The sequence below is a fragment of the Ochotona curzoniae genome, unplaced genomic scaffold (assembly GCF_017591425.1).
Source record: "Ochotona curzoniae isolate NIBS_2020 unplaced genomic scaffold, NIBS_Ocur_1.0 contig_1014, whole genome shotgun sequence".
NCBI classification, from domain to species: Eukaryota; Metazoa; Chordata; class Mammalia; order Lagomorpha; family Ochotonidae; genus Ochotona; species Ochotona curzoniae.
The window spans coordinates 47366639-47435527 of NW_024464920.1; the positions used below are offsets into that span (position 1 = coordinate 47366639).

Here is a 68889-nt window from a genome sequence, read left to right on the forward strand (position 1 = left end):
GTTGCTTGAACATCTCTGGTTCCATCAGGACTCTGCGGACAACAGTGAGAGGCAGGCAAATATCGAAGCTCCCTGGAACTACTTCATCTCTCCCTGGAACTACTGTATCCCCGGGACCACCACATCCCTGGCCCCTGCACCCTTCGCCTCAGCTTCCAACTCCCTGAGCTTCCCTGGGTACAAGAATAGCAAGCCCTTGGTAGGAGAAGTGAATGGAGCCTGCCCAGCACTGGGGCCCAAGTAACTGAGCCCTGAATGCACAAACAGGTCAGAATGCTTCCTCCAAACTCAATGTCAGGTGCACTGGAGTGGCCAGCTTGGGGGCCACGTGAGGCCTGTGAAACCATCTGATCCTGCCCAGATGACTGCAGATGGAGCTCAACAACCAGGAAATCTGTAGCAGGCTCATTGATGCTACAGAGACTCATACAGCCCTCAGCAGAAAAAACAGAAACGGGAAGGACAAGTTATTGGTGAACCTGCAAGACTGACTGGAGAGGCGAAGGGGAGGCCAGCGTTTGTGCAGCAGAGGAGAGAGACACAGTGCCAAGGACAAACCAAGCTCAGGTGCCTCCTCCCCTTGCTGGGCACTGGGTCAGGTGCACAGGCGGTGGGGGTGGGAGGCAGAGAGGGAACCATGCGTCATTCTGATTGCGGTCCCTGATCAGTGCCGGTGGCCAACCAGGAGCAGAGCCACTGATCCTGGCTGCAGAGGTCAGAATTCCCAATGGTCCCTGGGGCCTAAGGAGCAGTCCCTACCTGGAGGGAGGTGGGCAAGTCCCAGGGGGAAGGCAGTGGGGCAGTGCGGCAGCGGTACCTGGGCCTTGGTGCTATGCTGTCATCCATGCTCCTTCCTGGCTCCTGGCTCTTGATGCTCCTGTTGCTGTTACAGCCTGAAGTGACACTGTCTCCAATAGACACTCTCTCTGGTTCCGGAGCCTTTATATAGCTCATCAGACAGGCCTGCCACCTGCCCCACCCCTTCCAGAGTCCAGATGACATACATCACCTCACATTAGTGCCACCTTACAAGAAGGAAGTCCTTAACTGTGTTCCAGGGGCTGATTTGACCCTGTTCTGGCAATGACCCCACCTGGATACCTGCCCCTACGGTCACCTTAGGCAGCAGGACCAGGAAAGAGTGAGGCACAGAGAAGAAGCTTTTACGCCCAGGAGAGGGGCCCCACCCAGGCCTGAAAGTCCCTTACAGGCTCAGCCACACCTGTAACTCCAACAGCAGATGGCATGGGTCATGGTGAGGTGACCTGTGGAGGGAGCCCACAGTGTCCTGAGCTCCGTATGTACTGGGCACACCATATGTGCTGGAGCCTGCCCGTGGTCACCCTCGAATGACCAAAACTGGTGAGGAGAGTTTGCTGCCATTACTCAGAAGAGCGAACGTGGCTGGGGACAGAGTTCACCTGCCTTCTGGAAAGTTCTACCACGTGGGTGGCCAGAGGCTGTATTTGGTCTTGATATTGCCTTTGTTCTGGCTCCTCTTAGACCACATCAGTTTGACTTAGGGGATGCCCTGGCCCTGGGGACAGTGCTGTTCTGGCTGTCTGAACTGGGCACCTTGCTCCACACCCTGCCCAGCCTGGCCAGTCCATTCTTTGAGTGGAAAAGCTCTCAACACAGCGTCCCCTGCTGCCAGGGCCCTCAGCCCCTCTGGTGCGTGTGTCCATGTATCTCTGGCCAGCATCTGCCGCCTCTGGTGATCTCCGGGGTGACGGTGCTCCGGATGCATGCATGTGTCTGAGTGGCCAGTCCTTGCCTATCCACACTTGCACGTGGCACTGCCTTTCCCCACACTTCCCACGGGCCTTCGCCTCCCTCTTCTCTAGGCACTTGGCTGTCTATGGGCACCTGAGCAGCAGGGCTCCAGTGCACAGAGCCTCCCCCTGGGGGTAGGAGGAGTCTGGGGTTTCTGCTGTGTAGGCCCTGTGCCTGTGGGACCCTCAGGGCTTCTGGTGGGTCCCCACTGGCGCTGATGGATTGTTTCTGAAATTAGTGATTCTTTATGGTGGACACACGTCCCGTCTGGAGTAACAGTCATTTGCTGTGGTTAATAACCATATCCTAGACACAGCCCTGAGCACTGGCTTGTTGCATCATCATTTAATGGCTACATCTGCCCCACAGCTGGTCACCATCACTGGTGACCTGTTACAGGGAGGGAGCCCCCAGTCCAGAGGAACCAGGAGGAGACCGAGCCCAAGTTCACGTTTTTCCCGCTCTGTGGTATCAACATGGAGGCTTCACAAGAAAACCAATGCAGCTGCTAAGACACTGGGGACATGGGTGGGGAAATGAGACAGCTCATGAGGCAACAGCAGAGGGTGGGCATGGGGCAGACCCCAGGAAGGGGGGGACACCCAGAAGAGGCGACAGTATGGGGTAGCACCTCAGAGAGAGAGAGGGACAAACAGGATGTTGACACCAAACCGCCAATGGAGACTGTATGTCAGGAGGTTTTTTCTGAGCTTCCCCGTCCTGGTCAGCACCCACTGTTGTCCCATTGGAAAGGCATGAAGCTCTGAGGCCTGGGGTCTGCCTGCCCACTGCCTGCTTTCTCCCTGGAATGAGCTGTGAAGTCTGGGGGAGGGCAGCCATGCAGGAGCCATGAACGGAAGTGGACCTGGGCCCTGACAGCTTTGTTGGGGGGTCAAAGATGTTTCTGGACACCCCCAACCCCCAAGAACAGAGCAAACCCCAAAAGCCCTGTGGCCAGCCAGCAAGAGCCAGCGGGCCTCCATTTGCCAGCATAGCTCAGAACACATACCCCAATCACCCAGTATTTGCACAGCATGGGACTTCGGAACTCAGAGATGCAAGGAGGAGGGGTATGCTAGAAGCAGAACTCCAGCCAGGGCTCCCGAAGGACAAGCCAGGACGTCCAAGGTGAGGAGCGGGAGCGGCCTCTGCTCTCTCCCCGAGGGCTCCTGGGCTCCTTGGTCCACAGCAGGTGCACAGGTCATCAGTGGTGAGGAGGGTCATCAGTGCTTGCTCTGAGGTTCCTTCTGAACTGAGGGCTGGGGGGTACCAACTGGCAGAGGAGAGACTGAGTGTAGCAGGCAGCAACAGGAACAGGGGATGCACAGTGGAACACCAGCACCACAGACACACATCTCCAATCCTGGGCTTCCAGCCTGGAAGGCTAGACGGCTGGCCCTCCTTTGGGCTCATTGTCTGCTCTGCTGGATGAAGAATGCCAGCAGGCGTCACCCCCTCCCGCGTCCCCAGGGATCTCAGAAGTCTGCAGTTGGATGGAGAATGGGTTGCATGTGCAAACGTGAAAGCAGGCCTAAGGCCTTCCCTGTGACACACGCACACACGCACAGTCACACACCCTCCGAGCCTTCCGTGAGAACACAGACACACCCCACGCCTGTCTCAGCCCAGCCAGGAACAGGGGACACCTCCTCAGGTGGGCGGTTTCTGGAGTTTCACAACAGCCCCTTCCTCCAACGCAAGAGCAAATGAGCAAAAATTAGGAAATACAGTCACTGTGGACAGAGGGTCGATACTCCCAGAAAAGATAAGGGCTGCATCCCATTCCCCAGAGCTCCCATCTTGTTAGGGGGCAGGGCCTTACGCAGTGGGCTGGGTGGCCAGGACTTTGGATACCTGTGCCACATTAAGGAGGCACTCACACACTTAGCTGAAGGATGACGTTGATGCAACAGGCACTCCGTGACTTCAGTTGTTAATTCTGAGCATGCTGTGTATGGCAGGGCGAGGGGGGAGGGCCAGTGGGGGCTGGGAGACAGGGAAGGGGGAGCAGCAACGAGGCCAGGAGGGGGAGCGGGAGCTGCTAGACCATCGGCCACATTGAAACACGCCTGTCCTCATGGTTGCCCAAAGACTGAGGGCTGAAGGAACACGGCCTGCAGGGAGCATAGGTTTGAGTCCCAGCTGCTCTACTTCTCATCCAGCTCTCTGGTAAGGCACCTGGGAAGGCTACCTCTAGTGCACTTGTACCAACCAGGTCTTTTCGTAGCTCAAGCTGCTGCGTGGGGAGGTTGGGTCACAGAGGGAGTGCTGGCTGTCATCTATTTCTGGAGATGGTTCCTCTCACAAGCAGGTGAGTAGGGGATGGCACTATGGCATAACAAATAAAACTGCTGCTTGCAGTGCTGGCATCCCATGTGTGCCAATTCGAGTCCTGGCAGCTCCACTTCCCTTTGAGCTTCCTGCTAACACACCTGGGAAAGCAGTGGAGGACGGCCCAAAGCCTTGGGACCCTGTACCCGTGTAAGAGACCTGGAAGAACTCCTGGCTCCTGGCTTCATATTGGCTCAGCTTCAGCTGTTGCGGCCGCTTGGGGAATGAACCATCATTCAGAAGATCTTCCTCTCTGGTTCTCCTCTCTGTATATCCACCTTTCCAATAAAAATAAATAAATAAATCTTTTTAAAAAAGATTATATTTCTCTCTGTTTCTCTCCCTCTGTCTTTGTCTCTTTGCTTCTCAGATAAAACGGGGACATTTGCAAGATGCATTCACTTGCAAACGGAGAGCTATACCAAGTTCATGGATCAGGCTGATTCTCCAGAGGTGATGCAATCCCAAATACTCCAGGTGTGCATCAACTCTTCTGCTTCAAGAAGTGTCCACCCACCTGCCCAGGCTGAACCATTTCCCAGCACTGCCTTCCCGTGATTTCAGGGTGGGCCTCAGGAAGAATATACTGGGGAGAGAAAGGAGGGTGCAGGTGGAGCAGCTGACTCATAACCCTGCAGCTAGCTGCTCAGCCTTCCCCCAAGTCAGCTGCTTGGGCCCTGGGCCAGGTGTCTGCCAAGAAGGACCCCGCAGGAGGTCACAGGCTGACAGCTCACGCCCTTACGGAGCTGGCTTAACCAGCCCAGCAATTGCAGCGTCAGGTTCAAGTAAGAGATCCTAGTAGGACACCTGGCTATCGCACGGGTTCTGCCTCTGGCCTGGACCCCTACAGTACTGGTCTCCAGGAACACTTGGCACAAGGCAAATGTGTGTGTGTGGTGCCTTGTCTCCTCCGTCACTCACCTGTCATTGATAACATCCTAGTTTATCAACACAGTGATTTTTGAGGAAAACATCAGACTTGTAGAATAGAGCTAAAAAGGCATGAGGTTGCTTTGAAAAGTTTGTGGGGCAGTAGGTGAAGCTGCTGCTTGGGATGCCTTCATCCCATACCAGAATGCTGGTTCAGGTCCCTGGTGTTCCATGTCAGCATCAGCTTCCTGCTCATGCACCTGGGAGGCAGCAGATGATGGCGCAAGTGCCCGACTTCCTGCTGTGCTTGAGAGGCCCAGCTGGAGTCTTGGCCTCAGCTGTCCTAGGTTGTCACAGCCACCCGGGCAGCGAACCAGCAGGTGGACAACAACAGTCTTCTGTCCACCTCGGTCTGCCTTTCTAACACAAATCTTTTTTTTTTTTTTTTTTAATATACAGAGAGGAGGAGAGACAGAGAAGAGGATTTTCTGTCCATTGATTTACTCCCCAAGTGGCTGTGATGGCTGGAGCTGAGCCAATCCAAAATCAGGAGCCCAGAGCCTCTTCTGGGTCTCCCACACAAGTGCAGGGTTCCAAGGCTTTGGGCCATCTTCTACTGCTTTCCCAGGCCACAAGCAGGGAGCTGGTTGGGAAGTGGAGCTGCTAGGATTAGAATCAGCATCCATATGGGATCCTGGCACTTGCAAGCCGAGGACTTTAGCCACTAAGCTACTGCACCGGGCCTATGAACACCATTTTTACAAGGCAGCTAGTGTAAGTATAAACAATCACATCATGCCAGCCCCTGGTGCTTTGTGGAGGGCTCCACCCACCCTGTAAGGATCAAAACCAAACTTTCACAAGACAAAAGAAAAATGGTGAATCTTTCCAAGATGTTTGTGGCAGCTAAGATGATCCTGCTTCGAAGTCAAATGCGGGCCAGTGCTGTGGCTTAACTCTACCTTTAGTGCTGGCATCCCATATGGGTGCCAGTTCAAGTCCTGGCTGCTCCACTTCCAGTCTACCCTCCTGCTTGTGGCCTGGAAAGGCAGCAGAGGTTGGTCTAAAACCTTAAACCCCTGTACCCACACAAGAGACCCAGAAGAGGCTTCTGGCTTCCTACCAGTCCATTTCTGATCTGTGCAGCCAGTTGGGGCATGAATCAGTAAATACAAGATTTTCTTTGTCTCTCCCTCTCTCTAAACTTTCAAATAAAATACTGGGATTCCCCAACCCCTCCCCAAGCCCTCCCTCCATGGTGGATTCCTCCACCTTGCTGTATTGCCACAGTTGAAGTTCAGTTGAGATTCTTTCATTGCATGCATATACCAAGTATAGAGTCCAGCACCTTATTGCCCAGATAAGTTCAACAGCTTCTTGGGGAGACCATCTCTGGTCTGAAGGTAGAGCTGACAGAGTATCATCCTGATCAACCAAAAGCCCTAGCATAACATCAGCAACAATTTATAACGTTATGGAATTAGTGGACATAGTATTGAGTAACCAATATGTTTAAAAAAAAAAATTTAAGTTCTTAACCACATCCTGTAACTTCTTCACTGACGTTTCGATTTTAGTTTATATACGACCGGATTCTATACACCTTAAAATGGCTGTAGGTTACCATTCAGTTGTCTTGTGTCTATATTCAGTGTAGTATTTGCCTTTTTATAGCGTCGAAGCGTAATTTTGGTGAACCTGGCTTTTTTTTTTTGGGGGGGGGAAGTTGTCTAGACTGGCTTATAATTCTAACAAGACATATATCAACAGTTTAGGTGCAAAAGAGTTTTGTGGAGGGTGTGCAGAGAAATCTTCAATGCCCCAGTGAGGAGTAACTAATCTTTGTTTTTCACCTAGTAAGATATAAGTGAGTCCACGCTGACCTCTTGCTGTCTGTTTCTAGGCTCTCCTTGTTCTCTATCTATTCTAGATTTTTGTTTGTTTTGTTTGTTTGGTTATTTGTTTGTTTTGAGGGGTTTCCGGAGCGATCATAATTTTTTTTAAGCAATAAGAACACGCAAAAGGACAATCATAGCCAAGCATACTTACACACGGAGGTGCAAACACTGCAGCCAAGGAAGAGCTCGGAGCCTTGGGCTTCGCACATTCTGCTTTCCTTCCTGTCCTGGAAGATTGTCCTTTAAATGGCAGGACAGGAGCAGGCGCCTTTGCAGGCTGCCCGTTCGAGACTCCCACGCTGCATCGGGGGTGAGGGCAGAAGCTCAGCTCTGCTCCATCATCTGCTTCCTGGCCATGCAGACCTTGGGACGCAGCACGGGAGGGGGCGCTGTCACCCAAGGCAACAGAGACAAGACTGCAACATGGCTCAGTGTTTCCCTTCCAGAGCCTTCCTTGGAGACAATGGCTCTTAAAGACCCAGCCACTGATTCTGACAGATCTGTTGGTATAGGGGTGGGGTGAAGCTGTGGCAACTGGATGGACTCCCCACCCCAGAAGAGGGGCAGAAAATGCTCTCTGAGGCTGTGCTGGAAGACTGGCAGCTGGGGTGGAAGCGAGGGACGCACGTTCAGATGAGCCTCAGCAACTGAAGGCCAGATGAAAAAGCAAGCAACCACGACAGTGACCAATGGCCGCAGTCACCTGCTGCCACATCCTGCATCCAGCTCCAAGCCCTGGTGGCAAAGCAGAAGAGCAGGGAGTGGGTTCATTCTAGAGCAGAGAGAAGGAGAAGTGGGGGGTGCAGCAGTGTCTGAAGACAGCTCCCGTGTGTCTTAGACAAGAAAGTTTCACACCAAACCAAGGGCAGCGTGATATCTACCAAATTGAGGGTAACATGACACCCACGTGCTCTGCTGCACTCAGCTGTCTCCCTTTTGCAATTATTCCTTAACAGAGGAAACTGTGATGCCCAAGTCATCGATTCCCCAGAGACCATGCTGAGGCCAGCGCGATGCAAAAGCAGGAAGGCTTTATCCAGGCTCCAGCCGGGTCTTACAAACTGCTACCGTCACATGCACAGAAAATGTGGAAGCCCAACCCTCATCTTCCATCAACTCTTGTAGCGCACCTCAGCTTGGTTAGGGCTTTTTTGTTTGTTTGTTTTTCACACAAGCCCTGGAATAGTTGGTGAACATGTTTTGTCATGTTCTCCTTGGCCATACTGCTTTGGTGGGAAATTACAAACTTGAGGCGGGAAACTACAAACTTATCTTTAGTATGCAGGACAATCGATGACACGGGAAGCCACACAAACATATCTTTGGGGTGCAGAGCAAAGGGGGCAGCAACATTCTCAACAAATTCAGAGGAGTTCATCACTGGACCAAAACTCTTTCAGCAAGATGGTTGTACTCACACCGATGGGACTCCACAAAAACAAGGTTGAGAAGGAAGAAAAGGGTCGTTCCAGACACAGGGCCTGGGAGAGGGCTTGCACAGGAGGGCACAGCGGCAGGCACCAGGTGCGCTGGGGTCCGCATCCCAGGCCCCCAGACCTGCCCCAGCTCAGAGCATAAACCACTGTGCACTGTATCTACCTGTTCATGTCTGGTCTGGATATAGATGCAGAATCCCTCAGCATGTATGTGTCTGGGTATGGGATGCGCCAGACTGGGTTAGAATCCAACACCCACTGGTGATCATGAGAACCACGGTAGGTGTAGGATGGGTTAGGCCAGGTCTCTGCCCCCATTGAGCCATGTATGAGCTGTGTCTGGGTAAGGACCAGGCTTGGCTGGGTTGTTGCACCCAACAACAAGAACTGGAATGGGTGAGGGCCAGTCAGAAAAGGCCACTGTTCCTGCTAGGACAGAGGTGGACTAAGTAGGACTGGCCCATGGACCCACTGGTGTGAGCGAGTTCTGGCATTGGGAGAGATCTTGATGGAGGAGCTTGGGGAACTCCTATGTCAGGATAGGTTCCCTGCAGGTGGGCGCAAGAACCAAGAAACGGAGCAGCCCAGACCAGGCCAAAATACGGTACCCCACCGGGACACATTTGGGGCAGGTCAGGGGCAGGCCAGGCTGGGTCAGTCCATATCACCAATTGGCGAATCTGAGTGTGCCAAAAAGGAATGTGGATCAGGCTGGGTCAGGGCGCAATACCAGCCAGTCCACATGAGGGCTGGGACTAGGGGCTGGCAGGGCTGGGCTAGGCTGTAGCCCCCACCAGCATGAGTTGGAATTGAAGGTGGGACTACAGCATCCACTGGCAAACGCCAAGGTGAGACGGGCTGTGCCAGACTGGGCTGCAGCACCCAACCAGCACATGTGAAACATGGGGGCTGGTGGGGATGGCCCAGTCAGGGGGCTGCGAGGGCCCCCTGCCGGGCCACCACTCCCATTGGTGAGTATGAGAGCTGGATGGGTGCAGACCAGGCCGGACAGGGCCACATCCGATGGCCTATACATGAGCTAGATTAGGAAAAAGCCAGGCTGGTCTGACTCTACCTTCTGGTACATGTATAAGCCAGTGTGGGTGTGGACTTATTGGGCTTTGCTGCAGCATCAGCTGGCAGGCAGATGCTGGCACAGGGGCCAAATTCTGTCTGGTGCAAGTATGGCTCAGACAGATGGTGGCACCTGCTGGCACCAGTGTGGACTGGATAGTGGGGCTGGTTGAGACGAACTAGGCTTCAATCTACATGCATGAGAGCTGAATGGGATGTGGGAAAGACGGGACCAGTCTGCTGTACATACTGGCAAGCATGGGAACCAGGGCAGGTGGCAGGCCTGGTGGGGGGTTTCATGGGTCATTCTGACTAGACTGCAGCTCCCACTGGTTTATGTCAGGGTTGAGTGTGTGGTGGGCAGGATCAGGCTGGGCTCCAACACCCATTAGTTTGAGTAGAAGACAGGCCTGGAGACAGAACTGACCCAGCAATTGCAACTAACAGGGTGTGCATAGGCCAATTTATGTCAGACCCTGTATTGGCAAACACACACAAGAATCAGGTCTGAGATGGCCTCAGATGAAGTTTCTTTGGCGATTCCTTACCAACGGAACCGCTGGACTCAGAACCCTAACCATGGAGAGAATTGCAGGTTCCATGGTCTGACCATGGACAGCATATGTCAGAGCTGGGCCTCCTCAGTTGCTCAGACAGAGCAGTGGACAGCATATCCAAATGCACATTGGAGCCTGCAGAGGACACCTGGTACATAACAGAGGATGGAAGACAGAACAAATTGATCAACTACCCCAGCCAGCCATTGGCAGTGAAGATCTGAGCAGACGGAGACACTAAGGTGGCCTATAGCAGCCAGTGGATTCGAGACAGATTTCATCATAATTGGAGTAGTGGGATTGCCAGGAATTCAGGACTGTTGAACTGTCAAAACCTCTTGAGAAATTCATGCCTCGTAATTTCTATTTTTCTTCCTGTTGTTGATTCTGCATTGTGGCTTTTCATTTAAGAGGGATGTGTGGTGAATGTGTAATGGAGACTGTCATGTCCAGATGTGAGGATGCAGTGCAGTGTGCATCTCTACTTCCAGAACAAGAATGGACTACTAATGAAACTATCAGCTGTATCTTAACAATAGGATGCTGGACTCTGCCATTGTCCATGCCCGCAATGATGAACATGTGACTATTTATGAAGAATTATGCTATAGTAATAATATAGGAGAATTTGGTGGGGTGGAGGGGTTTTGGGGAGGGGGCAGGGGAAATCCCAGGCCTAGGGAACTGTATCATAGAATGATAGTAATTTAAAAAGAAGTTAAAATATATATATATATATTTTTTTTAAAGGTAGGTGGATATTATACTTTCTTTCCACAATACTAAAAAAAGAACAGAAAAATAGGAGCAAACATTTTATTAGACACTTTCACCACCTCCTGCTGTTTCGGTAAGTGAAACCCCAGAGCACAACATCACCCAAGACGTTGTCGGCGACTAAGCTAGCGTAACCGCTGGGGAATCCACACGGGGCCGGGGGTCCTGCTCGTCCCTGAAGGGCTGGCAAGGCTACAGCCCAATAGTCTGCCCCGGCATGCAGAAGTTTCTTACAAAATGAAATATGCAGTTAGCACACCACCCAGAAGTCCCCTCTTGGGTCCTGCTGTCAGAAGAGAGAGCTGAAGGTTGGTGGGGTTCACAGCCGCTTGGCTCCCAGCTTTGCAAATGCTCCAGTGACCTCAGGAGCGAATGGTCGGGCAGCACGGGAGAGGCCTGCAAGCCGGGGCACTGCCCAGCAGGAGCAAGCAGCCAGCGTTTCAGACAGGACTCATTGGACTAGGTCTCCAGGGAGCAGCCTTGTGAAAACTGCAACCACAGGACCCAGAACTGCAGCATGGCACCTGGAGCCGCCGTCTGCCACACCAGCATTCCATGAGTCCTGGCTGCTCCACTTCCTGTCCACGTCCCTACTGGTACACTTGGAAAAGCAATGGAAGATGCCTCAAGTGCTTGGGCTCCTGTTCCCACGTGGGAGTTCCTAACTCCTGCCTTCAACTTGGCTCAGTCCTGGCTATTGCAGCCATTTGGGGAAAGACGGAATGCATAGAATCTCTCTCTGTCTCTCTCTGTCATTCTCTGTAACTCTAACTTTCAAACATTAAAAAAAAAAGTGTCTCCTAGTTTTAGCAATGGAAGTGCCTATTTTTAAGCAATAGTGTTGCCCCTTGTTTCTAGTCAAAAAACTTCACTGTTCAAAATTCCCCTCTGTGGGGCACCGGGCAGATCATCTTCCCTGGGGTAGGGATGTTGTCTCCCCCCCACCCCCACCCCCGGCGCCTTTCCCAGGCACTCTTCCTTCCAGCCTCCACAGAGCACACACCTGCCCACCAGGAACCATGCTAAGGATGCACTGCCCACCTGGTTCTCCAGACCAGCCCACAGTGGGGGCTCCCTGGTTCCCATCTCCGTCCTCCCTCTTCCACCTGCAGTCTCCAAACCTCTCTCTCCATCAGCGCCCTCCTCCCCCAGGGACCCACAGCCCTGTCCACCAGGCAGAGTCTGTGAGCTCCTCCGCCTCCCTCTGTCTTGGAAACCCCCGGTGGAAAATGGCCAGAAGTGCTTTGATTTGTAGGCAGTGAAATGCGCGTTCACATGGGATCTCAACAAGCCCACGGGCATGCACATTCAGAAACACACACACACACACACACACACACACACACACACACACACACGACTCCAAATGGCTTTGCGCTGCAATAAATGGTTCCTTCTTCGTCTGTTCCTCTCCACTTGCTTCAAAAACTCCCTTACTCCCTTTCACTTTCTATTTCCCTTTGCCAGCCAGCCAGCACGGAGGGGCGGTCTCAGGGCCGACTCTGGCTCTGCCCCTTAGAGGAGAGGAAAGACCTCCCATGACCCTCCCATTTCCTGTTGGAGCAGCAAGAAGGTGGAGCAGCACTGCGAGAGTGGAAGTCACTCAGAGAGAACAGCTTCCCCGGACAGAGCCCTGGCAACAAGAAATGCAGCCCTGGAGGTCCGGAGAAAGAACGGGGCCGGGAGCAGCCTCCCCACAACACAGGAGTCCCCAGTACAGGTAGCCTGGCCTGGGCATCAGGCCCAACCCCACCCCCGTACACACACCCCAACTCTGCAGCTCCAGCTTTGCCGTTAGCCCAGCTACGCCCCACCCTGGGCCTCCCCTTCCACCTCTCCCCTCTCCCACCAGTGGGCATCCGCAGCATCCAACATCCCTTGGCAGAGCAGCAAGGGTGCTCTCTCACCTGCTGGCACTTCTTACTGGCCACTCTGGCCCCACCTACCCCAGTGGCGGGTGGGAGCTGAACTGAGTCTCCCTTCTACGCCTTGCAGCTGTGATGCAGGTAGTTCTGTGTGTGCACTTTGATGGGGTAACTGCTTCATCAAAATCGAAGAAGAGGCCGGGGTGCGGCACCTGGGCAGAATGTCCCCAGTGAGGGCCCCAGCCTGAGCAGTTGGGTCCTGGTCACTCTCCACCTTCCAGACTTACCAGTATCATCACTGTGGAATGCAGGCGATTATGCCGGCTAACGCGCTCTTAGTACAATGAAACAGCACAGAAAAGTTGGATCCTAACCCCAGCCCCCATGCCACCCCCATACCCGGGCAAGGTGACAGGGCCTGGCTGGGCTGAGAGGGTCCCACAGTTCCGGGATGTGTGCAAGCCCACCCGTCCCCACTTTGGTTCTGAGCCTCTCTGCTCCTGGATCCACAGGTGGTGAGGTCCCCCTACGAATACTAGAGATTTAAAAAAAAAAAAAGTTTCCTGGAAGATACATAGTATGGAACAGCCACAGGTGGATTTCAAAACTGTTTCAAGGGAAACACCAACTTGTCTTAATTTCTTTTTTTCCATCGATGAGTGTGTGGGCTGCTGTGCCTGTGAATTTAGGGTCTGCCCTGATATCAGAAGCAAGAGGGCAGAGGTGAAAGGGCCTTTTTTGGGAGGGTTACATTTTGCTCATTTCTAAGGGACTAAGGAGTAATGCACAGGAAAAGCCTCAGGGTGGTATGCATTCGGGGACAGGCTGCCTCAATGCCCTGGGGGTCCCTGGAGAACCAGCGTCCCTATCTGCGTTTCCATTTTTCTCTCCAGCTACTTCCAAAACTGGACAACACATTTAGATGAAGAAAATTTTTACTTTAACTTCTGCAACTTGAAAAAGGCCAAGGATCGGAAAATCACCTTCCTGTGCTTCCAGGTGGAGGGAGCCAGCACCTTCTCAAAGGGGGTCTCCAGTAACCAGGTACAGGGGGGCTAGGGACGGGAGTGCCATGCTCACCTGCAGACAAGATATGCGGCATGGAGTGTGTTTCCTTTGTGTCAATAAGAATTTGTAGGAAAGAATGAGCTAGACTGCTCACATCCCACGTGTGAGCTCAGCCAGCTGAGGATGCAGACTGAGCAACGCAGGCGATGCCAGCTGCAGGAAAGAGCATTGGTAGAAAGCTACAACGCGTTGTGCACCTGGCCGTTAGCTGCAAGGCCGTTAGCCTGGCCTGCCCCAACTCAGTCCCGAGTCCCCCAAAGCAAGGGTGTGGTTACCTGCAGATGGGCACACCCCTGACCTCTGCACCCCCACCCCCCCCAGGATAAAATCCAACAACAGGTGCACCCAGCAGTTGCCAGAGCAGGTACCATCCCCAGCAGTGCCTGCCCTGACAAGCGGCCACACCTGGGAATGTCCACCTTGCTCCCCACCCGACCCGCTATCCCAGAACTTCAGGCTCGCTCCTCAGAATATTTTTGGGGGTGGGAGCAAGTCATGGGATGGGCAGGCCAGCCTCAGAGCAGGGTCCTAAGAGCCGAGAGTCTGCACAGGGACACTTGGCAGCGTTGGGGGTAGGACACAGGATGAAGAGAAGATTACTTTTAATTGGTATTTTTAAAAAAAAAGGCAGGGTTTTTTTTTTTGTTTTGGAATATACATTTTCACTGACTTTTTGAAGAGCCTGCCTGTGTACTCCGCACTTATCTAGTACCCACAGTTTTCTGAAGTCAGGAGGAATTGGGGGATCGGCTATGACACTTGCCATATGAATGTGACATGGTGTCCATTTAACAGCCTTCATGGGATCACTGTTTTTGTTTGTTTTTTTTTCTTTCCTTCCCATGCAAGTCTCTGACATGAGCCATACATTGCACACAATCTGCAGGTCTCAGATGAGAGGTCATCGGGGTCACAGCTCCCATCAGCGACCCATAGCAGACAGGTGGCCAGCTGGCCAGTGCACAGGCAGGGCGGGCAGGTTTCCTTGTTAAACAGATGTCTAGGAGAGTCGGCATTAGAACTGAAGGGTTAGGGATAACCGAGGGCAGAGTGGGAGATGCCTGGTGCTCCAACCCAGGGCCCCTCACTTTTCCCAGATTGGCGGGCTCCATGTGGAATTGTCCTTCCTCTCGTGGTTCGAGAACAACCTGCTCTCCCATGCCCAGGGGCAGTACCAGGTGACCTGGTACCTCTCCTGGAGCCCCTGCTGCAACTGTGCGCAGGAGGTGGCCAAGTTCCTGGCCACCAACAGGAACGTGAAGCTGACCATCTTCATTGCCCGCCTCTACTACCCCGAGAGGCGGCAGAATCAGGTGGGCCTTCGCCAGCTGGTCAGCCAGGGCGTCATGATGAAGGCCATGTCTCTCCAAGGTGAGCAGGGTGGAAAAGTCGAAGACCAGAAGGCAGGGGAGCCAGGAGCCGAGGCCTGGAGACGGGGCAGCCCTCACGGCTGGCTGCTCTCTCAGACTTTTCGCAGTGCTGGGAAGTGTTTGTGGACAACCACGGAAGCATGTTTAAGCCTTGGGAAAATCTGGATGAAAACTACAGCTGGCAGGCCGGCAACCTGGATCAGATCCTCAGGTGAGCAGCTCCCTGTGCAGCAAGCGTGTGTGAGGACACGGATTCTGTCCCCGGGTGTGGGTGCAGGGTGAATGTGAAAACCAAGAGGTTCCAGAAGTGTCCTCCAAGAGCGACTCGAATTTCCAGACATAGAAATGAGTCAGGGCGTCTAGGAGGGATTGCCAGGAACAAGTGCAGATTTCCCATAGTTCTGCTGGCAGATGTCTCCCCCACACACTCCTCCCAAGGGGTGGTCTCTTCCAGCATCTTTCTGGGATAGTGGTACTCCCAGGATGGATGCTGTGAGATTGGCCAGAGCCCAACCAAAGGGCCTGAATCACCCCTTTCAAGGGTCTATGTCCAGATGCATTCTCCTGGGGTGCCAGGGGTTAGATTGACCACACATGAGCTTACAGTGGCCAAGGGCTTGGGGCATGGAGGACTCCTTGCTAGACCTTCCCTTGTGCTCCCCGCCCCCCACCCTCCTACTTATCCCACTGGCGTCCCCAGAAGCCCAGCTCGGGCAGGAACACAGCCTGCAGACAGGGAGGAGACAGAAGCCACAAGGAACCAACAACACAGTCTGTCCTTCAGAAAGATTGTGGTGAGGAAGGGGAGCTGGGGAACTCGAAGGGTGAGACCCCCGGAAGCTTCTTCTGTCACATGGCCTACTTTTCAGATTTATGTATTCATTCAAGGGTAGGGATAGGGGAAAGACAGAGAGCTCTTCCATGCCCAAAGGCTTGCACCAGTTGAGTCTAAGCCAGGAACCTGAGGCAGGTTCTCCCACGTGGGTGTGGTAGGGAGCCAAGCACGTGGGTCGTCACTTACTTACGTCCAGGAAGCAGAGCATCCAGGAACCTGGCCACCCCAACACATGGTGCAGGTGGCGGCCACGGCAGCAGTTTCACCCAGGGCACCACGACGCCCTGTGTTCCGCTTCCTAGGACTCACTCACCACATTGAGGGGTCCTGAATGCCGAGCCCTCTGAGGTCACCTGATTCTGCCCACCCTACCCCGCCCCAGACAGCACCTCCACATCCCAATTTGAGGACTTTTTCAGGTCTAGCCCCCGACTAAGTCCACTCTGCCTACACTGCCACTCTCTGTCAAGCATGACCTGGCTGGGCGAGCAGAGGAGGGCCGTGAGCCGCAGTCACTCTGACCCCCAGGACGTGCCCGTTCCCCACCCCCACCCTTGGCTGCCCGGCTCCTGCTCTGGGCTTTCTTGAATCACCCCAGCGTCAGGGATTATTTGGTCACCTGAGGGGCAGGTGGACCTAAGTGGAGGAATGCTAGAGCAATGCCTCCAACCCATTGTGGGTGTGGGAAAGGACCTGGCTCATTCTGGAACCTTCCATGGGCTGTGGCCCCAGGACATTATCACAGAGGAGGCAGAGGGGAGCACATTCCTTCAGACCTTCTGCCCAAGTTCCCACCCTTTAGGGTCAACCCATTGCTACCGACGTTCGTGACCTTGACAAGTCACTCCAGGGGCCAACACCATGCTGCAGTAAAAGCACAATGCATGTGCGATATATACATTTCCTTGGCCCCAGCAGAGGCCCCATTACTGGAAATGAGCAGGAAGTAGTCCTGCAGGTGCTCGCATGCTGTTGAGAGACTGAATGCTGAAGAGGTCAAGTTGCTAGGCCCACACACCTTGCCCTACCCTGCCAGGGGCCTTTCCAGAACCGGACACCTGAAGGGGTGAAATAGGAGATCCAGGGCTGGTTATGCTGTGCATGTCCCTGATGGTGCCCTCAGCTTGAGTTCTTACCAGCCACCCTGTTGTGGGGGCTGCTGCCTGCTAAGGCAAGGCCACACTCCAGGAATGGTGTCCACCCTCTCCATCCCCATCAGAAGACTTGCCAGTTGGCATCAGAAATGTCCCTGGTTGAGCCCATGGTCTTCCTCTTTGGAATAACAGGTATCGGAAATGCCTTTCCATTGGCAGGAGTAGCAGTGGTGGCTGGAAATGTGGGGTCGTGGCGGTCAGTGGTACCCACTGTCTATGTGGTCAGGAATAGCACCCTCAGCTGGATTCTCCGGTCCCGACACAGGTTCCAAGGCCCTGTGATCACCTGGGTCCAGGCAGCCACGTCCCGTTTCCCTTCGTCTTGTGTTCTAGCGACTCAACTTCCAACCCGTTCCAGCTCCCTACTAATGACCTGGGAAAATCAATGGAAGATGGCCCAAGTGCTTAAGCCCTTGCCACTCATGTAGGAGACTCAGATGAAGCTTCTGGCTTCTTCTGGCTTCAGCCTGGCCCAGCCCTGGCTGTTGTGCCACTTGGGGAGTAAACTGGAGGATGGAAGACCTCTTTCTCTATATATAGCTCTGTAGTCTCTCCTTCTATAGCTCTGTCTTTCCAATTAATATATCATTATTGAGCCTGCCCCAGAAGCTTTGGAGCCCCAGCCTCTGTGTGCCCTCAGCAGGCTCTGTGGTGGCAGCCAAGGGGCCAGGCCTATTGTCCTGGCTTCTGGATGAGGTATGCTGGGGGGGTGGGTGGCACCGCACTGTGACAGCACTGGGGTCTGGATGAGGCATGCTGGAGGGTGGCACCACACTGTGACAGCACTGGGATGTTGTCATCCCCTCTCACAGTTCTTAGGTGAGAGCTCCAGCTGAGCACCCCATCAAGCTACCTGCTGCTGCACACCCCGGGAAGCAGCAGACGACAGCTCAAGTGCGTGTGTCCCTGCCACCCACGTGGCAGGTCTGGGCTCAATTCTTCTGAGCTCCTAGCTTTGGCCTGGTGGAATCCTGGCTATTGCAGGCAATTTGAGGAGTGAACCGGTAGATGGGAGATGGGAGATTATGTCTCTCATCAGTAAACTTTAACCAAAAAAAAAAAAAAAAACAAAACCAAAGATAAAAACTGAATTCTCTATGGGGTATAATGACAAGAGGAGAAAAAAATATGTGAGTCCTTCAGTCCAGAGTCCCGCTCACAGCGCCATCCTGCGGACAACAGCTTCTCTGGTCACTGCCTTGGGCAGTCACGATCACCAACCACATGCCTGAGTGGGGTAGGGCACAGAGTCTGAGCACCCCATCTCTGTGCCACTGCTTCCCAGAGAAGACGTGTTGGGACTTCCAGGAAGGGCTGAGCTGCCAGCCAGAGGGAGGGGATGAGTCCAGGAGGGGCAGGCAGCTGTGTATGCAAGGGGCACACCCACAGTTCTTGAGAGTCCCACCCCACTGGCGGGCATGACAGGTGCAGGGCATCCCCCATGCAAATGGCCTGGTAGGCAGCTGCTGTTGGAGATAATGTAATGTATGGGACCGAGGCCAAATCCCCTGCCTACTACTCTTGCAGTCCATCCCCCCACCACAACATTCTCTTGCCAGTAAGGAAGGGCCTCCTCACCTATGCTAGGAGCCACTTGAGCCACTTCAGGGAGGCTGAAGGGGATGGGTGACTGCCAGGTGTGTCCTGCGTCTTCCTGCCCCACAGAGGTTCCTGGAATCTGCTCAAAGAAGAGACCTTCTGTCTCCACTTCAACAACCAGCGCCGGCTGCCCAAGCCCCATCCCCGCAGGAGGTGGTACCTGTGCTACCAGCTGATGTCGCCCAGAGGGGACCTGCTTGACAAAGGCTGCTTACAAAGCAAGGTGTCTTGGGCGGTCGGGGGAGGTGCATGATGGCATCCCAACCCCTGGGGGGCTTGGGATCCTTGTCCAGTTCAGACCAAGCTGTGAGCACGTTGGGCAAACTGAATGAAGAGAAGGTAGGAAGCTGGCCGGGGTGGGAGCTTTTTAAGCACGTAGCCAACAACAGCCCTCGTTTCCAGCCCTGCCTTCAGTCACGTGGCCTCTGGCCTCAACCATCCACGCCCTTCCTCCATCCTTTCTAGAAAAAACGCCATCCAGAAATTCGCCTTATTTGCCGGATCCTGTCCATGAGGCTGGACCAGGCACAGAGATACCAACTCTGCTGTTACCTCTCGTGGAGCCCCTGCCTGCAGTGCGCTCAGGAGCTGGAGAAGTTCGCCAGCAAGCACAAAAACCTGGGCGTGCACATCTACACTGCCCGCCTGTACTGCCATTGGCTCAGATACTTCCAGAAGGGGCTGTACCTGCTGTGGAAGTACCAGGTCCTGGTGACTGTCATGGGTCTCCAAGGTAGGAAGTCGGGGGCAGGAGGGAGAACTCCAAGGAGCAAGGGTGGAGGGGCAGGGAAGACCCTACCTCCATGGTGGCTGGTGGCTGTGAGTCCTCTCCTCACCCACGCCCCGCCCCCACTCTCACTTGCTTCTCTGATCCCATCTCAGAGTTTGATGACTGCTGGAAAATCTTCGTGGACCAGGAAAAGCCTTTCCCGGCCTGGCCGAAGCTGCAGCAATGCAGTGACAAGATCCAGAACCGGCTCGATAGGATCCTAAAGGGGAGCTGCGTGCCCGGGCATACGCCCACCCGCCCCTAACTGCCTTGCCTCACTCTCCCTGCCCTGCCCCGCTCCCCACGTCTTCCCAGGAGACCCCCTGCTCTGCCGATCTCTGCCCCAGGGCCTCTGCCTCCTCCATCCCTCCCACACTTGTCATCTCTCTTTCTGGCCCTGTCTTTTCATCCCTTGCTGCCTACTCACCCCTCTCTCGGCTTGTGCAGGTTCACATTAATTAGTGCTGCCTAATTTCTCTCTCTCTCTCTCTTTAGATTTATTTTTCTGGGAGGCAGAGTTAAAGAAAGAGAGGCAGAGATATCTTTCATCAGTTGGTTCACTCTCCAAATGGCCACAAGCCAGGGAGGGTCAGGCCAAAGGCAGGAGCCCGGAGCCTCTTCCGGGTCTCCCACATGGGTGCAGGGTCACCAGGCTTTGGGCTGTCCTCGACTGCTTTCCCAGGCCCCAAGCAGAGAGCTGGATGGGAAGTGGGGCTGCCGGGATTAGAACCAGCGTCCCTGTGAGATGCTGCTGTTGCAGACCATGGCTTTACATGCTACATTATTGTGCCAGTCCCAGAGAAAGAGGGAGAGACAGAGATTTTCCAACTGCTGGTTCACTCTCCCAGCTGTCTGCAATGGCCAAGGGCGGGGCGGGCTGAACCCAGGGCCCCGGAACTCCATCCAGGTCTCCCATGTAGGTGCAGACCAAGCACTTGGGCTGTCCTCCTCTGCTTTCCCAGGTGCACTAGCAAGGAGCTGGGTGGGAAGTAGGGCAGCCGGGACTGGAACTGGTGCTCATGTAGGATGCCAGCGTCCTAGGCAGAGGCTTTACCTGTCATACCACAACTCTGGCCCCCTAATTTCTCTTCCTTGCTCCACAGGTCTGGAGTCTGAATGACTTGAATGATGCCCTCAGTGACCTCAGCCTCAGGCAGTGACTGCACCTGGCCCTGCGGCACCCACGAACTCCCAGACAGCTGCCCCTTCCCTGCCAACTCTACAGGCACCCAGTCCCCGAAGACCTGCTGTCCTCCCTGCCTTCCCGTGACTGTTCTCTTTTGTTTAATAATTCTTTCTTTTGTTCGGGGGCCCAGCGCGGTAGCCTGTGGCTAAAGTCCTCACCTTGCATGCTCCGTGATCCCATATGGGCATCGGTTCAGGTTCTGGTGGCCCCACTTCCCATCCAGCTCCCTGCTTGTGGCCTGGGAAAGCCATCAAGGACGGCCCAAAGCCTTGGGACCCTGCACCGGCGTAGGAGACCCCGAGGAGGCTCCTGGCTTCGGATGGGCTCAGTTCTGGCTGTTGCAGTCACTTGGGGAGTGAATCAGTGGATGGAAGGTCTTCCTCTCTGACTCTCCTCCTTTGGTATATCTGCCTTTACAATAAAAATAAATAAATCTTTTTTAAAAAGTTTTCTAAGTGGCTTCAGAACTTTATCATTGAGAAACATAGAGATGATTTCAAACTCTGAAAAACCTATGCTATTTTCTAATAATCATGTATTTACCTCATCTATCTACATATCTTTATGTACCTATCTAGATAGATAGATAGATAGTAATAACATAGTAATAATAATAAATAAGAAAACAATGGACAAGAAAATCCCCTGTTGAGCCTGGGACCTATTTTGTGACTTGTGTGTCCCTTGGTCCCGTCTTGCTGTCTAAAATTGATATGAAGACATAGAGTGGAACTTCACTGAGCAGAGGTGCTCTGCAAGAACAAACGCCAGGCTAAGCTCCCACGTGGGTGCATTTGCAGTCCTGGTTGCTGCTCTGCTTCCCATGCAGCTGCCTGCTGATGTGCATGGAAAAGCAGCAATGGTCCAGGTGCTAGGCTTCTGCACTCATATGGGAGACCCACATGGAGTCCCTAGCTCCTGCTTTTGTCTGGTCCAGCCTTGGCTATTCTGGGAGCAAACCACTGGATAGAAATCTCTCTCTGTTCGTCTGTCTTTCTTTCTTTTTTTTTTTTTTAAGATTTATTTTTATTATGTTTTTATTGGAAAGGCGGATATACAGAGAGGAGAGACAGAGAGGAAGAGCCAGGCTCTTTACACTTGAAGCTTTTGCCACGAGGTAACATCAGCTTCATGTCCAGAAAGTGCTGATGGAAGGCCAGTTCTTCATTAAATGTACAGGGTTCTAGGTACGACTTCAAGCTGTGGTGTCAGGGGCCAGCTGGACGCGCGAGACTGCCAGGTGGAACAAGGCAGAAAGTCAAGTCAAGGGATTCCACTTAGAAATGTTTTCTGTGTCACCATGAAAATAACTCGCACAGCAGCAACAGTTTTAACAATGAAGCCAACCACAGTGACAGAGACAACCAAAATGTTCAAGGGTTTGTTCGAACTACTTTTAGTATTTAGGCCTTTTAACCAAAATGTTGGAAGGCCTGAATGCTGGAGGTGGTTTGAATAAGTCAGAAGCAGCTTGAATTTAAAGTAAAAAGGAGAAGTTTTACAAATAACTTGGGCCCCACCCCCAGACTCAGGCTGTAAGGGTCAGTGGCCCTGATAAGAGTGAACAGCCACATGTCCTGTGTTTCACAGATAGTCACCTATTGCTTTGCACCTGTAACCCCTTAACTTAGAGTGTTTTCGGTCTTGTCATGATGAATAAGGGCTTGAGGCATTTCGCAGGCCTTTAGTCTTGCCTGTATTTGATTGGAGTATTTTGTATTTTCTTTAAAATAATTGGAGTGTTTTTCGCGGGCGCAGGCTTTGCTGTAACGGCCATACTGGCCTATAAGAATCTGGCTTGTCCCTGGCTCGGGGTCTTGCTTCATCCACCAGTCCGGTCCTGCGTGTCCCTGTGAGGAGCTTGACCCTGGCTAGCCAGCTCAATAAACTCTGCTTGCTGATTGCATCCACGTCTGGTTCTTTGCTATCCAACGCTGGGACCTGGGACCGTGGGACGATTTTGGACCTAACAACAGTAACAATGAATTGAGCCACAATAATATTAACAGTAACACTAAACGTGACCAATAGTAGCAACAATAGCAGCAATGGCTTTCAAATAAACAAAATCAATCTTTAAAAGGAAAAAAGGAATGGAAGTTTGGGTTTCCTGATTGTAGGGAAGCCAGATGGAGGCACCCCCGCACTGCCCAGGCAAGCTCTGAAGAGGCTCGGTCAAGGTTGGTGCTGCGGCAGAAAGGAGGTCCAGAACATCAACAACAGATCAAAGTGAAACTGCCCTGAGCTAACCTCAGCGGATCACGCGCACTGATGCACGGACGTGGGCTTGAGCGACTGGGCGGTCCCACACACCCCAATGCAGCGGTCCCTTCACCTCCATCTTTCCTCGCAGCAGCCGTCGGTGGACCGCTCTGCACTGAGCACCATGCCTCCTTCAGTGTGCTGTTTCCCAATTCATGGTGTACCTCAAGCGGACTCTTTAAAGCATTTCATTGTGCCTCAATTTACTCTTAAAAAAAAATACATGGGGCCAGCTAGATCTCTGCCTGTGGCGCCAGTATCCCCATACGGGCACCAGTTTGTGTCCTGGCTGCTCCACTTCCCATCCTGCTCCCTGCTTGTGGCCTGGGAAAGCAGTAGAGGGTGCCTCAAGTCCTTAGGCCCCTGTATCTAGGTGGGAGACCAGAGGAAGCTCTTGGCTCCCGGCTTCAGATCACATCTTTCAGCTGATGCGGCCTTTTGGGGAGGGAAAGAACTGGTTGAAAATCTCTCTTTCCTCTGTAAATTTGTTTTTTAAATAAAAAAAAATCTTTTAAAAGATGCACAAAACCTGAGAATGATATTGAGGTTTCAAAAAATTAAAATCTCTGTGGCAAAGAGACACGAAGCAGTTCCTGATCCCAGAAATACATGTGATATGTTAACACTATTCTACTTATTTGAAAAGCAGAGCTACAGAGAGAGAGCGAGACAAACCTCCCAACCACTCACTGCCCCAATGGCAACAGCCAGGGCTAGACCAAGCAGAAGCAACCTTGATCTGGGTCTCCCAGTGGGTGGCAGGAGACACCAGCTGCTCTCCCAGGCACATTAGCAGGGAGCTGGATAGGAAGTGGAACAGCAGGGACTCAAACTGGCTCACCTACAGGAGGACAGCATCTCAAACTGCAGCTTGACTCACTGCTGCCAGCCCCCATTAATTATGATTTTGGGGTACATGTGCCTGGATCCCATATGGGCACTGGTTCTAGTACCAGCAGCTCTACTTCCCATCCACCTCCCTGCTTGTGGCCTGGGAAAGCAGTCAAAGACAGCCCAAAGTCTTGGAACCCTGCACCCACAAGGGAGACCCGGATGGAGCTCCTGGCTCCTGGCTTTGGATTGGCACAGCACCAACCGTTGCATCCACTTGGGGAGTGAATCATCAGACGGAAGATCTTCCTCTCTGTCTCTCCTCCTATCTATATGTCTGCCTTTCCAATAAAATAATAAATAAATCTTTTAAAAAATAAATATGATTTCAGGAGCAGCTCCTCTTCATGGTGAAAGCCTTCTGTTTAAATCCCCTCAAAGTGCACCTGCCCATGACGACTCAAGCCGTGCTTGCCCTGGCTGCTGCCGTCTCTGAAGTATTTCATTTCTGTTCATGCTAAGACCCAGGGATGGTTCAGAAGTGTGGCTCACTCTAGACGCCTGAGAAACCAAAGCAAGAGGGTGTAAATGCTGAGAGAGAATCTAGCCTGAGGGTCCCAGGATCCTGGGACGTGAGATGCAAGGTGCAAAGACCCTACACACTCTATCTTAGGGAGGCGGGACAGACGCTGCCGGAGCTTTCCTTTTGCACGTGACCACCAGCAAAGGAGTCTGGGAAAGCAGTCTGGATGTGGGATGGACCATGTCCACCTGGCTGAGAGGCAGCAGTTGGGCCCCGTGTTGTGACACACACAATTTAGCCACCACCTACAGTACCTGGATCCCTGGATACAGGATGCCAATACCGTGGGCTGGAGCCCAGCCCTCCTGCACCACAAGGCCAGCTCCATCAGGGATGTTTAATACCCCCTGCTACATTTGTTGCCTTTAGCCTGCTCAGTGTGTGACCCTTCATTGAGGTGTCCTGTGACACACAGCTATTCGGGGTGCGACCTTGCACCCGGACACGACGCACCTACGCTTTGTAGTGAACCTCCCAGAATTCTCAGAAACTGCTCGGTGGGAGGGAGCCTTGTGCCAGGGCTCCGGGGGACCCAGGGGACCCAGGGGACCCAGGGGGCTTGTGTCAGGTCTCCTCACGGTAGCCTACAGGTCACTCACCTGAGCAGGCAGGTCAGTGACGGCATTGTGGGCGGCTCCTGTCCTCATGGCCGCAGTCGAGTGGGGTCTACCACCTTCTCCACCTGCTGTCGTGGGTCATTGCTTCCTAGCAGAGTTCATCCGCAAGTCTGTAAGCAGCTCGCGGCCTCCAGCCTGCCTCTGCTGCCCAGTCAGCTCTGATGCACCCCTGTGCCTCTCTGGCTTCAGCCACTGTTGTGCCTTCTGGAACCTTCCCTGCCATTTTCACAGGCTGGGTGGCCCCTGCAGGTGTCGCCTGCCTATTGTGTTTTCCCGCCGCTGTATTGGGATTTGAAGAGGAAGGGGTGATAAGGGCTTGGGTTCCATGTGGTCTCTGGAAGCACAGGTATTGGCTGGCTGATCACAGATAAAAACGACAAAGTGACCTGCACAAACGCCCTCTAGTGGTGGGGATGGCAGGTGCACGACCCGGGGCTGCCGACCTGAACCCGGACGGTCCTTCTCTTATCTCTCCGTCCTCCGATCTCCCACAGTCTCGTTGCACCCAGGAAGCTCCTGGAGCGCAACATCCGACCCCTGAGTTAGAGCACACTGGCTCCAACTCCCACCGACGGCCCCTAAAAGCTGGGACTGAGCACAAACCTAAACCTGCAGCGCCAGAGGAGGGAAGACCTCGCAGGCATATTTTCAAGGACAGCAGGAGCCTCCAGGATGCTGGGAGAGGCTGCAGTGACCCGTTCTCTGTGCCTTCCCACCCTTCTCGCTCACAGGGGGAGACATGAGACCCCCTCCTCCCTTCTCAGGAGGAAGCTCCCGTGCTGGGCCACTATTTCCACTGGTGAGCATGTCAGAGTGGGTGTGCTTTGTCGCAGCATCAGTTAGCAGATGCTGCCACGGGAACAAACTCTGTCAAGCTAAACTGCCCAACCACCTGCGGAGTGCAAGATCTGGGAATGCGAGTAGGTCCAGTAGAGAAACAGTGGGCACCACCCACTTGGGCGGTGCAAGGGGCCCAGCTCCTGTCACTAGAGTGGTCTTTCCTGTCCTGGAGCAGAGGGAGGTGCCGAGACCACACAGCAGGGGTGCAGTGGGCGGGACAGCCATGCAGAGGGATAGCTAGGGGGAGGCTCTGGCGACCAGGGCCCCCTTGCGGCGAGGACAGGGGTCTGCACGGCCCTTGGCTAGGGGCTTGCCCAGTGGGCCAGGTGCCCGGGAGGCCCTCCTCAACGTCCAAGATCACAAGCAGGAACTGCTAGAGCCGGACCCCAAGAGCCAGGCTCCAGTGCTGTGGCTTAGCCCTGGAACACAGGGGTGCCACCCAGGGAAGCAATGCAACCCAAAACCCAAGAGCTTTTTAAAATCACCTTTAATGTGTGTTTAATAGTTTTTGCCTCATTTACCAGATAAATCATCTAAATAAATAGATGCTATACAGTCTCTTACCAACGTCAGTACAAAAATAGAAGCACATGGTGCGACCGCTCTGCCACAGGCCACTCGCGCCCCACCCCTTCCCCATACATTCACTGAGTCTGAACGAAGCTCGGAGCTCATTCTGTGCAAAGGAGGTGCTCCTGGGGGAGGGACATTGGCAGTGGGGACCCTCCCAATGGCGGCGCCAAGCAGGAGGCCCCAGTTCCCAGCCCCACAGCAAGAGGGAATCACCCAGGGGTCTCTACATTCAGGTCGGGGTGGGCTGGAGAAATAATGGAGAGGGGAGGGGGCTATGCGCTTCCTAAGACCCCCCCACCCCAAGAGTACTGGCCATCTGGAGGGCTGGGGTTGGAGGGGGCCGAGAGAAGGCCTGCATGGCCGCACCTGTTCCTGGCAGAGGTCACCTGGCTCCTGGCTGCCCACAAGGAACCCAGCCTCCCCAGGGTCACAGGCTTCCACAGGGGCGAGGTCCTGCTGCTACTGCAGAACACAGGCTGCAGCCACGGAGCCACCCTGCACGGCAGGCGAGCTGCTGCCACATCCCAGAGACACAAGGCAACAGGGCCAGCTGGACACTGCTCTTCCAGCCCTGCTGGACCCCCTGCCCGGGAGAGCCCCCTAGCAGCCTATAGCTCGGTTTGGTGGCGATTCCTGCTGCCCTCCAACACATTCCTCTGGACTCCATGTCCCGGACCGGAGGTGAACGAGGGGACCCCAGTGGGGACCCACCTCCAGTGGAAGCACAGAATTGACCTAGACTCCTAGGGACCAGGAAGGGAGAGCATCATGGGAAGCGGGGTACAGACGTCTTTGGTTTGGGAAGTGGGGAGGCCAGGCCTAGGGACAGAGGCACCACCCCTGCTCGCAGACACCAGGGGCCTTCCTGGGGCCACAGCAGGGCCGGGCTGCACTGGGAAAGCCAGGAGGCCTTCTCCATGCTCTCCTTGTGAGAAGTCACTCCCTGGCCCCAGCTTCCAGCCTGGCACCTATGCACCCCGCTAGGAAACAAGCCCCCCACGGGGTAGATGCAGCCCTAACCAGGATGTGGGGCTGGTGTGCAGGCTGACCACCCGCCACCAGAGCCCACAGCTGGGACAGGGAGGGGACGGAGTGCAGAAGGAAGGGGTTCAGGAGTCAAGACTGCCCTGAGAAGTGGGGGGACACTCCCTCCCTCCCTGACCGTCCACATCTGGGCCAACAGAGGCACAGGGAGGGCAGAGCAGAAAACACGGCGAGCTGGAAGGGTTGCAAAGTCACCTGAGTCAGAAAGGACAAGAGGCTCCAAGGGGGGGAAGGGCAGGAGAGGCGGGGCAGCTGCTCCTGCCGCCTGGGGTGGGGGGTGCCCAGCAAAGCTGGCACTCCTGCAGCCAGAGCCCCGCCCTCTGCCGACAGCTGCAAGTGACCCAGGCCCAAACGTGCTGTCAGGGCTGTGCGTGCAAGGCGGGGAAGGCCAAGTCGTGGCAAGGGTCTTTGTGCTGTGAACTGGCCTCACGTTCACCTACTCAGGGAGGTTTGCAAGGCCCATGCGGACACGTTCATGGAGAGCAGCACGCACACATGCGTGCAGCGGGCTGCGTGTGCCAGTGTGTGCACAGGCCAGGCGCAGAGGGGAGGGCACACGCTCAGCAGAGGGGCTCAGCAAGCTGCCCTTCCTCCCGCCCTCCTCCCTGGGGTCAAAGTGGCCTCCACATCTGCATACAGCTTAGGAGTGTCAAGTTGGGAATCCACCCAAGCTGGGGGTAGGGGGGTGGGAGAAGCGAGGGGCTCTGGTCCTGCCGGCTCCTCCGGCTCCTCCAGTTTCGGCAGGACCGGTGACCCCCCCCCCACACCGCCTGCCCTGGGTTCAGAGCCCTGGTCAGAAGCTCATCCCTAGAGTCCCTCACAGAGAAAGACAGGGTGGCAGCAACGCCCCCCTTCTTCTGCTTGTATCTTTTTTTTAAATAAAATAATTACCCCTCCCCGAACAGTTCCCTGTCTGTGGGAGTCCCCACCACAAGCCCCCGAGAAAGAAAACAGTTTAAGCGTAGATGCCGGGCAGCGACTCAGAACTTCTCGCGGCGATCTCGGAAGAAGCCCTCGGCCACCTGGGCCTCGCGGAAGGTGACGGTGATGGAGTTGGCCGTGATGTCGGTCACAGTCACCTCGCTCGGGGGGAGCGTGGGTGTCCAGGGAGGGGGCCCATCGGCCGCGTCTGTGTCTGCTGCAGCCGCAGGACGAAGACAGACACAGGCCAGGGCAAGAGTAAGGCAGGCAGGTGGGCGCGCACAGGCCGGACACCAACCCGGCTCCGTCCCCCCCGCCTCTCCAGCCAGCCCAGGGACACCCCAGCGACAGTCCCGGCATGCCCTGTCAACCCCACCAGTCCCCATGGCCCTGCACCGACACACCGACTCACCCTCCTCCTCCGGGGGCTGCTCCGTGGGCTCCCACTCGCCGGCCGACTGCAGGGCGTCTGCGGCTGCCGACTCCTGCAGGAAGAGCTCCCGTCCATGGCTGTGGCTCTCCAGGCTGGGCCCGCGGGGCGGGAACTTCTTGCGTGAGAGCCGCAGGTACTTGTGGGCCTTGCGAGGCTTGCGGAGCGGGAAGGGCAGGGTGGGCACCCACGGGCCCTTGTCCACCAGCTCGGCCGCCCCCGCCTTGACCACCCCCTCGGGGCTCCCGCTGCCGAGAGGGCGCGTCAGGGAGAAGCAGAGCTTCTCCTTGCCCTTGGCCTTGTGGGAGCGCCGCAGCAGGTCCATGCTGTACAGCCGCTGCGGGGGAGGAGGGGCAAGCCAGGGCACGGCGGGTCAGCCCCGCCTCCAATCCCACTGCACCTGCTCGCCAAGCCCTCAGGCCCCTGCCCCTCCCCTGGGATGGGGACCGCAAGGCTGATTCCTTTGCTGCACGTTGGAGGAGCACTTAAGAGGCAGACAGAAAAAGTGCGGATGTGCGGAAAAGGGGCAGGTGTTACAAAAGCCACCGTGGAGACAGCAGCTCCGGGTGGGGCCCTGGAGGGCCCAGGCCTGCTGGTGTCCCCTTCAACCCTGCTGGGATGCAGCCCTGTAACCCAGGAGAGCAGGAACACGGTGCCGGGAGCCCCGCATCACTCTGGGGAAAACTCCTGCTGCACCTGTGACCAGGGGACAAGTGCTCCCATAGCGGCAGCATCAGGGGCAGAGCTCCCAGGGGAAAGGACAATCCCACAAGGCTGGAGGCTCTGCCTGCCCCACTTCCCCAAAGCCCACCCCTCCTATCAACTCTCGGCCCCTGAGAACTACGGCGACCACAGGGCCCAAAAGGAGATTGGGGAGGCAGGCCAGGCAGTCTGGCTGCCATACGGATGGAGACCCGGATGCTCCAGGACCAGGAGGGCCACATCACATGGGGACAGACTGTGTGGCTTCAGACACCCCCACTGCACCAAGCACTCCAGGCACTTGTCCTGAATCCCAGGATGCCCGTAGCTGCAGTCTAAGCTGCTGTCCACTGAAACCCTTGCCGTCAGCGCAGTGCCCCAGCCACGGCTGAGACGCAGGGACCCACCGGCAGCCCTGGGAGAGGCGCCTTCTGGTCTCAAGCCCACTATTCCATGCTTGCAGCTCCAGGGTTCTATGGGTCTCCCACAGTCCCTCATTCCTTAGGGTTCTAGGACTCCCAAGGGTTACCGATTTATGCCTGGGACGTCGCGCATCAGCAGGCCTGTTCAGTCTCTAAGCTTTCAAAACATCTTGGGCTTCCATGAGTCACATGTCCTCCCCAGCACCCACACTGCCTGCAGGATCCAGGGAGGGGCTGAGGCCAGGAGAGAGAACGGAAGTGCTATACTGCTGGTTGGTTTACCTGCAGCAGGAGCCGCTTGGGTTTCGGACCTCTCTTCCTATACCCTGATGCTCGGTCTCTCTCCTCCCTGGGGTGAGCGGCAGGTGGCAAGAGAAAAGGAAATACTGGTGACTCCCCAGGCGATGGCCCAGCATCTGCTTCACCCCACAGCCCTGGCCCATTGCCCCAAACCTCCCCACTTGTCATGCTGGGGGGCTCGGGCTTCACATCTGGCCAGCAGGAAGGTCGCTGGTCCGCTGGTCAGTGAGGCGGGACTCAGAGCTGCTTGGAGTGATGTGGGAGCTCAGAGGCTCTGTCCTGTGTGCTGGGGGAACTGTCCCCAGTGTGGCCGCAGCATGTGCTCTGATGTTGCAAACACCTGGCACAAGGCTTGCTCTGGAGGAAGGCCAGGGCAAGCTAGGGCCGTAGAGGGGTGTGGCAAGGCCTGCCGTAGCACCACTCTGTCCAGCCCGCCCAGGGTGTGAGCTGGACCAACCTGGAGGACAGGTCCCCGCTGTCTGCGCCACCTACTCGGCAAACCTGCAGGCTGGACCCTGTCCCTGTACCAGGGGCCATGAACATGTATCACACACAGCAGAGGCTCCCCAGAACAGTGCAAGGAAGACGTGTGCAGCACATACGTATGTACATGTATGCGCACGCAGGTGCAGAAGCCAGCAACACTTACTTCCGCTTCCCGTTCAGGTCGCCCCACAGCTCCAAATTTCAGGAAGGGATCAGCCTACCCCAGGGAATCCAGACACCTATTTCAAATGCCTAAGGTGGTCATGGTGGGAAGGGCCACACCTGCCAGGCACGCGATGTGCCTTTATCATATTCCCAGATAAAGCTGGGACTCCCATGGGGTCACGCAGCAAGGCGGCTCAGCCCCGGCTCCGAAGGCCACCTGCCCTGCTTGGATTGCTGTAACAGGGAGGCAGACTGTCCCTGGTCTGCCACCGCTGCCTCCCTGGCCTAGCCCCTGGACACAGGGCACCTCCATGAACCAGAACTGGGGCCTACTTTACAGCAGAGGCCTGGGTGGGCAAAGGAAGCGGCCACCAGCACCCAGCAACACACTAGGGGCCAGGGGTCTCAGTATCACTGCTTCCTAAGCTGTAGACCATGCGGGGTGCCCCATCAGGTGCCCTCCTGCCCCGAGCCAACAGCAGACAGCAGCCCCTTACTTCTCCTCGTAGGCCATGACAAGGCGGGGGTCCAAGATGTGTTCTTCCGGCTCCCACGTGCTGTACCTGGTGACAGGAACAAGAGGTGAGCACCACCCCGCCTGTGTGGAAGCCATGGTTGCCTGCCTGGGGCCAAAGCTGGGAGCCAGGAACTTCATCTGGGCTACCCAAGTGGGTGGCGGGGGCCCTGACCCTGGGGTCATCCTCTGTGGCTTTTCCTGGGAACATCAGCAGGAAGTGGAACAGCTGGCACACGAACAGGTACCCACCTGGGATGCTGGCATCACTGGTAGCAGCTTTACCCGCCTTACCACAATGCCACTTTATTTTAAAGACAAACTTGGAAAAGAAAAAAAAGCGACATGTGCAATAAACAGATACAACCACAGAAGATTCTGCAATTGGAAAGCACACACACATGTCCAGAGTAGGTACACAGCCCACATTCCATATCAGAGCGTCCAATTCCTGGTTCAGGGTTCCCACTTCCTGCAGATGGGAGACCTGGAAGGAGCTCCCGTGTCCAGCACAGGCCTGGCCACTGCAGGGGCCTGGGGAAAGACAGCAGGCAATAGTGGCTTGCACTCTTGTCTAACAAACAAATATGCATACAAGCAACACACCCACACACACATACGTGTAACACGCAAACCTCTGTGATCCTAGCCAGAGCTATGCTGGGCAACACAGAAGGCGTGAGAGCTTAGAGGGGCGACAGGTGGCAGAGGCTGGGCGGAGACCCTGTCCTGTTGACCAGCTCACCTCACACCTTGATTTAGGGGCCAGCATGTGCAGCAGCAGGTAAAGCTGCCACCTGTGACCTGGCATCCTGTAAAGAGACTGCTTCATCCCAGCTGCTCCTCTGCTAATGCCCTGGGAAAGCAGCGGAGGATGGATTAAATACCTGGGCACCTAAACCCACACGAGACCCAGAAGAGGTTCCTGGCTCCCGGCTTCCTCCTAGTCCAGCCATCTGGGGAGTGAGCTAGTACACAGAAGTTCGGTCTTCACCCCCGCTCCCGCTCTGCAACTTTCCCCAAAATAGAAAGGGAACAGTGATCTTGAAGTTTCCTGGGACATCTCGCACAGTATCAAACAGGTCCCAGCTCCCGGAGGCGGGGTGGGGATGTGCAGTGCACCCCATACAGCCCCGGCCGGCCCAATCCCGCTCAGGAATCACCAGGGTCCTAGTGGATAGAGTCCTTGCCCTAAAATCCGCCTTCACAGCAGGTGTGCAGGCTCGACCTAGCAGCCGTTCTTTCCACGACACACAGATGAAATGTGTCCTGAGTGACCCCATCATTTTGCGGAGGGCTTTGCCGAGGCCCGGGGGGGGGGGGGGCGCTCGGGAAGAGTGGCCTCACAGACAGGGATGGTTTTCCTACCTGGGAGGAGCCGGAGGCGGGGACCACCAGACTGGCCCCAACTCAATGGGGTGGTTGAAGGGCGGAGCCTGCCGCCGGGGCGGGGCCTGCGGGCGGCTCTCGCCCCGCCCCTCCCTGGCCGAGCGCGCGCACGCAAGCACGCACTCACGCCGGGATTACCAGGCAAACTGAAAGGGGCGGAGGCAGCGCGCTCGGGCTCGGAGATAAACACGACCACGTGACCGCCAGGACCCGCCCCCACGCCCGATAAACAAGCCCAGGACCGCGGGGATGTGATGGGCTTCCCGGGCGCTGCAGTGAGGAGGTCAAAGCGGGATAGTGGGGTGTCCTAGCGACCGGTGCCCCAGGCGCCCGAGGGGCAGGTGCAAACCCCCGCAGCGACCCAGCAGAGCCAGGTCTCTGGGTCCCAGTTTAAAATGGGGATGCACGGTGCTGGCTGCAGTTAGGTCTGGATGAGACGCAGCACATCCCGCGTGGGACCTAAGGAATGCCAACATCCGCCGATCCAGCATGGAGGACAAAGCAGCCACCGTGGGAGATTATTCCCTGTTGTGGGCATCTGTACCCTGCCTCAGGCGTGCTGCTGAGCAGCCTGGCTGTGGCCCTGCCCACTAATGCCAACAGCAAAACTGCTTTCCAGATCTTAAGGAAACAGGCCTCACTGCCCAAGGGGGAGCCGCAGGCTCCTGGGCAGCCCGGATGACAGTGGATCCGGGGGTCCCTTGCTGGAAGCGTCCTCCAGGGTGCTCCCAGCTCCTCCTGTGTCATGGGGCAGCAGCCAGAAGGTCTCTGTGTCCCTACCTGCCTGCCTCCCCCAAGGTATTGGCAGAGCAGACAGGAACGGCCTTGCCTGGCTTTACCTGTGGGGCCTGGAATTGTGGCCCCTGCGCAGAGAGGGGGGCTGCTGACGGCCCTGAATCCCCCTCCTCCCACCCCAGACAGGCAACACAGTGCAAGTCTCGGCTTGGGTATGCTCGCTCCCACCCCCGCGACTGAAGCCCCGCTGGCCAGACATGTCCCTAAGCAAGGTCAGTGCAACTGGCAGAAAGAACCTGGCGTTGACGCGGGCCTCTGTTTAGAGTAGCAAACCTTCAAAACGCTGGAAACGAGCTGGCAGAAGCTGCAGGCTGACAAGCCAGAACCAGTGCATCTCCAGTCCCAGAGCTGCGAGGGGCACCGCCAGCTCAGGAGTGGGGGCTCCTCTGACTGCTCCCCCACTCAGGCCCATGCAGGCCCCTGAGCAGTCCCCACAGAGGACTTCTGCCTCTGGGAGGCTGGGGTGGCAGTGGGAGAGGGGGTAAGCAGGCCCATCACCTCCATGCTGTGCCCCTGCCCATCTGTGGGCATCCAGCACACATGCCCAGACCATCCACCCAACAAGGCCTCTTAGGAGTAAGCAGATCCTGGACTGTCAAACCCATTTCACAGAGGGAAGCTGAGTCCACTCCACTATCTCCCAGGGGTGCCCCAGCACCTAATGCCAGAGCAGCAGCACCTGCTCGCCCGGCTACAGCAGAAACCCCCGGCACTCACAGTGCAGCTCTGGGCACAGGGGGTTTCCAGGAGTTGGTCTCCAGGGGGTGGGGCATCTACAGGCCAATGGGGAGGCCCCACGACTGGCTCATTCCCTCCTCCATCAACCCGCTGCCAAGAGATGATTGGTTGGTGGGAAGGTTCCCAATTGGGCCCGGAGTAAAAGAGGTGGAGCAAGTGGGAGAGGGGTCAGCTGCAGCGGTGCAGCCCAGGATGGGAGCTCCTCTCTGAGCTGGTCTCCTCCTTTTGAGACCTGGGAACTCTACAGGCCAAACCTGCGGGCCACCAAGGCAAGATGCACTCAGGGTCCTGCTTGGGCCACGTGGGCTCAGGAGCTCACCGCAGGGGCTTTTCCAGGACAGACCGCCCCACAGGGAGTCGGGGAGGAAGAAGAGGCGCCTCCAAGGTCAGGGCCCAGGTGCAGAGCAGCTGGGGCTAAACGCTGATAAAGCCCAGAGCTGGCGGGGAGGGGGTGGGCAGGCAGATGGGTGGTGGGGACCTTACTTTGGGGGCCATCCTTTCCACTTCACCAGATACTCGACTTTGCCCTGGGAGGAGAGAGAAACACATGGTAAGCCCCACAGTCGTCCCACAACCATTCACAGGATAGCGCTTCCCATACCGAACCCAGTCCCCATGTTCCACGGCCATCCCAGACGGCCCTCCCTGCTGCCACCACGACACACGTGGGGATATGGGAGACCAGGTGGGAGCTGACAGATGTCCCCACCCAAGAGCCCCCCACCAGGGTCCCTGTGCAAGACCCCAATTCTGCCCTACCGCTCTAAAATGGAAGGCTCCAAGCCCTAGGAAGCTGTTGCTGGAGCGCCTCCTCCTCCAACCTGCCCTCCTCACCTGAAAAACCCCTCAGAGATGGGGATGGGTGTGCGCTCTAGTTGCTAGGCAACAACAGAGCCAGGCCCGGGGAAGCGGACCAAGATCCTGCTTACCAGAACTTGAAGACCAAGCCGTGCCATCTCCTGGCCTCTCCTCCCGCTGCCGGCCCTCTCCCCCTGACCCAACAGAGCAGGGTGCCCCTGCTGGGTAAGGGAGAGCTGCTTGTCCAGTGCCAGCTGAGAAATACTGGCCCCCACCCTCCCCTCAGAGCCCGGGTAACCACTGGACTAAAGGAATTCATCCTTTCCTGGGGAGCAAGGGAGCCCCCAGACCAAGAGACAAGAGAGGCTGGCAAAGGGGACAGAAGACCCAAGACCCACTGGGTGCCTCGTCCTTGGCCCAAGACACCAACGCTGAGATTTCTCCCCAGGCAGAAGATGCGCTGGCTTGCGGCCAGCAGAGCGCCCCAGCCCTGCCTCCCAACCTGGCCAGCTGTGCGACCTTGAGCAGGTCAGGTCTCCCCCTTTTGGATCCTGGGAAATTAGCAGGAGGTCAAGGCTCAGGCTCTTCCCCACCATCCCCCAACCCTGCAGGGGGATGAGGGAAGACCACCTGGTGAGCGAGTGCCAGGAAAGCAACTTTTCCCCAAAGATCTCACCCAGCAGTCCAAAGAGAGCCCCCTCAATAGGAAGTGCGACTGCCTGGCGGGTTGGGGGGCAACACGGGTGCAGGGGGTCTCAGCCCGAGGGATGCAGGGGGGGACCCAGCAGGAGGACTCCCCAAGAGGCAGGCTGAAGGGGAAGAGCTTGGAGGATGCCCCGGTGCTGGACGTGCTGGGAGGAGGGAGAGGAGGAGGAGGGAGGCGGGAAGAGGGGTGTGCGCTGGGGGGCGGGGGAGGTGTTGGCAGGGACCGGGAGAGGGCAAAGTCCAAACAAGAAAACTTGAGGCGCGAGCAGACTTTTCCAAAGCTCGGCCACCAACTTCAAAAGGCCTCGGTACTAAGCGCCCCGAGTTCGAGACCCGGCTCGAACCCCAACAGGCGGAGGCAGGTTCCTCAGCTTGGGCCTCAGTCTCCCCGTATTTGGAGTAAAAGTGGGATGAGGCGGGCGGCGCTCAGGATTCTCCCACCCCCGCCCTGAACACACACACACACACACACACACACACACATCCCGGACCGGTAACTTTTACTCTACTCTCCCTGCACGGGGAAACTGAGGCACGGGCTGGGGACCCGAGCCTAGCAGCGCCAATGCTCCCCGGGACTCCCCCAGCCCCCACTCTCCGGCTCCCCCCGCCAGGCGTGGAAGGGGCGGTGCTGGAGGACCCGAGGCGACCCCACGGGGGTCCCGGGAGCCGTTCCCCGCCCCCCACCCAACCCCGCGCACCCCGAGCAGCCTCACCTTCCGTACGCGCTTCTTCCGGATGCTCTCCACAGCGAACACCTGCTCGCCGATGGCTGACAGCTCCATGCGGGGCGGCGGAGGAGCGGGCCCGGGGCCGGGCCGGGCCGGGGGCGGAGCTGCGGGGCCGCGGCTGCTGCGCGCGAGGCTCGGGGCCAGCGGGGTCCCCCGTCACCCTCGCCCGGGCGCGCACGCGCACGCGCACGCGCGCACACCCCCTCGCGCTCCCTCACGCCGCCGACGTTCCATTTTGGAACCTGCGCAACGTTTTCCTCGGCGCCAGCGAGCGGCCGGGCGCGAGCGCGGAGGGGGCGGGGCGGGGCCGCGAGCGCGGGGGGAGGGGGCGTGTCCGGCCCGCGCGCGCGCCGCGTCCAGGCCCCGCCCCCTCCGCGAGCCGCGGGCGGCGGGACTTTTTTGGTGCGGCGCTCACGTGGCCTGAGCCGGGCTCGTGCGCCCGCGACGCGGCCCCTCACGCGCGCCTGAGGAAGCGGGCGCAAGGCGTTTCCCACCCGGTCTGGGCCCGGAGTCCGGGGACCCAGACCCAGGCTGACCCCACACACACCCGCCCGACCTCGTGTGCTGTCGCCGCGGCGCCCCGGCTGTCCCTGCTCCCCTTGCTGCGCCCACCCCGGGACGTCCACGGGCCCTCAGCTCCGCGCCGTGCCGAGAGCCCCCAGTCCTTTTCGAGAACTTGTCCCCGGCCTCCGTCACAGGACTTTGCTATCCCTTCCTTCCTCACCGGGGGTTCTGGCTGGGTTCTTTTCCCTCAGAATTAAGCTCGTGACGCTCCGGAGAACAGAATTCGGAGGTTGACATCTAGCTGTGGAGAGCAAAGGAGCCGGGAGGCCACGGCACGATTAAAAAAAAAAAAACCCGAAGAATTTTCCACTTCCAGGGAAAATCATCGAAGTCGAATTACGGTGCTCGGCAAAGACTAATGGCTTTCTAGAATGGGAGAGAGGAGGGGTGGAAATTGTGACATTTGCAAATACATTGTTTTAAGAACTTGGCATCCTCCCCCAAAGAAATTCCAACGCGGTAACTTAGGGGCCAGAGGCAAAGCGCCAGAGACGGCTCTGAGGGGGATGAGGAAGAACACGCGGTGTAGACCAGACCGGGAACTAAAACGACATTATCCGGGTGCCCAGGAGAGTGAAGACGCGCCCCCAAAGGTGCCCAGTGTGAGTGCGTGCAGTTGGACCAGTGTGCTAGGACTTTTCCAAGCTCAGAGAGGAACGGAAAATAAAACCCGATGCGTTAAGAATTCCAGCCGTCCTGGCTAGGGTAAACAATGAAACAATGGAAAACCAGCTGTCATATTTATCCAAGTTATTAGAAGAGGAAGTGGAATGAGAAAGCCAACCAAACATTCCCAAAGCGGGGGACTAGCTGGGGAGAGAAAAATCAATAGCGCACGGCGGGACAAAGGGTGAGGGACACGGATGCAAATGTCCCGTAATGGAGCAGCTGCGGGCGAAGTAAACAGCGCAGTTCAAATACAAAGTAGATCAGGAGTAAAACAAGAGGCAGCCCCAGGAGGCACATCAGCTCTGGGGAGCTGGAAGTCCAGGCGTGGGGGAAACACATGCAAATAAACGCCAACAAAGAGCAGGGAAAAGCATCTCAAGCCACAAACCCGGTTTGTTCACGTGGCGAAGGCTTCTGTTTTCTCTCGGAAAATCAAGATTTCAAAGTCTTGAACTGTGGTCTTCGCCTACCAGAAACACGAAGGAATCCTGGTTACAGTGGGAGATGCTGAACGGCCGTCCTGAGTTCAAAGGACAAACAAGCAGAGAGAAGACTCGGGCAATTTAACAACTTGATTAGTGAACCCGATTCGCGGCCGTTTGTCAAGTACGACCCGTAGCACAGGACATCGTCAGGGTCGCGGCACGCGAGGGAGTGAAGCATTCATCTCATGAAGTCACATGGGTATAAAGAGGTGGAAAACATTTCGGTGATCCCAAAACCTAGACGTTCGAGATTAACACCTAAAAGATATCTTCAACAGTGCCATGTGCGTGGAAATTGAGATATGCATTTCTAAATAACTGGGCTTTTTTAGACCATAATGTTCATTGCAAACTATGTTGAATTGGGTATGAATGTGTGTTGGAAGTGGAAGGCAAAGAGCCGAAGCCCTATCCAGAGGGGAGTTTGTGAACTTTGGGGTTCAGAAGCAAGAGAGGCAGAGAGCAAGGCACAAACAGGTCATGCAGCTCAGAAGATCAGAGGGGGCCTGGTGCGATAGCCTAGCGGCTAAAAGTCCTCTCCTTGCGTGCGCTGGTGAGGCACCGGTTCTAATCCAGCTCCCTGCTTGTGGCCTGGAAAAGCAGTGGAGGACAGCCCAAAGCCTTGGGGTCCTGGAGACCTGGAGGAGGCTCCTGTCTCCTGGCTTCGGATTGGCTCAACTCCAGCTTGGGGAGTGAATCATCAGGCGGAAGATCTTCCTCTCTGTTTCTCCTACTCTCTGTATGTCTCACTTTCCAATAAAAAAAAAAAAAATCTTTTAAAAATAAGAATAAACAGCTTTAGAGAAGAAAGGATAAGCCTCTTAAAAAAAAAAAAAAAAAAAACAAGATCGGAGGGAAGCAGAGGAAGGTCAATCTGAGAGCAGGCAGAGGACCGGCAAAGGCCAGATGAGATCGGCACAGCCTTGTGTCAAACTGATAAAAAAAGAAGACACCGTATGCAGGCACGTCACAAGGGAGAAGAAAAGATGGGATGTTATGAATCATTTTATGCATCAGCTTGCAAATGCAACCCAAGGCAACAAGACGTATTTTGGACACTCTGGTGCAAATCAGCAGGTGGCATCCATCCCACTGCGAGTTCTGGGACAGTGCCCAGTGCATGGACGTTAGCATAGGTGGCATGTGCCAACCGAGGAGTGAGCATTACCGCCTTCTTCATCTGACGTCCATCATTTGGCGAAGGTGTCATAGAGCCGCTGGGTCAACAGCTGTGTTCCCACCCACACATTTGGACCCCAGAGCTACACCGGAGCCATGTGAAGACCCCATTCCAGTCTCAGCGCATCGCTTCCACATAATAGAAAAAGAGGGACTACTTCCCAGGTCTTTATGACAAGTACAGAAGAAGAAAAGAAAATACAGACATAAAGAAAAATGTGCAGCTAAGTATTAACCAGCTGAATCTGGTAGTCTGTAATCAAGACCGGGTCGTCCCAGAATGTAAGACTGTTTTAACACTGGGAAATCAACATCATTGACCACCTTAAAGAAGAAGGGGAAGATGAAGGGTGGGGCAGCTCAACAGACAGAGGGAAAGTTCCACAAGAGTTTATATTTTAAAAATCCTGTAGGCGCTTGTACCCTGGCATAGTACATTGATCCCCCACCTGCAGCGCCAGCATCACAGTTGGAGACTGGTTCTAGTCCTGGTTGCTCCACTTGGCATCCAGCTCCCTGCTTGTGGCCTGGGAAAGCAGTGGAGGATGGCCCAAAGCCTTGGGACCCCGCACCTGTGTGGGAGACCCAGAGGAAACTCCTGCTCCTGGCTTTGGACCCGCTCAGCCCCAGCTCTTGCAGGCATTTGGGGAGTGCACCAGTTAATGGAAAATATCTCTATTTCTCCTCTGCCCTTTCAAGTGAAAATAAATAAATCTTTAAAATACATAGAACACCTCTTATAGCAAAGTAGAGGGAATGTTTCTATCCCGAGAAAGTAATCTTAGGCAACCACAGCACATATGCTGATCATAGTGAAACATGCGAAGCATTCCCTTTGAAATGGGTGACAAGGCAAGGCTAGCTGCAGTCCCAGCCCTGTGCCACTGCGGATTCTCCATCCCAGCTGCCACCACAGGGCTACCAGCCACAGCAACTACTGGGCATTTAAAACAGGATGAGGCTCAGATGTTTTATGCTAGATCTCAAAGACCTAGTGCACAAACAAAAATTGAAAAAAAAAAAAAAAACCACTGCAAAATATCTCAATAATTGTGTGTGTGTATATACACACACATATATATGTTGTACATTAAAATATTTTTGGTACATCTGGTTAAGATATAAAATTAGTTGTACTTGTTCCTCTTTAATGTTTAAGGTAGCTGGTAGTAACGTTCCAGTCACAGGTGTGCCTTGCACAATGCTGTCTCAAGCCACAAAACAAAACAATGGTAAAAGAATCCTCAATCACCAAAACTGTACTTACTTTCGGGTTTTATGTAGAAAATCAACAAAACTATTCTGATCATCTTGTGAAATTAATAAAAAAATTTAATTGTTCTTGATTTTAAAATTCAATATGCAGAAATCTTTTGAGTTTTCATATGCCAGCAAAAAACAATTTAGAACTAATTATGTATGGGCCAGGCACAATGGCTCAATTGACTAATGCTCCCCCTTCAAGCGCCAGCATCTTACATGGCCACTGGTTCACATCCTGGCTACTCCACTTTCCATCCAGCTCCCTGCTTGTGACTGGGAAAGCAATGGAGGACAGCCCCAAACCTTGGGACCCTGCAACCATGTGGGAGACCCAGAAGAGGTTCCAGGCTCTTTGCTTCAGATCGGCACAGCTCTGGCTTTGGCAGCCACTTGGGGGATGAATCAACAGATAAAAGATCTTCCTTGCTGTATCTCCTCCTCTTCTCTGTAGGTCTGACTTTCCAATAAAAATAAATAAATCGTCGAAAAAAAGTTTTGGTGAAAAAAAAGATGCATGGGCCCAGTGTAATAGCTTAGTGGTTAAAGTCCTCGCCCTGCATGTGCCAGAATCTTGTATTTTCCACGAACTTTTTCTTTTATTTATTTTTATTGCAAATTCAGATATATATAGAGGAGGAGAGACAGAGAGGAAGAACGTCTGTCCAATGATTCACTCCCCAAGCGGCCACAATGGCCGGAGCTGAGCCGATCTGAACCCAGGAGCCTGGAGCTTTTTCCAGGTCTCTCACGCAGGTGCAGGGTCCCAAGGCTCTGGCGCATCCTCGACTGCTTTCCCAGGCCACAAGCAGGGAAGTGGATGGGAAGCGGGGCTGCCGGGATCAGAACTGGCTCCCAAATGGGATCCCAGCGCATTCAAGATGAGAACTTTAGCCGCCAGGCTATTGCACCGAACCCTCCATGAACTCTTGAAGTGTGTGGAGCAAGGGGAGACAGTAGTAGACTAAAACTGCCCATCAGTGGGCAGGGTGAACTTTTCAATAAACGGTGCTAGAATAAATAATTGTCTAGAAGAGGAAAAATGAAACCAGAACAGTGGGCCTCCTTTCCTTGTCATATGAAAACGTTGGCCATTGCCTGGGACCAAGTGCTTCTCACTCAGCTTCCTTCCAGTGCACCTGGGAGGCAGTAGATGATGGTTCAAGTGCTGGACTCCCTGCCGGCAGGTGGGAGACCCCTTGGGGTTCCCAGCCTCCTGGCTTCAGCTGGGGGCTGTTGCAGGCATTTGGGGAGTGAACCAAGACAAGGAAGATGGTTCTCTCTCTTTTTCTGTCTGTGTGAATGTGACTCTGCTCCTCAAATAAATAAAAATGAATTAATAAAAACCTAAAAGTAGGCCTAAGTAAAAGTAAAACTAAAAGTAGCCTAGTGACTAAAGTCCTCACTTTGCATGCACCAGGATCCCATATGGGCATCAGTTCTAGTCCCAGCTACTCCACTTCCCATCCAGCACCCGACTGAGGCCTGGGAGGGCAGTCAAAGATGGCCCAAAGCTTTGGCGTCCTCAGAGAGAAGAAGATCTTACATCCGCTGACTTACTCCTCAAGCAGCCGCAGCAGCTGGAGCTGAGTTGATGCAAAACCAAGGGCTCAGTGCTTCTTCTGGGTCTTCCATGTGAGTGCAGTATCTCAAAGCATTGGGCTGTGCTCAACTGCCCTTCCAAGCCACAGGCAAGGAGCTGGAAGGGAAGTGGAACAGCCGGGATTAGAACTGGTGGCCAAAACCTGGTGTGGTGGACTGGTGGCTAAAGTTCTCACCTTGAATGTACCAGGAGCCCATATGGGGGCTGGTTCTAATCTTGGGGGCCCCCGCTTCCCAACCAGGTCCCTGCTTGTGGCCTGGGAAAGCAGTCAAGGCTGGACCAGAGCCTTGGGACCCTTGCACCCGTGTAGGAGACCCGGATGATGCTCCAGGCTCCTGGCTTCGGATTGGCTCAGCTCCAGCTGTTGCAGCCACTTGGGGAGTGGATCATTGGACAGATGATCTTCCTCTCTGTCTCTCCTCCTCTATATATATCTGACTTTGCAATAAAAAATAAAATAAATCTTAAAAAAAAAAAGGTGCCCACATGGGATCCCAGCATGTGCAAGGCAAAGGCTTCATGTAGCATGCTACAGTGCCGGGCCCAAAAATAAAGAAATCTTAAAACAAAAAATGTAAAAGTGAAAGACAAACACTGAAACTTTTGGACACTATTACAAAACACGTCCACACGCAGTAAGGAAAGATTTCTTGAGCAAGACACCGAAGAGTATGAGTCATTTAAGAAACAATAACCTAGACAACAATAAAGTGTTCAACCTCCCTCGTTAAAAGATTATATATAGAATGAACAGAAAAAGAAACGATTTAAGACCCTCATAAACTGACGAAGGGCATGGTGGGGAATATTCCTGCAGCTCCTCAGTAAGGCAGTCGGGCACCCCAAGTATCACGCAGCCCTGAGGCATGGGTGGGCGGCCAAGGGCTGGCTCAGGCCAGGACAGCCACAGGGGCCAGCAGGAATCTGGAGACTGCTCAGCTGCTTAAGAACTGTAAATCCAAATCTGCAGTGAGCCACGCCACCCCCCACAGGAGCAAGGCAGGTTTCCAACCTGGAGACAAGTTCTCGCCAGAGTTCACCATGTTGTGCACAACAATGGCTCTCTCACAGGGCTGGGGAGAATGAAAGGGGACCCAACCACTAGGAAATCTTCAGTTTGGCACTAGCAGCGTGTCTCCCTGGGGACGTGCCTTAGGGCAAGGCTGGCCCCAAGGTAACAGAAAAGCTGTTATTAAATGTTACAAGGTATCCCTAGGTGCTTCCTCTTTGTTCCCTGGTGTTCTTGCTTGTCCGTGCTTCACTGTTCTTGGTTAGTAACTAGAACTAGATCTGATTGTTGTCCGTGGACCTTGGAGCAGGCAACACTGTTTAGCTCCCTTGCTGTTTGTAATGGATTGTAAGATCCCCCCAGCCTTCCGCCTAGATGGGTGCCAGTGCCTCAAAAGCTTCAGGCACCTCCACTCCGCCTGCCCGCCGGGTTCTTGCCCCGTGCCTCTGGTGAGACCTGCAGGACAGTGTGAGTGTCCAGCCTTGCGTTTCTCCACATCTTAAAGGGATCTGAATCCATGTTGACAATGGGAGTGTCAGTTTTCTTCTTAGACACCAGTGCTAGCTTGAGGAATTTCCCTTGTATGCACGGCTGACCCTGTGGTGTTGCATTTCCCGAGTGCTTACCTGTATCTGTTGGGATGATCTTGTTTTTCCTAGATGGTGAAGTCACGTTTTTGTTTTTAAATTCTGATTTTAAAAAATTGAATAGGAGCCCGGCGCGGTGGCGCAAGTGGTTTAAGGTCCTCGCCTTGCACGCCTGGGATCCCATATGGGCGCCGGTTCTAATCCCGGCAGCCCCGCTTCCCTTCCAGCTCCCTGCCTGTGGCCTGGGAAAGCAGTCGAGGATGGCCCAAAGCTTTGGGACCCTGCACCCGCGTGGGAGACCCAGAAGAGGCTCCTGGCTTCGGATCGGCGTAGTATCGGCCCGTTGCGCTCACTTGGGGAGTGAATCATCGGACGGAAGATCTTCCTCTCTGTCTCTCCTCTCTGTATATCCGCCTTTCCAATGAAAAAATAATAAAAATAAGTCTTTAAAAAAAAAATTAAATAGATAGCCAGGTTGAAAGGGCCCCACATGATTCACCAAAATAGTTCCGCGCTGAGACCCAAGATGTTGAAATGTCAGAAGTTTGGAAACAAGCAGAGACTTCTACAAGCCTCCTGATGCAGAAGCTGGTCACAGGCGGACAGGAGGAGCTGGGATAACGTCCCACTGTTGCAGGAATTTTGACTCCGAGTATGGCAGCAACCTCAAATTCTTGTCTCGCAGGAAAGAAGAATTTTCATGCGGACACAGTTTAGTTTTAAAGCAAGATTTATTAGAAAAGTTGAGAAGAGAAGACTCCCGTCCTAGCGACGGGAGGGGGTTTTGAGATAGAAAAGACCCTTACCTCCTGCCATAGTGGCAGGAGGAGAAGAAGCAAAAACCCTAGTGCTCTGCCATAGTGGCAGGAGGAAAATGAGAACCCGTATTAATGGTGGGGAATGCACCTTTTAAAGGTTTCCCTCAAAGATGTTTCTCCATGAACAAAGAAAATTCCTAGTTTCCATGGTACCTGGCCTTGGGACAAAAGGCCACAGAGGTGCCAGACATAGGACATTCCAGGCCTTGGGCAGATGTGTATTACTTCTTCCTGCTCTCCTTTCAATGATAAAGAGATCAGCCTGAGACCCTCCCACAGTGGCTGGAGGTAATGGCCGATACTTCTGGTGGGGAATTGATATGCTAATAGCACCCCTGTCCCTGGGAGAGTGAGTTCAAGACATGGTGGGGAAATTCTCTTTTACTCAGGGACCCAGAATACCCTAACTGCCTACTACCCACTCTAACTCCTCTCTCACCACCTCTGACTTCCGGCTGTGGGAATGGGAGGACAATGGACCCAGAACCCCAAGGAAAGCCTGACCCCACCCAGGGGGGTCACAGCATTTCAGATTCCCACTCACCCTTCTCAGGAAGCTGGGGGGGGTCCCTCCACCCCACACACAAGAAGAGGCTGTGAGGGCAAAGAGAGTGAGGGGGGATCTAGAACCACGCAGGTGGGGTGCACACGGGAGGGCTGGGAGTGTGGGGGAGTCCCAAGGGAGCACGGCGATGGAGGCTGGTGGAGGGTACCCGGGCCAGCACTGGTAATAATGTGAGTTTCTTCATGTTTCCAGTTTATTTGTTTCCAGATCTTCCTTCCACCAGATCCATCTACAAGTGGAACAGCAAGGACTCGAATCCTCCTCTAGGATGCCTGCATCACAGGTGGCAGCTAAACGCAATGTGACATAATGCCAGCAACTACATTTAAAAAAAATTTTTTATTGGAAAGTCAGATATACAGAAGAGGAGAAAGATCTTCCATGCACTGATTCACTCTACAAGTGACCGCAATGGCCGGAGCTGAGCCAGTCCGAAGCCAGGAGCCAGGATCTTCCTCTGGGTCTCCCACACAGATGCAGGATCGCAAGGCTTGGGCCGTCCTCGAATGCTTTCCCAGCCACAAGCAGGGGACTGCATGGAAAGCAGGGCCTCCAGGATTAGAACCGGCACCCAAATGGGATCCCAGCGCATACAACAAGGACTTTAGCTGCCAGGCTATCCTGCAGGGCCCAAAGGAAATCCTTTTCAAAAATAAATGAGAGAGAGGAGAGCAGAGGATTTCCTGTACCCAGGAGGCCGACTGCCTGCTGGGGAGCCCAGGCTGAGCAGGTGTGCCCTGCCTTTGCCTAAATTAGACGGGAGGAGCCTAATGGAGAGATGATTGGATGAGAAGTGGGATAAGCCGAAGGTTAGGGGCAGGGAAGTAGGTCAAGTTGGAGAGGATGTGGGAGAGGGTTGTGCCCGGTACAGAAGTCTTTAGAGGAACCGATTCCCTCTTCCCGCCAGCTTCCTGCCCCCATCACCCACAGGGTGGGCTCCACAGGCAAGGGGCATGTGGTCTGTGAAATCTCTCCGAATGCCCAAGGAAAGACTGCCCTTCTTCAGGGCGCTAGGACTGAGGGCGGAAGATGGCAACGCGGCGGGAGTGGGGAAGGCTGGTGGGAAGAAAGTGGGAGGAAGGCGGCAGACGACAGATGCGCGTCCCCAGCTCCCTCCTCCAGCCCTGGAGCGCTGTGGGGCTCGCTCTGACCACCAGGTGGCGCCAGGGCCCCAGGTGTCTGGCTGCCCGAAGCCCTCCAGGAGACCAGAGGAGAGATGTGGGCCGTGGGACCACAGCAGGCGCAGCGGGGCTCCTCTAGGCTGGCGCGCAGTCACACCCACCCCCGCCCAGGACGCCAGGGTCTTCAGCAGCCCCCAGAGAACGTCCACCCGGGGCAGGTGAGTGCGGGACACTGGAAGACAGGCCCTCGGATGCAGCCCTGCCCCCGTGCACTTGTGTGTGGAGGGGCATTTCCTCCAGAGAGTGGGGAGCCCACCACACCTGCTCTGGCCCCTCAGGACACCTGCCATTCCCTCCTACTCATCAAGCTCCGGGTCTCAGCTCTCCTTCCTGTCCACACCCACGATCACCCAGACTCTTCCGTCCCAGCCCTGGCCCTCCCCCACTGCCCTCCGCAGTGTCCACCTGGCTCTCTCACAGCCGCGGTCTTCCTACAGAAATGCTGCAGTGTGAGATGGGAGGAAGTTGGAGGGGCTGTCATGACATGTTGTGTCACTTGGGACAAGCCCCTGCACCTCTCTGGATCTCCAGGAGGCTGCAAGCAGTCATGGGAGGCACCTTGTACATGTGTCCCCAAAAGCTCTGCCCTTTCTGGGGGTCACTCCGACACCCAAGTGGCCCAGGGGGGTCATGATCCACGCCTGGAACGTCAGCTTCTGTCTCCTGGTATGACACTTAACGCTCCCTGGGCTCTGACTCCAACCTTTTTTTTTTTTAATTGGAAACACAGATCAGATTTATGGAGAGAGAGACAGAGATAAAGCTCTTCCATCCATTTTTGGATGTGCCGTTTGTTAGGCAGGTACCAGAGTGACAGCTGTTGAGCTCAGATATGCTGGTGAGACAGCCGAAGTCCTCTGGGTGTGGGGCCCTGGCTGGGCCCTCATGTTAGTCTTTAGGTGCAGCTAATTCCTTACATGGAGCTAATTTCCACAGCCAAATCCTCTTTTCACAGTAAGTTTGCCAGAAGCCAAAATGCACACTCAGCAAGGTGTCCGTTTCCCCTCCGTGGCCCCCCTAAATGCCTGGAGCCAGGTTCCAGAACTCAGGGTTTTCATCTAAGCATATCTCCCACATCCCAGTTCCATCACTCACCGCCAATGGCAGGTGCAGCGTGAGCCCTGTGGATGGAGGGTCAGGAAGGTTGGGCTGGGTGTCCCTGCCAGGTCATTGACTGGCTTACGCCTGCCCTGTCCCCTTGCTAGAGGTCACTCACTCACGCACATCGTATTTTTGAGGAGGGGAGCGGGAATGGACTTGAAGGAGGACTTCCTGCTCCCTCCTCGGTAGTAAGAAAGGGCAGGTGACTCCCTCACGCTCTCCTCCCAATTTCCAGAGGGAGGTCCAGCTAAGCCTTTGCTGCTGCGCAGGGCTGGCCCCTTACCCCCAGCCCCTGCTTGCTCCCCTCTGCCGCGGAAAGGGGCCACACTCCTTTGCAGGGCTCCTGCCCCAGTGCCATTCTACACCGGTTCCCTCCCCACCCAGTGAGTGTACCTTGGATGCCAGCTGAGGTGCCAACACCCTGGAGACCCACAGTGCCTGAGGGATGAGTGAGAATACTGACAGCCACAAGGACGGACACCCCACTGGGAAGCAGAGGGACTGGAGTGGGCTGTCACCGTCATGCCACTCCCCCACGAGTGAGGGCTTTCCTTCTGAGGGACCCCTCAGCTGGATGCCTCCCCCAGCAAGACTTGGGGTGAAGGACACATCTCCTCCCCAGGACTTTCAGGAGGATCAGAGCTGACCTGGGTCTGGGGGAGACCAGGGAAACAGGAGGGGCTCGGCCGGAGCCCCAGGAAGCCCCTTGGCTTGTCATTTCCCTATATTGTGTTTGGGGTGCTGGGGGTGCAGGTGGGTCTCTGCCTTCAGGCTGTTTGGCTTTGTTTTGTTTTCTTGACTTTTTTTTTTTTTTTTTTTTTTTTGGCTAATTGTTCTCCTTGAATCTTTTTGTCCTGCTTTGTTTGTTACCGGCTGACAATGCTGCCCAGTGAGCAGCGCTTCCTGCCTTTCCCCTCTCTGAAGCCCTGGGGCTCCGCTTCCTGTTGTGAGTTGTCACCATGGCAACGCAAGGCCTGGTGGGCTCCATAGGGGGCAGCAGGGGGGACTGGGGTTGGAGAGAGCTGACATCACCGGTGCGGGTGCAAAGCTGGGGTCCGGAGGGGCAGTGAGGCGACGGGCGGCTGGGCACATTGCTAAGGGCTGAGTCACCAGTGGCCGGGAAGGGCCACTCGCATTCTTTCGGGAGGTAAACAGGGTCACGCAGTGCCTTGGGGATCCTGTTTACCTGATCCTGGCCCCTGGGGGACCTGGAGCCGCTGCCGCACAGCAGGCTGGAAGAGAAGCAGCCAGAACCTGGGGTTGGGAACCCCCCACCCCCAGCTCTATCCCAGACCCCCTGCAGATGGCTGGGAGAGAAACCAGCTTCACACTGCAGCCTCCCTTGTTCTTACTTGTAAGTGGACAGGAAAGGCCCTGTGAGCCGGCCCCTTGGTTCCCAGGTGCTTGAGGCAGGCTTTGGGGACAGGGACTGCAACACACAGCCTGGGCCCTGGATTCCTGTCCCCCACTCCCCTGTAGGGCTTGTCCAGATCTGGTCCCTCACCTCCAGAGGAGAGAGGGTGGGGCCTGCACCTGTCCCGAGGCAGCAGGCAGAGAGGTACAGCCTCTAGGATGGCAAGACTGGAGTGAGGGGCAGTTCATTCACTCCCCCACCTCTGCCCCTCCCTGCAGCCCTGCCAGGCCCTTCTCCTACCCCCAGGTGCCCCACACCTCAGACAAGGTCCAGGACCGTACAGGGGAGCAGAGCTGGGCTGGGCATCCCCATTGCAGGGGCACACTGCCCACCTTGATCCTGTACCTGCTGCCCACAGCCCACCTCCCTGTAGCCCACCCCACCCGCCTCAGGTCCACAGACCCCTGGGCTCCTAGCAGAGTTGAGGCCACTTGGCCCAGTGGCCAAGAGCATGGGTACCAGTTAGACTTGCTTGGGTTTAAGTGTGGCTTTGCCACTTGCCTTGGCAAGCTCCTTCTCCCCGCGAGCCTCGGCCTTCTGATTGGTGGGAGCGGGTGGGAATGAAGTGGGTTCACACACGGTGGGGGGCAGGGGTAGCACACGCAGCACCCACCCCCAGCAGGCCCCTCTGAGCGCACAGCCCAGGACAGGAGCCATGCCCAGCAGACGCCCCGCGGCTTTCCCATAAAGGGACCGGCCTTGGATTTCCCTGGACAGGGAATATCCTGTTCTCCACCAGAGGGGGAGGAAGAGGAGCGGGAAGGACACGGCAGTGCTGCATTCCTGGCATTTTTGGCAACCTTTCCCTCCAGCTGCCTGGCCAGGCCGCCTGCCGGGGGCCTTGGCCTGGGACCAGACGGCTGGCCCAGGGGAGCAGCAGACCACTTGGGGTGTCCCCTGGACTTGGGGGGTCTGGAGGGATCTGACCATCCCATAAGTAGCGGAAGCAGGGCAGTGGGGGGTCTGGGCTGTCAGTCAAAGGCCATTTGTGTGGGTTCTGTACTACTTTGGGGGAAGGGGCACTGCCTGGCCCACCCTCTATCCCTAGGATTGACTGGACGGAGAGAGCAAAAGGGGCCCCCAGATTCTGATCTTGGGTACCGGGGATGGTCACTTTCCCGCCCTGGGACTCGGGACCTCCATCTGCAGGATGGGACACGCTGATGTCATGACCGCCAACATGGCAACTGCCTCTTTGCAGAAGCTGTCCTCAGCCACAGTGGGAACCTGAGGAGGAGTGCCTGCTGACAGTGCCGCCTGTGAAGGGCCGGCGTCCCAGCCTGGGAGAGCCGCAGGGGACCGGGAGGGACCCAGTTTGTCCCAGATGCCCATTAGCCAGGTCAGAGCTGGCGTCACTCTCATCAGAGACCCCCTCCTCTGTGCAGGAGACCCAGCCTCCATAGCCACGCCCATGGTACCTGTGCCTTCGCCACACAATCACCATGCTGCCCTCCACGCTGGGCAGAGGGGCTGAGCTGGGCTGAACCAGGGGTCCTTGTGGGCACAGCCTCTGGACTCTCCTCCTTCCCCTCTGCCCTGGCCTGGGTGCCTTCCTGTGCTGGCCACTGCAGACACCTCACTTCCCACTCGGCCACCTGCAGGGACACCTGCAGGTCAGACCCTGAGGAAAGGTTGGATCCCCACCCCTGGAGGCGTGCAGGTCAGGTGCCCCCGCCCCAGGTGACCCTAATGGTTCCCTCCCCCTGCTGGCCCTGGACCGTTAACCATTGTCTGAGGCGCACCCAGGGAGCTGGGCCACTGCCCAGGGTGGCTCCTGCTCCTGACAGCCCGCCTCCCCCAGAGCCTCCTGCTGGTCTGTCCCGCCACGTGTCCTGTCTGTCTGGCTGCCCATCTGCCTGTCTGTCTTAGACAGTAGGAGGAAGAGCCCCACCCTGCTGGGTGCACGTGGCCAGCCCACACTGTTCCCCCTCCCTTGGGAAATCCCGGGGCTGGTGCTCTGCGTGTGTGGCCCCGTGGAGGGAGTGTCTGGAGTCGGGGGGAAGGGCAGGGTTGGGGGAGAGATCATTTGTGTGAGATCATTTGTGTGTTGTTCTTGATTAAGTAAATTATGATAAGGATGATGCAACTGAACACTGGAGCAGTCACTACCTACTACGAGGTCTTTGAAGAATGGTGATGACCTCAGCTGGGGTACAATGGCGGGCTTAGGAGCAGAGAAATGCTTCCCCAGGGGGAATGTGGCGTGAAGGCCTCGGCAGCATGGCTCAGTGGCAGGCAGTCCTATCCCCTGGCAGTCCCGCCGTGCCTGGCCACCCGCAAGCGTCAGCTCTAACTAGTGATCAAAGCAAGTTAAAGCCAAATCAAAAAACAGATAAACACGATTTAAGATCAAATAAAACACGGCTCAATGGAAAACATGAAGCATCATGTGCAGTTAACTCCCCCCACCCTTTTGTTCAAGCTTATTCATTTATTTGAAAGGGAGAGAGAAAGTCTTCTATCTTCTGGTTCACTCCCCAAATGACCACGACAGCTGGGGGCTGAGCCTAGACGAAGCCAGGAGTCTAGAATTCCATCCAGGTCTCCCACGTGGGTGCAGGGACCCAAGGCTTTGGGCCGTCCTCTGCTCCTTGGCCAGGCCGTAAACAGGGAGCTGGATGGGAAGATGAACAGCCAGGACTCGAACTGGTCCTCCCATACGAGGCAGGGCATCCCAAGCAGCGGCTTAACTGGCTGTGCTACAGCACCTGCCCCTAAGTCAAATGTTTACCTCAGATTAACAAGCACTGTGCGAGCACCTGCTGCATGCAGAGGGCAGAGTTACAGGAGAGACGGAGCAGAGCCCCCACCAGAGGCGTCCCCAATGGGGCTGGGGGCAGTCACAGGTCACAGACTCAAGATGGCTGTGCTTCCTTTAGGAGGGCACCTGCCAGAAAGGGGGGCGCTGCTTTCGCACAGGCTGGTGGCTGGGGCAGCACCGTGTGTGGGGATGAGTGTATGCATGGGTGTGAGTGTGTGCACGTGTGGGGAGAGTGTAAGTGTGTGGGGGTCTGGCTGGGGCCCTTGTGGTAGTCAGGGCAGGTGGCAACTACAAAACTGGCATGACATGCAGACCCCCTCTGCAGCGAGCTGGAATGCTGGCTGGAGAGAGCCCTGGGAGGCAGGAAGTGGGCATTCCTCGAGAAAGAATGCCAGGCCAACCAGCAATTCATTCATTCGGCCAACGCAGCTGGGCCCTGCACAGCACCCCGGGCCCTGCTGGCAGCTTCTGCCTCAACGGAGGTAAACGGGCACGAGTTGAGGCCTGTTTCTTCCACACAGGACCGAATACCAAAGGCTGAGTGGGGACGAGGCAGGGCGGGGAAGGGCGGGCGGCGGGGGCGGCCGTGGCATGTGGGGTGGGCAGGGCAAACCTAGCAGGACAGGGCAGGCTGCCCTGGATCCAAAACTAAAAGGTGAGGGGGTGGGCAGAAGTCGGATCTGGAAGAGGGGGCCAGACAGGGCCCTGCCAGGGTGAGACCCCCTGGGCCCTGGTGGGCCATCACGAGGGGCTCTGCTGTTGTTCTGAATGAAATCAGAGAAGTTATTTGACCAAGGTGATAAGGAGCCCACCCTCGCACACCTAGCTGGCTTAGGGTGCAGAGCCTGTAGGATGGGCAGGAAGCCAGGATAAGGGAGGTGGGGGCTAGGCAGAGACGGAGTCAGGACCTGACAGTACCCGTGGCCTGTCCGGTGTGGGGCCGCGGGGGGAGGAGCAGAGGAGGCAGGGCAGGTGCTGAGGCCAAGGCTGGGTCAGGGGAGATGCCTGAAGACAAAGCTCAGAAGGCAGCTGCATACAGGAGCCCAAAGTCCAGATCCGGGCTGGGGACACCCATCTGGCTGGCATCGGCTCTCGGGTGGTTATTAACCCAAGGGACCATGAGACCAGGGTGAAGTCACCCTGGCAATGGGTGTAGACAGAGGAGCCCAAGGACAGAGGCACATCTAGGGACAGGGGAGATGAGGCAAGGCCAGACAGCAGCCTGGGCAGGAGGGGCGGGTCCTCAGCAAGCCTGTATCCTTCCTCCTGGTCCCTGGCGGCCCCTCTCCAGGGTGCCCAGGGTAGGTGTCTGCTGCGGGGCAGGGTGCGGCGTCCTGGACACAGCTGGTTTGCTCAGGGGATCCACCTGAAGGTGCTGGGATGACAGAAGGGGCCCCAGCCCTGTCCACGCCTCTGTACCCGGGTCGTCAGAGGCTCCCGAATCCAAAGCCTCAGTAAGAAGATCTCGGCAAGTCAAGAGAGAGAGAACGCACTTGACTCAACAGTTTGCTAACATATTTATAACCTCCTGATATTTACACTTCGGGTACACAGGCTTCCATCTGGCCTCTTGTCCCCGGCTCTGCAAATGCTAGGGCTGGGCTGAGAGCGCAGCACGTGGGAGTTGAGGGAAGTGAGGGCTGTGGTCTGTGGGGGTGCGATGTTGGCTTTGTTGGCCATTCTCTCCCGGGGTGCCACCCTGGCCAGGGGAGATGGCAGAGGTGGGGGAACTATAGGAGAGGTGGGCCCAAGGTGGTGGCCTGAGAGCCAGCCCCACACTGGAACAGGCAGTGAACACTGGTAGAGACCAATGCGAGATGGGAAAATGATGGTCGCATCGAACCTCAGGAACACAGCTGAACACTCCGTCTACCCATAACCCAGCAGGCCCTGACCCAGGGGGACCCGAGGCTGCAGAGAGAATGAAGGAGAAAGAGAGAGAGAACCAGGTGGAGGGTGAGGACCTGCCCTCAAGGCAGCTGGAAGACCAAGGTGGGCCACTGAGGGCTGGCATGGCCCGTGTGCGTGCTGGGGCCACGCTGGAGTCCTCAGCGAAGCCTCAACCTCCATCCACGGCTGCCTGATGGAGGAGAGCGGGTGTCCGGGAGAGCTCAGGCCATGGGGTGCTGTGAGAGCCGCCTTAATCCCTGCCTGGGGCACAGAATGAACTCAGATGCCTAGCTAACATGGCACCAGGCCCTTGAACCTCTCAGCTGTGAGCCACGTTGCCTGGGAATGACTGGTAAGGCGACCCCTGGCTTTGGGTTGGGGTGCCCTGCCCCCACTTCTGGGAGACCACGAAAGAGTTCACCCCAGGATGGGATCCACTCCAGATTCTTTGATCCTTCTGTTCCAATCAGCAGAAAACCCAGCCCTGGTGGCTTTACAAATGGAAATTTCCATGGTGCACAGCAACCAGAAAGCCCAGGGGTTGATCCAGCCACGCACGTGGATGCCAGGCCCCAGTTCCTCTGCCCCCAACTGTCTACTCCAGGCTCAGGAGCTCCACGCCTGCGCCTGGCCCAACCAGGCTCACCCAATCAGGGTTACCAATCGACCTGAGTCTCTTCACACCCAGGGAGCAGAGAGAAAAGTCTATCTGATAGGGAGCTCAAATAGAAATCTTTGCTCTGATTGGCCTGGCATGGGTCATGTGTCCATCCCTGAACCAATCAATGGCCATGGAATTGGTTATAGTCACTGGCTTGAACCAATTAGGGTCCTGTTTAGTGCTGGGACAGTGCCTCCCTACCCATCAGCTGAGAGGGGTCCTGTTAGGCAAGAGCAAAGGGAATGGTGCTGGGAAGGTGCCCCCCCCCCCCCAAGATCTTCTGCTACAGGATGAACTAGGACACAAGGCATGTCCCTGGCTCCTCCCCATAGAACTTTCTGGAGACTCTAAGTTCTGCCAGACAGGAAGTGGTTGAGCACCGGAAAGGGACAGTCTCCTATCTGGGTTATTTCCAGCCACCAGCACCAGCTGCTCTGGGCCGTCTAGGAGTCCCAGGATGGGGTGACCACAGCACGATATAACCCCAGCAAATATGCAGAGGCCGATTACCTGGGGGATGTGGGACTGGAGGGGAGCAGGCATGGGACTGTCCTCCACCAGCAAGGAGGGCACCAGCCATCAGCTCGAAGGGAGAGCAAAGGAGCTCTGTGGAGCTACACTTCCTACGTCCTCCTTGCTCAGAGGAAGGGGTGACCCCAAAAGGTCATCCAGGCGTCCCCCGAAGTCTCCTCTGGTGCCTGCTTCACTGAAGCACAGCCAAAGTCAAGCCCATTTCCCACAAAGGGAACCACACAAATGAAATGCCCCTCCTTGATCCCACAGGCAGAGAAGGAACCATGGGCTCCAACCTGCCCAGGTTCAAGTCCCATTCAGTCAGCCTGGCTGAGTCGGGGGTCCTCATTTGCATAAGGAAGAAATGCCTATTGGTGGCCAGAAGGTGGGGAAGAGTGACCAGTGTCTCCCGTCGGCCACCTGGTCCCCACTCTGTCACAGAAAGCAAGGTTCCCCCTCTGCTGTGGGGTAGGACCCTGGGGAGACTTGCAGGTAGGCACCAAGAAACAGCAGGGCCCCGGGCAGGGCAAGCTGCAGTGAGAAATGAACAGGAAGTGCCAGTGTGGGGCCGTTGATTTCGGGGAGGGACTCAGCAGCCCTGCATGGCCCAGGGAGCTGGCCTGAGGTCCCGGGGCGTGGGAGCTGCAGACAGGGGGGTCATTGTCCAGCCTGGCAGAGTACAGATCCTGCAGCTGCCAGCCCATCTGGGCACAGGGTCTTCTTGGGATTGTCCTGCTGCGTGTATGTGTGTGTGTTGGGAGGGGGGGACGTTTGTCCCTTGTTGCCATGGGAGACTGAGAGTGCACACTGGCCGCTCTCTCCTGTGTCCTGACTGTGACCCCAGAGCATCTCCAAGCAGCAGGCCCGGGTGGGGCCTGGGAGGACAAAGCAGCCTTTGGCTCCTGGCAGCAGGGGATGGGGGTCAAGTGTGCGTCAGTACACAGTCGGCTGGTCGGGGGTGCTGGCAGCCCGCCTGTGGCCCCTCACTGAGGCACCAAACTTGTGTCCTGATGCTATGGAGCAGATGTTTCTTGTCAATCAAGCTGCTGAAGGAGCTCGGCCCTCGGCTCCTGCTGTGTGCCCTGGCGCCTCTCCTTCCAGCTGCCCAGTGGACCCGCCCATCCTAGGCTCCCTGCTCCCTCCGCGGCCAGAGGGAGATTACAGCCTCTGGTGTAGCCGGCTCCTCCAATGGTGCAGATTCCTTCCCCAGCCTTGGATCAGAGATTCATTTTATTTATTTGAAAAGAGAGAGGAGAGCCCACTTGCTAGTTCACTCCCCAGATGGCCACAATGGGCAGGGCTGGGTCAGGCCAAAGTCAGAAACCCAAGCTGCCACTTCATTTCCCTCATGGGTGACAGGGACCCAGGCTCTTGGACCATCAGCACTCCGATACAAGATGTGTGTGTGTGTGTGTGTGTGTGTGTCCCAAGCAGCAGCTGAACCCTGTGCCGCAAGGCCTGCCCCTACAACTATTTTTGAGAGGATGGGTGTTGTGGCATAGCCAGTTAAGCCACCAGCTGCAACACTGGCTTCCTATGTGAGTGCCAGTTAGAGTTCCGGCTGCTTCACTTCCGATCCAACTCCCAGTTAGTGAGCATGCACTATGTAGAATGGCTGTTCTTCAGTAATTCCCTGGGGGCAGCGGGGAGGGCCCGGGTACCCCCAGGGGAGTGTGTTCCAAGACCCCAGTAGGTTCCTGAAACCCTGGGTAGCACCCATGTTCCCACACCTGCCATAAATGGTAGGGACCCATAAATTCATAAATGATAAATGTATAAAGTAGGCACAGTTGAGAGATGAACATTAGGTCTAATAAGACAGAACAATTCTATCATGTACTATGATTTGCCACTTGTTAAGTAGTGTAAGGGCTCCTGGACAAACGTGTTGACACTGCAGGTGGCTCTCAGTGACTGACCACGGCCAAGGCAGCGTAGAGGGGCATTCGGTGCAGCGATTAAGGCACTCCTTGGGAAGCTGCTCACCCACCCACCCTTGAGTCCCTGGGTTCACCTCCTGCCTCCTCCACTTTCCATCCTGCTTCCAGCTCCTGCGCACCCCGGGAGACAGCAGGTGGCTCAAGTTCATGGGTCCCTATTGCCCATAGGGAAGATTCAGGTGAAGTTTTGGGCTCCTGGCTTCAGCCCAGCCCACCCCTGACTATGGTAAGCATTTTGGTGAGTGAACCAATGGGTAGAAAATCTGTCTCTCTTTCAAAAAGTAAAACAAATTTTAATTTTTAAAAATTTAATAATGCAGGGCCTGGCGTGGTAGCATAGTAGCTAATGTTCTTGTCTTATACACACCACCAGTTCACATCCCAGAGGCCCCACTTCCCATCCAGCTCCCTACTTGTCGCTTGGGAAAGCAGTCAAGGAGGGCCCAACATCTTGGGACTCCAAGGAGGCTCCCGGCTCTTAGCTTCGGATCAGCTCAGCTCCAGCCATTATGGTTACTTATGGAGTGAATCAACAGACAAAATACCTTCCTCTCTGTCCCTCCTCCTCTCTGTGTATCTGACTATCCAATAAAAATAAAATAAATATTTAAAAATTAATAATGGGGGCCCGGCGCAATAGCTCAACTTGTTAATCCTCCACCTCTAAGTACCAGGATCCCATATAGGCACTGGTTTATGTCCTGGCTGCTCCACTTCCCATCCTATTTGTGGCTTGGGAAAGCAACAGAGGATGGCCAAAGGTCTTGGGACCCTGCTCCCGCATGGGAGACCCGAAAGAGGCTCTTGGCTTCAGATCGGCTCAGCTCTGCCTCCTGCGGCCACTTGGGGAGTGAATCAGTAAATGGGAGATCTTTCTGTCTTTCCTTCTCTATGTAAATCTGTCTTTCCAATAAAAATAAGTAAGTATTGTGTTAAAAAAAAAAAAAAAGCTTTTGAAAGGTAGAGTCACAGAGAGAGAAGAAGCAAAAGATAAAATCTTCATCCACTGGTTCACACCCCAAATGGCTGATGCATCAGCCAGGACTAGGTCAGGCCAAAGCCTGGAACCTGAAGCTTCTTCCAGGTCTCCATGTGAGTGCAGAGGCCCAAGGACTCAAACCATCTTCTGTTGCGTTCCCAGGCACATTAGCAGGGAATTGTCGGTGCAAATGGGATGCCAGTGTCACAGATACACCACCATGTTAGTCCCTAAAATAAACACTTCAAGAAACACCATAGGTAAACCAGAAATAGAATTATAAGGAATATTCAAGTAGTAGACATAAGATAGGGAAAAAAATCAGTAAAGAAAATAGTGAACAAAGAAGAAACAAAACAAAACACGGTTCAGCCTCAACATGTTAAATTACACTAAGTGGGGCGTACATCCTGCTCAACTATGTAAACATCATCCAAAATAAATCTGTTCTAAAAAAGAAGTAACATCACACTAAATGTTAATGGTCTAAACACACTCACCAGAGACGAAAGTAAGCCGAGCGGATTAGACAGCACGTCCCAGCTGCAAGCCGCCTACAGGAAACCCGCCTCAATTGCCAACACACACAGGCAGGTTAAAATTAATGAATGGAAAAGGTGTATTGGACAAACATAACTGCAAAAGCAAAAATGACCATATGAACAGTAGATAAAGTCAACGAGACCTTATACAATGCTAAAGGGCCAAATCCCCAAGGAGACCCGGGAGCCCCGGTGCAGCCCAGCTGCTGCAGCCATCTGTGGGCTGATCCAAAGAAAGAAGTTCTCTGTTTCTTTCCCTTCTTTCTCTGTAACTCTGTCTTTCAAATATTTTTTAAAAGATTTATTTATATTTATTGGAAAGCTAGATTTACACAAAAACAGAGATAGAAAGCTCTTCCATCTGCTGATTCACTCCCCAAGTGGCAGCAACAAAGCTGAGCTGATCTGAAGCCAGGAGCTTCTTCTGGGTCTCCCATGAAGGTGCAGGGTCTCAAGGTGTTAGACCATCCTGTGCTGCTTTCCCAGGCCACAAGCAGAGAGTTGGATGGGAAGTGGAGCCACCAGGATTAGAACTGATGCCCATATGGGATTCTGGATCATGCGAGACTAGGACTTTAGCTAGTAGGCTACCGCACCAGGCCCATTTTCACAAACTTTTAAAGGTGCCCTCATCAACATCATATTGAGAGCAAAAAACACTAATGAAAAGAAATCAAAGATAAACAGACCATATTCATTCCTTGGAAGACACGACACGGTAAAGATGGCAGTTCTTCCCTCCATACGGATTTAACCTTCACCCTACACAGATCACAGTAAAAATTTTTCCCGCTAGGTAGTCACAAGATCATTCCAGAATTTACCTGGGAGAGCAAAGGCCTGTGCCTGGGCTCATTGGCACAGGCCTTGGAAAGGAACCAATGGGAGGAGGAGGAATGGGTCACTTGGTCTACCCCTCCCCAAGGACAAGGTGCAGCACTGTGCTACACCGGCAGCCAGGGCAGTGGCAGCAGGGGATGAGAACCCAGACACTGAAGACAGAAATAGGACTGGCTGCTGCTTTTTTATTTTTTCTCTTTTGCCAGAGTACAAAAGCCACTCAACAGAGGAAGAGCAGACTTTTCAACAAATGGTGTCGGAACAATTGGACATCCACAGGCGGAGAAACCCGAACTGAGCTTCACGTGTTATGCCCGAGTAAACTCCAAAAACGCATCGTGACCTTACACACCAACTCCGTCACACTCAGGAGAAAAGCTTCAGTATCCGGGCCCGCAGCACGGCTGCAGTGTGCAGTACTAAAAGCCACGGTCTGGGGAAGGAGGGATGGACAGACCACGCTTCGTTGTGATAGCTAGGGGCCCTGCAGGACCAAGGACACAGCGAGACCAACAGCTGCAGACCACCACGCCTCGGAAGAGTGTTCCACACCCAAACTTCACACCGGAGCAGCTCCACCCAGGAGACAGGCAAGAAACACGAAAACGGTAGTTTATCAGAGAGTTGATACAGATGGCAGATAAGCATGGGAAAATGTGCATGGCGGCACTCACTATTAGCAAAATGCAAATGAGCACGCGGAGCCAACTGGGATCTCTGGGGACGGGATGCCACCCCACGTCGGCGAGGAGACAAGCTGCAGTGGCTGTCGGGGACGTGAAACGGTACAGCCACTCTGGGAGACACGCTGGTGGCTTCTTTCAAGATTATTCATGCAAGAAACGAACGGCAGCCGGCACCCGACTCCCAGGCGTGGCTCCCGGAGACGTGAAAACTTCTGTTCACACCAGGACCTGTGGAGGGTGTTTACAGCAGCTTCATTCGGCACAGCCCAGGCCTGGAAACTAGGTGAGGTGGGCAGCTAGTTCAGGGTCATGAGCTTGGAAGCCACGCCCCCCCACCACCTAGGTGTTCCCTCCTGCCCACATGTGGTGCTCACCTGTCATCACCTGGACCCCCAGAGGGGTGATACTGCATTGTGTAACCGCGCCCCTCACAAGCCCCTATAAAGGCTCATGATAAGGAGGGGCTCGCTCTCTTGGTCGTGTGTTTCTGTGGCTCTGGCACTCCGACTCTTGGCCTCCCCATTACCTGTTTGCTCTCTGGCTTCCCACGGACAGACTCCGAGGACAGGTGTCACCTGAGCATGGCCGCTGTATGTCTGTACTCCTCACCCTCTGCTTCCTGCTCGGACAGGACAGCGAAGATAGCAATGCTAAGATGCTTTTTATTTCTAATGTGTGTGCTGTCGGGAGTTCCAGGAGAGGTGAGGCCTAGCAGTAGTGAAATGTGGGGAGAGAAACCAGGCAAAGGCGAATGTCTGCAGCTCTGTGAGTGTGCCCAGGTTGTTCACTGCGGGTCTCTTAGGATAACACGTGTTTTTGCAGAAGCTGGGACATAGTTCTTCAGCTTTGCAGATGGACTTCAGGGTAATGACCATTTGTTCCTCTTGGGGTTTCATTGACTGGATTGCTGTATGGACTTATGATCTGCTATTTCCAGTGCCCTGTTATCACCAAGCTGGGTTAATAAACCTTAGATTTGTCTGGTGTGATCTTGCTTGCACCCCGCAGCAGACATCACCCAGGTGTCCTAAAACATGCAAATAAACAGCATGTGAGGAAAACTACTCAGCAAGAAAAAGGAGGGAGACATGGATGGACACAGTGGATGCCTCGCCAGGGTTGCAGGATCCTCAAGGTCATGGCCGTGGGATTCCACTGATGCAACACGTTTTACTATTTGAAAGGTGGAGTAACAGTGAGAAAACGGTGGAAGAGAGAGACAGATGGAAAGACCTCCATCCATTTACTCCCTAAGGGAGAAGCCAGGAACCAGGCAGTCCATCCGGGTCTCCCGCACAGATGTTCTGTCCCAGGCACCTGAGCCCCCTTCCTCTGCCTTCCAAGTGTATTAGCAGGAAGCTAGATAGGAAGCGGAAGGACCAAGCCTCAGGCTGGTACTCCAGCGTGAGAGGTCTGCATCCCCAGCTGCGACTCCACCTGCTGTGTCCTGCCCTCAAGTCCTTCGCAAACATGCCCTGCAGGGTGTGGGCACGCCCCACAGGCTGTTAGCACTGGTGACTCGGACCCCTCCTTCGTGTGAGCGGACCCCTCCCTGGGCTCCGTGACCTCAAGTCTCCTTTGTGTCACAGCCAGAGTCAGAACTTCCTTGCTCTAGAAAGCTAAAAATATCCCATTGATGTCCACAACATGGCCTGCTTCTCTGGTCATCAGGCCATGATGGCATCTCGGCTGCCCTGAGTGGCATGGCCGTGAACATGGGGTCACACCAACACTTGGATTTTACAGTCAGAATTGAGGTAAGAAAAGCAGAGTAACAACAAACAGACTCTGAGCTGGAGTTACCTCCTTTTTCCTCTCCCCTCAGCTCCGCTCCATGAAAGCTGGGATGAAGTGGCAGGGGACCATGCTGCCTGCCCGCGGTAGCCTGGTGCTGGAGTGAACAGAGAGATGGGCACTGGGGGCAGACGTGGCAGTAGCAGCTGCTGCTCCCGAGGCTGGACATGGGGGACATGCAGATACCAAGAAGCCCAAGCTGGGGGGCTCCACCCCATATCAGGCAGGCCTGGAGCCACCTGACGTTTCCAGGAGCCAGCCATAGTGGCAGTCAGCACTCAGCAGCCAGGGTTCATGCAAGGCTGGCCGCTTGGGGGTGTCAAGGAGAAGCCAGGAACCCCAGGCCTCCTTCTCGTGGCAGCCCCCTTGTGTGCCCAGCTTGGGAAGGACTTAAAACTGGTTGCATCCCTGAGCCCCAACCATGGAAGGGTTTGGAAACTGCAGCCCGCACACATGTGCCAATGGGCATGGACCTCACAAACATGTCCTAGGGACTGGGCCCGCAGAGTCTGGTCTTATGACACATGCTGTTTCCCTCTCTCTGCCTCAGTTGTGCCCCATTCCCCGGGGGGGGCAGTGAGGCACAGCTTGGCCCTGCAGGCAAGGCCCCTGATTCTTGGTGAAGGAGGAGATTGGGGCCATTACACAGCAGGCCACAGACGGAGCCTGGCTCTTCTAGGTTGGAGGTGGAGACCATCCCACACCAGGAGGCAGTGACAGCCAGTGCCCACCATCCTGGCATCACACTACACCCTCACAGCCACGGTCCTGGTCCGTCTTTAACACTAGCACATAGTAGGTGAGAGCCCACTAAGTGCCGGCACCGGGCACTTTGCTGGTGGGGAGGACCCTTCACACTTCCCCCTGCCAGATGTCAGCTCCTTCAGGATGAGACCTACACCCCTCCCTGCCAGCCGCAGTAGGTCTTCAGGAAGCCAGGGGAGGACATGAGTTCCACAGGTCCCCAACCCTGCTGGCTGTAGAACAAGCTGGTTTTCTCGGGTGCTCCAGCTTCCTTCATAGCTCCCAGGCTGGGCTCGGGGGCCGGCAGGTGCACACAGGGCAATCCTGTCACTGCTCCAGCCCAAGGCCTGCCCAGAAAGCTCCCAACCCACCCTGGACGTCAAATGCCTTCCTTTCTTGTCTCTCCAAGTGCAGTATGGGAGTCTGCTCTGGGGCCCGGAGATCTGCCCATCAAACCTGCATTGTGGGAGTGAGCCTTTGGCTCCACACACTAGGGTGTGCCCAGAATGGAGTAACTGGGTTCAGTTCCAGCCTCAGGCCCTTGCAGCAGCTTCCTGCTAACACAAACCCAAGGAGGCAGCTGCAAGGGCTCAGCAGTCAGCGTCTTGACACCCACATGGGAGACCTGAACTGAGGGTCCAGACACTGACCCAGCCCTGACTTGGCAGGCCTTTAGAGAGTAAGCCAACAGATAGGCCCCTGCTCTGTCTCTCTCTACTTCTCAAACAAATTAAGGAAAAAAAAAATGACAGCTGTCATTAAAGACTACATCCTAATAAGATCCCAAATGACTTATTTGTAACTGAATGTTCTAGAAATGTTCTTCCACAGAATCCAAGAACCCTTCTAGTCAGCCTGGTTACATTTGTTCCATTCATGAGCGAGTGCATCAACCTCCCCCTCAACACTGGGGACAAGCCCTTCACACCCAAGGTAGCCGTTGGACGCCCATTCAAGCAGGGTCATCCTGCACAGCTGCTCAGAACACACTGGGAACCAGGCCCTGTGCACCTGCTCACACCTGCTCATGGTGGGCTTCCTGTCCTGCCTGTGGACAGGCGACGGACGGCCCCCCCATGGAGGTTTAGAGACCTCATCTATGGGGCCCAGTACAGTAGCCTAGCAGCTAAAATCCTCCCCTTACACGTGCCAGAATCCCATATGGGTGCCTGTCCTAATCCCGGCAGCCCCACTTCCCATCCAGCTCCTTGCTTGTGGCCTGGGAAAGCAGTCGAGGACAGCCAAAAGCCTTGGGACCCTGCACCTGTGTGGGAGACCAGGAGGAAACTCCCGGCTCCTGGCTTTGGATCGGCTCAGCTCTGACTGCTGCAGCCACTTGGAGAGTGAATCATTGGATGGAAGATCTTCCTCTCTGTTTCTCCTCTCCGTATGTCTGACTTCCCAACACAAAAATAACTAAAATAGACCTCATTTATGTCTCTTGTCCTGCCCAGCTCAGTGGCCAATCCCTCCCACAGATGCACAGACATACACACACACACACACACGCACACACACACACACACCTGTCACGTGTTAGTGCACCCTTGCCTGAGCAGCCACCTGAAGCTGCCCTACGGCCCCATGTAAACTCCACATTCAGAGGGGCTGGGAAGCGACTCTGGACCCCGATATACTAGGGCCGGGACTGGATCTGGGGTGCCTGTGCCAGGCTGGGAAACAGACAAGTTGTAACCCGCTGCCAAAGTCAGTGCAGCCAGCTCCAGGCCACACCAGGCCTGGGATGCAGTGGGGGGACAGTGATAACCCCTCACCATTCACCCCAGGATGACACACCTTCGGGACACTCACCACCCATAGCCTGCAAAGCTTCCTGGGTGAGGCTTTTTATGATTTATTTACTTTGAGCGTGACAATCCAGTGGCTAAATCCTTGACTTGCATGCACTAGGATCCCTTACGGGTGCTAGTTCGTGTTCTGGCTGCTCCATTTCCTATCCCGCTCCCTCCGCTGCCAGGGAAAGCAGTCAGGGACGGCCCAGTGCTTTGAGACTCTGCGCCCATGCGAGAGACCCAGAAGAAGCTCCTGGCTTCAGATCGACTCTGCTCCAGCTGTCGCAGCCACTTGGGGAGTGAAAAAGTGGATGGAAGATCTTTCTGTATCTCCTCTTCTCTGTAAATTTGCCTTTCCAATAAAACAAATCTTAAAAAAAAACCTTAATATTAAATATTTATATTACTTCAAAGCTAGAGTTGGAGAAAAGAGAAGTCTTCTATCTGCTGGTTCACTTCCCAAATCGTCACAAATACCAGAATTGTGCTCGGTCTCAAGATGGGAGCCGGAAGCGTCTTCCAGAACTCCCATATGCATATAGGGGTCCAAGGCCTTGAGCATCTTCTGCTGCTTTCCCAGGCACATTAGCAGAGAACTGGCTGGCAAGTAGATCAGCCAGGACACACAAACTAGTGCCCATATGGGATGCCGGCACCACAGGTGGATTAGCTCGCTATACCACTACACTGACACCCCATCCCTATGGGGCCTTTCTGATCACAGCCAATAATCACCAACACAGCTGGGCCCAGCCCCACCCTGGGTGTAGGTGCAAGTCCCCACTCACCCAGGCCTCATTCGACTCTTCCCACACCCCCATAGGGACAGGGAGAGCCAGCAGTGCTTACAGGGCAGGACTTGAGTCATGGGGGCGCTGGGGCTGCAGAAACTGTTTCCAGGAGGCCTTGGAGCAGTGTGTATAGGGGGGCGTCTGCTATGTGTACCCCATCCCCCACACCCAGCTTGCAGACTGCAGTGTGACAGGGCTAGGGAGAGTGGCAGGCGGGCTGGGAGAGCTCAGCCATGGGTTGGGACAACCATGAGCTCCTGCCTCAATTTCCCCATTGGGTCATTCCTTGCTCTCATGGACTGTTCTGGAACTCAGGACTCAGAAAAAGGGTGCCCCAAGGTTCTCCCAGGCTAGGCTGCTGGGGGGACACAAATGGGCACCTGTTCCCTTGCCCTGTCCTCCACTCCAAGCCCCTCCATGTGGTGTCTGTTGGACCCTGAAACCCATTTTCCTCACCTACCCCAAGGGCCCTGGTGAGCTGTGAGCTGGGAGGAAGGGGTGGGGTGTGGAGGCAGGCAGTGTGTGTATGGGGGGTCATCTCTGGGTCTGGAAGCTTCCCAGGCCCCTGACAGGTGGCCCCGGGGGTCCCTGACGCCGCAGACTCTCCTCCTGGATTAGTGGACGCGTTCCTACATCCGTCACGGGGAGGCAGCCTGCTCCTGCTGTCAGCCACCCAGGAAGCCCAGGCCCGGGCCAGCTGCTCCCCGACCTGCTTCCCACGGTCTTGGGAGGGCTTGGGGTGCCCCACCCCAGAGTCCGGGGCAGACTTCTCCCACGCTTCGGTAAGTGCCTAGTCACAGCTGGGCAGGCCTGCCTCTGAGCTCCCACATGCCGCATGACACCCGCACACACATGAAGTTGCAAGGGACACTCAGCCACGCCCCGAGGCCGCCGCGCACGCACGGGCACACCCACACAAAGACGCACACACGCAGGCGCAGCTGCACTGACTCCCGAAGAAGCCAGTGTCAGGACACAGTGTTGTCTGGGGCAGGCTAGTCTGTGCACTGATGGAGCCCAGCTGATCCTCTGCATGCTGTGCTGGTTCCTCCGTTCCACTCCCTGGGGCAGGTGTGCTCAGACAGGCTCTTGGTGCTGTGCACAGAGAGACACACAGTGGAAGCTCAGTGAACCAGTGATAACACACCAGGTCCTCAAGCAGCTGGCAGTTCACGGGGAGAGATGGAGGTGTGGCTAGGAGCAGCCTCTGTCTGACCCCTCACTCTCATTCTCCACCCTATTTCTGCCCACCCCCACCCTGTGATGTGGCCCTGCCTCCCGCTTCTAGCTACGTTCACTTGCCCTCAGCACAATCCACCTGCAGAGCCCTGCTTTGCGACAGCAGCTGGCGAACATCACCTGTGACTTGGGGAGCACCCAGGGATGGCATCTCGGGATAGGTGTGCAGAGATGGCCATGATGAGAGTCCCGTGGCCCCTGCCACCATCACAACCTCCCTGCCCTTCTCTTCAAGGCTTTGCTCCGTCCCGCACCCTAGCCATGCAGAACACAGCGTGTCCATCCCTGCCCCACCCAGAAGGCACCTTCTTCTCCAGGCCTTTGCACCTGCTTTCTCGCCCCTCCTCCTGGTCCTCTCAAGGACTTCACCCCCACACACCTGGTGTCCTTTCTGTGGCAAAGCCAGAGATTGGGCCTGGCATAATGGTCCTGTGGCTAATTTGCTGCCTTTCATGTGCCAGGATCCCATATGGGTGTCGGTTCGTATCCCAGCTGCTCCATTTTCCATCCAGCTCCCTGCTTGTGCCCTGGGAAAGCAGTCGAGGACAGCCAAAAGCCTTGGGACCCTGCACCTGTGTGGGAGACCCAGAGGAAGTTCCTGGCTCCTGGCTTCGGATCAGTGCAGCACTGGTCGTTGTGGTCACTTAGGGAGTGAATCATTGGACGAAAGATCTTCCTCTCTGTCTCTCCCTCTCTCTGTATATCTGACTTTGCAATAAAAATAAAAAGGAAATCTTAAAAAAAAAAAACACCAACCAACCACAACCAATCAAAAAACAAAGCCAGCTTGTCATGGTCCACCTTGTCCCTGGAGATGAGAGACTTGCCTCCCGGAGCCTGAGCCCAGGATACCATCCCCAGACTGTGTGTGCCAAGTGTCCAAGGGACCCCATAGCCCCAAGCTGTTATCATGTCCAAGATCAAGGCAGCCAAGCCAGCAGGCAGTACCACCTCGGGCAGCGGGAGAGGAGGAGTGGATGGCAAATGCATGGGGCTAGAGGGGGTAGCAACTGAATGCCAAGTGCACACCTAGGGGGTCTCAGTGTTGGCCCTCATGTCCTTCACCTTGAAGCCATGTGTGGGATGTGCATGGGTGAAGGTAGGGAGGCTGGGACACCCCGTGTGTCCTCCCTGCTGGGGCACCAGGTGCCTCAGAGGTGTGCTACCACTGTGCCTCCCCTCCAGCTCCCACTAACGCTCCTTGGATGGAAACAATCAACAGCTCAAGGCCTTGGGTCCCTGCACCTGCGTGGGAGACCAGAAAGGAGCTCCCTGCTCCTGGCTTCGGATCAGCTCAGCTCTGGCTTTTGTGGCCTACTTGGGGAGTGAATCAGTGGATGGAAGAACTCTCTGTTTCTTGCTCTCTTTAACTCCTTCAAATAAATTTTAAAAAGTATTAAAAAAAAAAAACTTCTGCCTCTATGTCCCCTGTCTCTCAATCTTCCAACTAAATAATTAAATCTTTTAAAAAGTAGGGGAGGGCCTGGCAGCGTGGCCTAGCAGCTAAAGTCCTTGCCTTGAATACGCCGGGAATCCCATATGGGCGCCGGTTCTAATCCCAGCAGCCCCGCTTCCCATCCAGCTCCCTGCTTGTGGCCTGGGAAAGCAGCAGAGGACGGCCCAAAGCCTGGGGACCCTGCACCCGTGTGGGAGACCTGGAGGAAATTTCTGGATCCTGGCTCCGGGTCGGCATAGCATCGGCCGTTGCGCTCACTTGGGGAGTGAATCATCGGACGGAAGATCTTCCTCTGTCTCTCCTCCTCTCTGTATATCTGACTTTGCAACAAATAAATAAATCTTTAAAAAAAAAAAGTAGGGGAGGAAGGCTAATGGGTAGGAGGCTAGACAGATAAGTGGGTGGGTAGAGAATGAGCTGGGAGACATGACGGCTGGCTCCCAGTTCTTCCAGGTCTCAAAGCACAACAGCAGTGGGTGAGCAGGAAGTGACGTCTCTCCACAATCAGTGCCGTTGGCCCAGCGCGTCACAGCCAGACGTAGCCACTCCTGGGCAACAGAGCCTGTGCGTCATCCTGACAGTTCTCCTGAGCGTCGGCTACGCACCAGACACCAGGCTGGTGCCTGGAATGCAGATGTGCACAACACAGCTCCACGTGGAGTCCCTGGCAGAGCAAGTCAGAGGACAGCAGAGGGACGGGCTCCAACCGTGGGGGCCACACTGTGAGCATGCAGATTCTGGCCTGGCAGCTGAAGGCACAGCATGGCCCTGTCCGCGGGACCAGCAGGAGCCCAGAGCATCACAGGAGCCCAGGCTTGTGGGCAGGTGCTGCAGGGGCTCCGGGGTCCCTGGGCTGATGCTGCGACACAGTGGGAACACACAGTGGGCTGTAGGGTCAGCCCTGGCCAGGCCAGGCAATCTCAAAAGAGTCCCTCCGTCATCCCTTCCCCCTTTCTTATCTGCTCCATCCCTCACAAGCAGCTGACAGGTGTCTTTCCTTAGAAGCAGCACCTGTGAGCCCCACCCACCCAGAAGACTGATTGGCTGCTACGGTCCTCAGTCCTCAGGCTGGAAGAAGCTTCAAAATGGCTGTGTAGACACCAGGTATCATGTCTGTATTATGGTTCAGAGACAAAAGATCCAGAAAAGGCTGCCTGCTGCCTGGCGGAGGGTTCAGGAAGAACGCCTTCTCACCCTGGCAGTACTAAGACCCGGATATGTCCACCCACAGTGCTCAGCCCAGGATGGCAGCTGGGGAAGTGTGAAGATGCCACAAATTCTGGGCTGCCAGCTGTCCTTCCTTCCAGCCAGGGGTCTGTCTGGGACTCTGGGGATCCACATGCTAGGTTCTGGGGGAAGAGTCGAGCAGGGCAGGGTGCAGCACTGAAGCAGGGCTGAGCCCCAGGATGGGTTTGGT

The 68889-nt window shown here is 55.4% G+C and overlaps 3 protein-coding genes across 6 annotated transcripts in view; 1 reads left to right on the forward strand and 2 right to left on the reverse strand.

The window, feature by feature from the left end:
* LOC121161678 (DNA dC->dU-editing enzyme APOBEC-3A-like) overlaps nucleotides 1-898 on the reverse strand; it is an 8858-nt gene extending 7960 nt beyond the window's left edge. Inside the window, exons 1-2 of the mRNA XM_040988226.1 lie at nucleotides 818-898; nucleotides 1-32 (exon numbers count right to left, since the gene is read on the reverse strand). The exon at nucleotides 1-32 is cut by the window's left edge and continues 122 nt beyond it. Coding sequence (XP_040844160.1) covers nucleotides 1-32; nucleotides 818-846 — 61 coding nt within the window. The 5' untranslated portion in view covers nucleotides 847-898. The remainder of the gene's footprint in view (nucleotides 33-817) is intronic.
* Nucleotides 899-12284: 11386 nt separating this feature from the next.
* Nucleotides 12285-20634, forward strand: LOC121160443 (DNA dC->dU-editing enzyme APOBEC-3-like). Its single transcript, XM_040986239.1, has 8 exons — nucleotides 12285-12436; nucleotides 13475-13625; nucleotides 14747-15020; nucleotides 15116-15230; nucleotides 18674-18830; nucleotides 19073-19340; nucleotides 19490-19602; nucleotides 20480-20634. Exons 1-8 carry the CDS (start codon nucleotides 12363-12365, stop codon nucleotides 20534-20536), a joined length of 1209 nt encoding a protein of 402 aa, XP_040842173.1. The 5' UTR covers nucleotides 12285-12362; the 3' UTR covers nucleotides 20537-20634.
* A 5531-nt stretch (nucleotides 20635-26165) lies between these two features.
* Nucleotides 26166-36520, reverse strand: CBX7 (chromobox 7). 4 transcript variants are annotated; one of them, XR_005884552.1, is made up of 7 exons: nucleotides 36394-36520; nucleotides 34658-34701; nucleotides 31236-31301; nucleotides 30070-30136; nucleotides 28646-29000; nucleotides 28067-28450; nucleotides 26166-28029 (listed from the first exon to the last, which is right to left on the reverse strand). XR_005884552.1 is itself a non-coding variant. In XM_040986312.1 (6 exons), the coding sequence occupies exons 1-6, from the start codon at nucleotides 36460-36462 to the stop codon at nucleotides 28293-28295; spliced, it is 477 nt and encodes a 158-aa protein (XP_040842246.1). In that variant the 5' UTR covers nucleotides 36463-36520; the 3' UTR covers nucleotides 26166-28292. The 4 variants fall into 4 exon arrangements, 3 of the variants coding, with proteins under 3 accessions (XP_040842246.1, XP_040842236.1, XP_040842221.1); XM_040986312.1 differs by having other exon boundaries at nucleotides 26166-28450; nucleotides 28646-28718; XM_040986302.1 differs by having other exon boundaries at nucleotides 26166-28447.
* Nucleotides 36521-68889: the final 32369 nt, after the last annotated feature.

Excerpts from the sequence above, each read along its gene's own strand:
- LOC121160443 (XM_040986239.1), top strand. The coding sequence starts at position 12,363 with ATGCAGCCCTGGAGGTCCGGAGAAAGAACGGGGCCGGGAGCAGCCTCC. Across the intron at positions 13,626-14,746 it reads AGGGGGTCTCCAGTAACCAG|ATTGGCGGGCTCCATGTGGA; the intron begins GTACAGGGGGGC and ends CACTTTTCCCAG. Across the intron at positions 19,341-19,489 it reads GACTGTCATGGGTCTCCAAG|AGTTTGATGACTGCTGGAAA; the intron begins GTAGGAAGTCGG and ends ATCCCATCTCAG.
- CBX7 (XM_040986287.1), bottom strand. The coding sequence starts at position 36,462 with ATGGAGCTGTCAGCCATCGGCGAGCAGGTGTTCGCTGTGGAGAGCATC. Across the intron at positions 30,137-31,235 it reads GTCATGGCCTACGAGGAGAA|GGAGGAGAGAGACCGAGCAT; the intron begins GTAAGGGGCTGC and ends CGCTCACCCCAG. Across the intron at positions 29,001-30,069 it reads CCAAGCGGCTCCTGCTGCAG|CGGCTGTACAGCATGGACCT; the intron begins GTAAACCAACCA and ends CCTCCCCCGCAG.